Source organism: Acomys minous, assembly GCF_964271855.1.
Source record: "Acomys minous genome assembly, contig: scaffold_52, whole genome shotgun sequence".
Taxonomy (NCBI): Eukaryota; Metazoa; Chordata; class Mammalia; order Rodentia; family Muridae; genus Acomys; species Acomys minous.
The window spans coordinates 107-72,195 of NW_028182157.1; the positions used below are offsets into that span (position 1 = coordinate 107).

The following is a 72,089-nucleotide window of genomic DNA, read 5'->3' on the forward strand; positions in this document are numbered from 1 at the left end:
ATTTGGGAAGCAACCAGACTAACCACCAAGAGAAGAGTGGGTTGTGAATGTGAGAGTGGGAAGGGAGAAGGAAGAGGCCTGTGATCTGGTTGTAAAGTGATTAAATAAATTGATTAATGAAAAAACTCTAAAACTAACAGTAAAGACTGATAAAAATAGTCATATGTCCCCATATGCCTAAATTTGTGTGTAAGCAAATATAATTATACTATTCTATATACATTTGCGTAGTATAATACTCTAGATTCAGCTTATCCTTTTGAACACAGTTTAAACAATGCAATAGCACTTCTGTAAACAACAGAGAAAATTAGTGTACTAGTACATTTCTGAAAAAGCCAGAGGAAACCAGTGTAAAATAAAAATATGAGGTATGTTTTGTTTAAGATTTTAGAGAATTAGCCGGGTGTGGTGGTGCACGCCTTTAATCCCAGCACTCGGGAGGCAGAGGCAGGCAGATCGCTGTGAGTTCGAGGCCAGCCTAGACTACAAAGCCAATCTAGGTCAGCCAAGGCTACACAGAGAGACTTTGTCTCAAAAGACCAAAAAATAAAAATAAAAATAAAAGATTTTCGAGAATTAAGGACTTGCTGCAAAAAAAGTTGGCTCCAATCCCTAGGTGTTGCATTAATGGTACAGGTACTGCTGAATGAGGAATCCTGCCCATCTCACAGTGATTTGAGAACAATAAGAAGGCAAAGTACATGTCATAAGAAAATGCATATTTTCACACCCAAAACTTTAAGTATGGCCTAAACCATTATATGTAACAGTTTTGAAAGAAATTCTCAAACTTAAAACCAACATATGTACATGTAATTGATGGGTGTCTACAATTTACAAACAAAATTGAGTTATTTATAATCACCGTCTATAGTGATGATTTGTAATATTTCATGTAAATATTTCAGAAATGATAATATAAAAGAAGTATTGAATCTGAATTTTAGGCAATTCGTTATCTTACATAATCAAAAAAGGTAAAATGATATGGGCATGTAATGCCTTTATACATTTGAAGAATTCCTCATCATTTCCATTCATATTTTGCATTGCATCTTTTGTTAATTATTATTTGTTTACATCACATCTGGAAATCATATGTCCCCATTTCTCCATGTCCTTTCCTCTCATCTCATCTCCTGTACCTTACTAACCATCCTCTCCTTCTTCTCAGAAAAGGGGAGGCCTCACATGGATATCACCAACCTTGACATGGCAAGTCCCACAATAATAGGCTCATCTTCTCATAAGGTTAGACAAGGTATTTGAGTTAGGTGATAGGGATCCAAAGGCAGGCAATAAAATCTCCATTCTTTGCTTTTGAAGGCAAGAGGTTATTCGGACTCAAATTTATGGGAGTGTAATCACACAATTGAACTCTAATTACCTGTTGATATTGCTTGTTTAAGATGAACTTTCTTATTGGTCTATGATATCATGAATCTTTTGGTTCTAAACAGATTCTCTGAATGGATCTACCATGTGCTGTGGGTGAAATAAAATAGCCTCAAAATTAGTGTAGGTAGACTTCCTGATCTTTGTAATCTTTCTTTAGAAATGTTTCTGTGCATAAGTAATATTTAGTAAACCATCTTGCAACAGTGATTTCAAGTCTATGACAGGCTACAAATGATCCCATCTATAAAACAAAAATAATCTATGAAAATAATAATATTAACCCATACCTGATTGAAATTCAAACCTTGTATTTCAGAGAAAACAAAATTATAATAGAAATAGTACAATTCATAGTTTCCATTTTCTTCATATTTTCCAAATCTGGAGGTTTTTATCTGATTTAACAGTGAGATGTTATTCTACATTATCATTGGTCTTGACTGAGTGGATTATAATTATCTGCAGAGTGTTGGAGCAGAGTGATAGGAAGCAGGTTTGCCCACGGATCCTATTTTGTAACTGAGAGTCATGACATAGATCTGAACATCAGTGAAAACCATCATGATTTAGTCATCTATTTGTAGAGAATAACAAGAAATTGTTAGCATATCTGACTACATCCCATTTTAAATATAAATCCGAGTGCATGTCTAGAGAATAACTTTAATTAAAATAAAAGTTAGGAAAGTTGTACTGTTGTTATATGATAAAAATCATGAATATTTATTTTGCATCTAGTCCAGGAAATTAATACATCTTTGTATTTACTAATATGATTTTAGTGATATTAAATAGTACATGTAGAAATATATGCACACAGCAGGAACAGAGGCATTGAAGATGTGGTTGTCACAGTTCTTTCTCCATTCCATTATAAAAGACATGAAGATAAGTCAACATTGTTGACCTTATTTTGATGTATCTGTATGTAACTTCACCACTTTTATCATATCAATATTCACACAGTATGATTTGCATGTATAATAGAGTAATGTCACATCATATTCCAATACTGACCTCTTAATGTATGCCTTCAAAAGCACCAGACTAACAGGATGAGGAATGATCAACGCTGATGATTCATGATCTTGCAAAGAGATGAATTGCTTAAATGTGTCATCTGTACAGACTCTCTCCAAGTAGTGCACTGCTCTGCGTCTGCAGAGGCAGAAAGAGAATCAAGAAGATGAGAGCAACTCTGTTAGCTGCTGCAGACTGTTGCATTTATGCTTCTTGGAAGCCCTGAGATGGACCATCCATATGCTGGCCCAGGAATGGGTGTTAGTGTTATGGATTGTGGTCATTTCTATTCCTGTTTAATTAATAAGAAAATATGAGTGTCTGAGAATATGAATTCACCTTACTCATTACTTTTCATAAACTTCTGTTTTTACATGCTTATAATGCTTCAATTGTATTTTAATAAGGAAATTATAATATACATTTTCTATGATATTTTCAATTTTTTTCTCATTAGTATAATTTAGCTCATTTTTATGACTTACATGGAATAGCTGTCTAGAAAATAGTTCATTGTCATGAAAGAATTCAGATATAACTTTTAATAACTACAGACAGAAGTGAGAAAAGACTGTACTCTTCTGTTTTCAACACTATAAATTCTTGGGTCTAATTTATTATATATTATGGTTTTGGGAGTTATTTCACACAAGGTGACTTCTATCTTTGAAGCAAGTGCCAATAATTTGCTGAAATGTTCTAGTGTGCAGATACAGAATATATGTCGATTCAAAGCTTATCATCCATTTAAAACTCCCAAGAAAATTTAAAAGGAGAATTAATGATGAAATGGAAACAAAAAACATGTAGTACTGAGCACTTGCACTGCTGAAAAAAAAGGCTATTTTTTTCAACCTAAAATAGCCACAATTGAAAGAGTAAATTAAATGTACTTTCTAAAAATTATCTCTTCACTGAGCTTTCTGCTTATTAAAAACCCCAGGTAGCTGCCTTCCACAAGATTTCACATGTGAAATTATCTTAGCCATTGAGGACCAGAGTAAGTTCTCTCAACTTGTCACAGTGGAATTACTTGGGATTGAGAATTGTACAAGAATCGCAATTCAATGCACCGAATCATATGTCTCGTTGGACCAGCACCATCAGACTTCTCACTGACAATACTTAGAGAAATATTAATGTTTCATTCATATAACATGGGAAGCATATTACACCACTGAATGGGACTTCATGAAAACAAGATTTTTTTACATAGGAAGAAAATAATGGGACCCTGGGCAGTTTTCCTCATGTTCCTACTTTTCATATGAAAACTTCTGGTCCCCTACTTCTTCACACTCATATTTATCATGAGAACAACTGATACTGGAATACTGTGTTTTTAGTATATACTAGGTCAAAATTTCACTACTTCATAAAGCTTTACACAGCTATATCATAGTCACTAGTCCTAAAATCCCCATAGATTTCAAAGCCAGAAGGAATCCTGACCTTGTGCTACTATAATCAGAATTGCCTAATTCAAGCCCTGAAAATAAAACCACAGAAAACACACTGTGTACACCAGCAAGACAATTTTGTGTCAGTGTAGTGTTTCACCTGGAAAGGTTAGTTCTTCTTAAACAAGGTATACATCTGGTCCTGTGTTGTGCCAAGCACAAAAGTTAGCTGCCTAGCATAAGTCTACAGAGTTGTAATTCACTACCTTTGTGTATTTTAACCATAGGATGTTCTAAATCCTTCAGAGGGTGCAATGGTCTTCTGGTTGAAGTCTGTATAGGATTTCATTTTCATGGACCTGGGATACAGCTCTTTTCCAATAGGCACCATATTAATGCTCACAGACTGTACATATATAAAGATGAATAGAACTACATTTTTAGCCAGAAGTGAGGCCATGTCCACAGAATGTAAACAGAGGTAGTTCATCAGTCCTGTCACTATGCGGTTGTAAAATCCTAACCTGGAAATTGTTGAAAGAACTTCTGCTGAAATCTCTACCTTACGCTCAAGAGCAACCCACAATTCAATCAGTCTTCCTTCCTGATACTGGAGCTATTGATTCCATATAATATAAAAGACAGATAAATGAAGTAGGGCAGCTCCAGAATACAGTAGGACACCTGCTTCATCAACAAAGGCCTACTCTAAGCAAGGGGTAAAACTTTGTTGAAAATTGGTACCCAGTTGAAAATCCATCCTGTTTAGGAAACATCTGAGGAATGGATTTCTCAAACTAATGTTAAACTTCACAGGGGCAAAGAAGTCCCCCATGAAACAAACAGTTTATCTATAGACTCTAGCTTGTTTCATCAACTACCATATTGTGGGTGGTAGTTCCATATACAGGCTTCCTTCTGAGTCAAGGTTTAGGGCTTTGCAAATCAACATTTCATCACCTATGACTATGTTTTATGAGCAATTTTTATCTGTACTTGCTTTGAACAAATATCTCATATGAATTTAGGTCATTTGAGTTTGAATTTTCTTACAGAATACGTACAATTTGTACACACATATCAATATTAGGTCATCAGTCTGAATCAAAATTTTATATTGATATGTTTGAAGTTAAATGTAAACCTATCAAGATTTCTTTAATTGGATCACAAATGTGTAATTTAAAGTAAATGCAACTTGTTAATTATTAATTTTGATGATTTAACCATTAATAATCCATTCATAATATACTCAACATATTTAAATGACCTATACCACAATATCTCAGTAGTTCTTCGTATACACATTAATATAGAATTATAGAGGTAATTTTTGGTTTACATTTTGTCAACAGAATCCCTAGAGTAATCATCCATTGTGTCCCAATTACATAGGATCACACTCAGCATTGTTAAGAGGCAGGAATATTATGTATAACTAGGGATGAGGCATATTTGCCTCATCTTGGTAGCTACAGATTCTTTAGGGGAGCAATATTTTAGATCAAACTCCTATAAAGGAGAATGTGATGATGGATAATATTTCACATACTCTATTAACATAAACAAATGGACCAAAGAAAGATTTGTCCTCTTACAGCCTTAATCCCATCTTCCCACAATGGATCCAAATGGCAATGACTTTTCCTACAAAACGCACACGCTCAGGTCTTACTATACTCAATGTTTCCACTGCTCCCCAGATATTCTCTTCCTAATGCTTTTCAACAGGGATCAATTTTGTCTTTTTCTAACATGTTTTTCTTGGCATTATGAACTGTGTAATTAATGATATTAACAACAATATCCCAGCATGTAATGAATATTAATTCCAGTAATGCAGAATTAATAGAACACAGGTGTAATATATTTATTAATAATCATGACAAATAAGGGATTAGCTTCAGATTTAAAAGTATATATAGTGTATAATCCATAAAAAGCACAAAGACAACCAATAAAATAATTTTCATATATCTTACACTCACCAGTACTCTACCATATTAAACTATACAGAACATTATGCAACAGGCTTGTCTTAGCATAGATATTAGTAATATTATCCTGGCATAAATCCTTACATTTTAAAATATGATTTCTTTATTCAGTTTCACATGAATTCTATTGCACTACTAATTAATGGCATCAGATTAAAATAGTATGAAACATTTTTCTTATTTAATTTTCCAAATAATGATATGATAAAAATGTAAGGTGTATTTCTGGGTAAATCTTTCAACTCCTACAAATATTAGGATTCCTGCTATGGGTTCTCTGATAATGACTAAGATTTCACCATTGTTTAAATACTTACAAGAATTTTTCTCATTGAAAAACCATGGCTATCAACTGAACTCTGGGATAGTAATTACCTGTCAAGGTAGACTCTTATAGGAAATTTCTATGTGCTCTAAAGTTTTAGCTTGTACTAAAGTATTTGCCACATTTGTCATATTTGTAAGGTGTGTCTCCAGTTGGCATGATCTGTTGTTTTTGAAGATATGATTTCTGGGTAAAGGACATTCCATTCTTTACATTAATAAGGTATTACTTGATTATGTATTCTGTGGGGGCCTTGAAGAGTTTAGGAATTCCAAAAGTATTTCCTATATGCTTACACTTATCAGGTTGCTTTCTAGTTTGGATTCTTTGATGAACTTGGAGAGTTGAAGACAAGGTAAAACACTTGCCACAGTCTTAACATTTGTAATATATATCTCCAGTGTGGTTTCTGTAGTGAACTTGATAGCTTGATGAGTTGTTAAAGGATTTCTCACACTCATTATATTTGTAAAGTTTTTATCAGGTATGGATTCTTTGATGAACATGGAAAGTTGAGGATGAGGTAAAGAATTTTCCACATTCACTGCATTTGTAATGTTTGTTCCCAGTATGAATTCAGTGGTTAGATGAAATTATGAGTAATACGTAAAAGATTTACCACACTTATTATATTTATATGGTTTGTCTCAACTATGGGTTCTTTGATGACTTTGGAGAGATGAATATTGAGTAAAAGATTTCCCACACTCATTACAAATGTAAGGTTTTTCTCAAGTATGGATTCTTTAATGAGCTGTAAGATTTGAGGACACTGTAAATGATTTCTCATACATATTATATTTATATGGTATTTCTCCACTATGGATTCTTTGATGAACTTTGAGATTTTAATACTGGGTAAAAGATTTCCCCGACTCATTACATTCATAAGGTTTATCTTCAGTATGGATTCTTTGATGATGTTGGAGAGTTGAAGAGTGAGTAAAGAATTTCCCACAATCATTACATTTATAAGGTTTTTCTCTAGTATGGATTCTTTGATGATCTTTAAGTGTTGAGGACAGTCTGAATGATTTTTAACAGTTATTACATTTATAGAGTTTATCTCCAGTATGGATACTTTCATGGTCTCGGAGAGTTGAGTACCAGGTAAAGGATCTCCCACACTCACTATATTTGTAAGTTTTTTCTCCAGTGTGGATTCTTTGATGACGTTGGACAGTTGAGTATTGGGTAAAAGATTTCCCACACTCATTACATTTGTAAGGTTTTTCCCCAGTATGGATTCTTTGATGATCTTTAAGTGTTGAGGACAGTCTGAATGATTTTTCACAGTTATTACATTTATAGAGTTTATCTCCAGTATGGATACTTTCATGATCTTGGAGAGTTGAGTACCGGGTAAAAGATTTCCCACACTCACTACATTTGTAAGGTTTTTCTCCAGTGTGGATTCTTTGATGAACTTTGAGATTTGAGAACTGGGTAAAAGATTTCCCACACTCATTACATTCATAAGTTTTAGCTCCAGTATGGATTCTTTGATGATGTTGGAGAGTTGAAGATTGAGTAAACGATTTTCCACAATCATTACATTTATAAGGTTTTTCTCCAGTATGGATACTTTCATGATCTCGGAGAGTTGAGTACCAGGTAAAGGATCTCCCACACTCACTACATTTGTAAGGTTTTTCTCCAGTGTGGATTCTTTGATGACGTTGGACAGTTGAGTAGCGGGTAAAAGGTTTCCCACACTCATTACATTTGTAAGGTTTTTCTCCAGTATGGATTCGTTGATGACATTGGAGAGTTGAATTTTGGGTAAAGGCTTTTCCACACTCACTACATTTGTAAGGTTTTTCTCCAGTATGGATTCTTTGATGAACTTGAAGTTTTGAGGGCTTGGTAAATGATTTTCCACACAGATTACATTTATAAAATTTGCATCCAATATCTATTCTGTGTTGGCCTATAGGTTCACTACTTAATGTTTTCTTATTTTTGTGCAGAATCAAATTGTATTTCAAAACTTGTTGTGAACCTTTTCTCTGAGGAACCTCCAATTGTGAAGTTATGAATGGCAAACACTGAGGTCTCTCAGGGAAAGCCAGAGTTTCTTGATCTTTTGTTTCAGAAATGAAACACATGTATTTTTCACACAGATCATTTCCAAAATCACTTGTTTTATGAACTTTACTGTCACATAAATATTCACAGAACTTCTTTCTATCTAGCTCTGAAAGGCCATTACAACCAAATATTCTTGTTATTTCTTTCAGGAAGTAATCTTGGGTACACTCCTTTGGGAATTGCTTCTTAGTATGGTAACAAGACAAAACTGAAAGAAATGAAAGTAAATCACTACATGATATTTCAGATGCATATTAATATAATATAGATAAATACTACATAAATGGCATCAACCTGTGGATCATAGCAAAATGATATTATGCAGAACTGCAGCAATTTTTCTCTAAAGAAACAAATGTCCTGATCATAATGGATGTTAGAAGATATTTCATGAAACTATCATATATATATCTTCATTAAATATTCAGTGTATCAGATTATGTCAAACAAAATTTTTGTAACTATCACACATTAAGAAAAATCTACTCTGCACTGTGACATTCAATTTACAATATGGACACCAATTTCTAAATAAATGAAGAAATTAATGAAAGAAATGAGTAACTACAACACATATTTCAGTATTTCATCCTAATGCAAGATTAGGTCATGATTTTAAAATCAAAAAGAATATTAAAAAGAACAGAAGAAAAAAATGAAAAAATTTAAGTGTATCATGTAAAATCCATGCCCAGCACATGAAAATACAGGGTTTCAAACTTTTTACAAACCTTAAGGAATATTCACTGAGACTAATAAGATCTTTAGAAACCAAGGAATTCTTACCAAGTTAAACATCTTGATGTGCCTGAAATCAATTTTGAATCCATAGTACTATATATCTTTATTGTAAATTAAAGTAAGAAATTCCAGACCTGACATTTGAACAGTCAAACATTACTTAAAATATATTTTCTATTGAAGTGAAAATTCATTACATTTCCTTTTGCTTCTTTTGTTCCAGCATTACTCGAGTAACATTCTATTGGTCCCTACTCTCGTTTTCAAGGTGAAAAAATGTTTTACTTACAATTTGCTTCTATCTCTTTGTGTTTTTGGTTTTGGTGTGTGTGTGTGTGTGTGTGTGTGTGTGTGTGTGTGTGTGTGTGTGTGTGTTTGTGCAGATATATAGATATGTGTACTTACAAGTACATAAAATACCTCTGTGTGTGTGTTCTTCTTTTTTATGATTGTATATTTTTTAACATATGAAAACTATTCTTTCAAAAATCCATACTGCAGATGAAATGTATTTGGAAACTCATTTTCATTTCCATATCACTCATTTGTTTGGTATAGTTATTTGGAGGATAGGATAAATAGAGGTAATATAATGTGAGAAATGGGGAAGAGTTTCCCCACCGGAAGGAAACAAAAGATAAATATAAAAGAAGAAGAAATATTTTTGACAAATATTTCAAAGGTAGCACTCCAAGATGTTGCTCTAAGGCATGCATAATGTGTCAGTAGCAGAGATGGAGAGAGTGTGGACCAAGTGCGTAACCAAGTTGTAGACTCTAAAACAGCAATGCCTGTATTTCCTAGGTATGAGGAGGTATCCTAAGAGCTATTGACACATCAAGCAGGCCACATATGGCTGATACCCAGGTTCAAGAGTCACACTGTCCCAGGTTTTAGTCACCTAGTACCTTCCAGCCTACCTAAACCTGGGTTCTAGAGGTTCATGGCTACAGCTAATGACCTCCGCAAAAAAAGCTTCTGGAAACCAGGGACATGGTTTGAGCCTCTGGCCTGCAGTTCTACTTGTCTTAATGTTAATAACTGCTGGAAAATAGGAGTAGACAGGGCCTCATTCTACAAATGAGGACTCCAGCAGGCATGGAATCTGAGAACCAGGAGCTCAGTGAGTGCAGAGTAAGCAATGTCGCATGTTCCCTAGAGAAACTAGGGGATCCAAGGTGCTAACAGAAACAGTTCTATGCTCTGACCTTCTGGATAGTCCTGGAATCCTGAAAACAGACCTATCAGCCTATTTTTCACACTGTTAATAGCCACCTTGAAGAGACCTGCCAGATCTAAGGAACACATATCAGACATCCATATCCCAATCATCTCACTATAGGTCCAACTGGGACACAGCCTGATGTGAAAAGATACAGGCTACTTGAGTAGATCCAGAACCTAGCATATGACCAATGGCTCCTCCTGCATGCTCTAGAAGTCCAGAGATCTCCAGGAACAACCAGCCAAAGCAAGGAGCAAGCAGATGGCTAAAGGGCAGTATAAAAGGGCAATATGGCACCAACACAATCCAACTACCTTAATACAATATGCCCTCAACATACAAACACAGCTGACACTCAGGAAAATGGCCTTAAATATATGCTTATGAATATAATAGAGTATTTAATATATATATATAAATGCCGCCAAGAAATATAGGAAAATTTGTTCAAAAAGGTGAAGGAAGCAAGCAGGAGTGGCCATTCTAATAACTAATAAAAGAGAGTTTCAATGAAAAATAATCAAAAGAGATGAGAAGAATGGAAAATAAACAGAGGATTAATGAAAGGGATGTCATGAATCAAATGGACCAAAGAGATATCTATAGAACTTTCCACTAAACCACAACAGAATATACTTTTTTCTCAGTACCACATGGAACATTCTACAATATACAACCATATAGTTGGTCACAAAGCAGTCCTCAACATATACAAGAAAATGCATTAACATCTTTTATTTTAGCAGATCACCATGAATAAAAGCTGGACTTTGTCAACAGACATAACAAAATCTTATACACACATGGAACATCCCAGTACTCAGTGAAGAAACAAAAAAAGAAATAAGACTTCCTAAAATGTAGTGAAAATATTACACAAATAAAACAATGCTAAAAGAAAAGTTCCTAGCATTCAGTACCCTCATAAAGAAATTGTAGAGCTCTCATATTGGAAACTTACCAGTTCATGTGAATGCTCTAGAGAAGCAAACACAATCAAGAGAAATGGCTTGCAGGAAGTGACATCAGGGCTGAAATCAGTAAGTTAGTTATAAACAAAGAATAGTACAAAGAATTAATGAAACTAGAGCTGGTTCATGGAGGAAATAAAAAAAATGGATAATCCCTTAGACAATATCCAAATCATCAAAGTCAAAAATGAAAAGGGAGAAATAACAATAGATACTTAGGAAATCCAAAAAATCACTAGGTCTTATGTCAGAAAACTGTACTTCAAAAAACTGGAAAAATCTAAACAAAATCGACCATTTTCTTGATAGATTTCAAATACCAAATTTATATCAGAAATAAGTAATCAATTTAAATAGTCCTATAATCCCTAAGGAAACAGAAGCAATTGTGAAAATTTCTCATCTGAAAAGGAGAGGTCCTGATGGTTTCAGCGCAGAATTATATCAGACTTTCAAAGAACTAATAATAAAACTCCTGAAACTATTGCATAAAATATAAACAGAATGAATTTTGGAAAAACAAACAAATGACAAAGGGGCAATATACAAAATATATAAAGAACTAAAAAAATCAAATACCGTCAAACTAATTAATCCAACTAAAATTCGGGTACACAGAAGAAATGATAATTCTCATCGGAGGAATATTTAATGTCTGAGAATCACATAAAGAAATGCTCAACACCTATAATAATCAGGGAAATGCAAATGATTTTAAGATTCTATCTTACACCCAGCAGATTGATGAAAATTGAAACCTCAAGTGGTAGCACATGTTGGCAAGGATGTGAAGAAAGTGGAACATTCTTGCATTGTGGGTAAAAGTGCATCTTGTATGACATCTTTGAAAATCAATACGGTGCTATCTCAGAATATTGGGAATACCTCTACCTCACAACCCAGCTGTACAAATTCTGAGCATATAGTCTAAGTGTGATCCACTGTACATCAAAGAGATTTGCTTAACTGTGTTAACATGAGATTTAGTTCTAAGAGACAGAGACAGGAAACAATGTAGAGGCCACTCAACAAAAAATGGATAAAGAAACTGTGGTACAATGAGATCATGGGTTACTACTTATCTATTATAAACAAGCACACCATAAAATTTGTAGTTAGAGGCATGGAAGTATAAAAGATCATCCATAACGAGGTAATCCAGAAACAGAAAGATGCACATGCTATGTACGCACTTGTATGTGAAATTTAAAACAATAGTACAGGATAACCATTGGCCCAAAGAAGATAAGAACAAGGAGAACCAAAAGACATGGTTGCTTAAATATCAAACTAACTGAGATATACTAGAGACCATAGAAGACATTGCAAAGAATGAACAGTGTAGGAGAATGAATGCTAAAAAAACATGAGGGTGGAGATTAGAGCTGGTGAGAGTTGGGGAAGTAGGACAGAAGGTTTGTAAGGAAAAGAAAAGTCATATGGGGAGGCATTTCTGTGACAAGCTGAAGGCCTAAGACAGGGTATGCTTCTGGGAGTGTATGGAGGTGTTACTTGCTGCAACTTGTAGTAGAAGTCATGGAAATGCAAGAGGCTGAGCACTAACTAGACAGGTCTCCTAATGGAGGGAGGGAAACACCAACCCATCCACAAAAGTTTTGACCTAAAAGTTACCCAGAGATAAAGATAGAGCAGAGGGTGAGGAAATGTCCAACCTATGCCTGTCATGACCTGCAACCCATCCCATAAGAGAGAACCAACCCTGACACTATTGTTACTCTATTATGCTTGCAGGTGGGACCCTAGCATTGCTGTCCTCTGAGAGGCTCCACCCAGCAGCAGATCAAAACAGATGCTACAATTCACAGTGAAGCATTGTGTAAGGCACAACGAGTCTTGTGGAAGAGACAGTTGGAAGGCTAGAAAGATGTGGAAGGGACAGGGGCGTCAGAAGGAGACCACCGGAGCCACCTAACTGGGCCCAGTGTGGATTGTAGAGACTGAGGCATCAACCAAATAATATGCATGGACTGGGCCTATGGCCAGTACACAGATAGAGCCACAGGACATCTCATATTTCATTGGGATCCCCCAATAAAGTGACTGAGAAATATTTCTCACATGGAATTTTTTGCTTAAATTTCAATCATTTCCCAAAGACAGGCTACAAAGGAAGAGGATGGGCTCAGTACTCCTGTGACTTGATATGCTGGGGTGGGTTGTTGCTCTTGTCTACCATTTTCTGAGGAGTAGGGAAGAGAGATGGGGGAAGAGAGAAGGAAAGTGGAACCAGGTGGAAAGGGAGCTAATTTTAGGGTGTAAACCAAGCAAACAAACAAACTAATAAATAAATTATTAATTAATAAATAAAGGTCATATAGGTATAGCCCCATGAAAGCATTATTTTATATTTACACATATTATACAAATATATATATATATATATATATATATATATCATACATTATACATGTAGGGCATGTGTGTTTGTGTGTGTGTATGTGTGTGTGTGTGTATTATCACTAAGGATGACAGTGTTGTTCAAAAGAACCACAGACCAACAAAAACCTGAGTATAGAAGCAACAAATATCCTGTCAAATTTTATATATAAAATCATCATCACAAAGAATTAAGGATATTTTGACCTTCTCTATCCTGTGTTTATTCTACAAAAGTCATCGTAATATTTTTTCTCTAGATATGATTTCTACAAGTATATTTAAGAGGTAATGAAGATATGGACATCCTTCTATATTTCCTGATTTTAATGGATTTAGTTTGATTTTCTCTCCATACACCACAATGTTACTGTCTCAATGCTTGTGGTAAACCTCTTTAGGGTATAGAAATATAATGTAATGATGATGCATTTTGTCAAAGACATTTAACATTATCATAAGCTAGTTACGTGGCAGTCTGCTTATACTTTATTATTATTATTATTATTATTATTATTATTATTATTATTATTATTATTATCTTTTTATGTATCTTATTAAATTTTAAAAATAGAGTACTGACAATTTTTGCTGCAATTTTCATAAAGAATACTTTTACAAACATTTTTGTTTAGTTTTATAGCAACCTTATAGTGGATTCTTAAAGGTAAAAACTGGTAAAGTTCCATGAATTTCTACCTGAAGAAAACTTGAAGAATCCTGGGATTAGTTCTAGCGTGATAGTATGCTACATTCTGCCCTGAACCCATCTGGGCAAACAATCAGTGTAAATGAGGAACGTCAAAGAACAAACATTACATATTTTCTTTTGTGTGGTATGTTAGCTTTCAAGACTTGGATATTTTACTTAGAGTATCTATGGTCAGGTAGCTATTTAGGCACTAAATACACTTTTTATTGTTTTTCAAATAAGAAAACAATAAAGATAGTGTCATAAAGAAAAAATAATATCAGGAGATGGGGCACAAAATAGAACATAATTTTAGAGATCAAGAACACACTACTAAGATACAAGATGGCGGCGAGCAGTGTGGACCGTGTTTGAAAGCTCCAGCAAACAATTCACGGAATTGCACAGATTTCTGAGCCAGGAACACCAAGGTCCCCACACCACGGCAGCCGAAGTGCTCCACGGTTCGGAGGGACCAGGGTGTGGAGGACCTGCCTGCCCCTGCACACGGGAGGAGCGAGGACTTTCTTGGATCAGAGTAGCGGCGGTGGGGACAACAGTGCCACCAGCGGCACCAGCAGCGCCAGCAACTCCAGTGGTGCCGGCGGCGGTGGCTGAGGTTGGCAGCTCAGGGCCTTCCAGTGGAGGAGATTAGTGTGGTGGACGGTGGGAGTTGCTGCAGGAGAGGGGACTCTGGACAGGATTTGGGTCACGTGGTGCCTTGAGACCCAGGCTGGATTCAGCGGACAGTTCAGCCCCAGAGTCCTGGGTTTGCTCAGTGAGCTATGCCATGGAGAGGCTGGCTCGGCTTGGCGGGCAATTCTGCCCAAGGTGCAGCTCCCCTGCTGTGACACAGGCTGGGCAGAGTGCCCGCTTCCACCCTGGGCTCGGGCTCAGTGAAGCCACAGTTTTCCTGCTGTGACGCGAGCTGGGCAGAGTGCTCAGTTATACTCTGGGTGCTTGCTCAGCGCAGCCACGGTTTTCCTGCTGCGACGCAAGCTGGGCGGATCGCTCGCTTCTACCCTGGGTGCTTGCTCAGCGCAGACGCAGTTTTCCTGCTGGGACGTGGGCTGGGCAGAGCACTCACTTCTACCCTGGGTGCTTGCTCGGCACAGTCGCGGTTTCCCTGCTGTGACGCAAGCTGGGCGGAGCGCTCACTTCCACCAGGTGCTTGCTCAGCGCTGTTGCAGTTTTCCTGCTGTGACACAGGCTGGGTGGAGCACTCACTTCCACCCTGGGTGCTTGCTCAGTGCAGTCACAGTTCTCCTGCTGTGGCAGATAGTTCAGGCACTGAGAAACTAGCTGAGCTCGAAGCGTGGTTTGGGCCCAGTATCCCTGGCTGGACATGGCAGGGGACCCAAAAGGTAGTGGATACCTTGGCCTGACCCAACGATCATTCAGGGACCCAGAACGATTGCAGGACCCACAGCAAAGGGGAGCTGAGGATCACTGGCTGTGAGAGATCAAAACTACAGTGATAACCTCCTGCCATCCACACCAGTGAATTATCAGGGCTTCCAGCCTACGGAAATCATGAGAAAACAATTGAATCTATCATTAGACTCCCTCCACTCAACTCTGGAAGTTATGCAACAAAAACAGAGACAGCAAGATGTCTAAGGGACAGCATAAAAGCATACGCAAAAAAACCCAAAACAACATGGCATCTCCAGATCCCAGCTATCCCAAAGAAAACAATCCAGAGAACTCAAATACAACGGAAACACAAGAAAATGACCTCAAATCCTTGGTAATGAGGATGATAATGGAGGAAACAAATAAAATTCGAAATCAGATGCAGGAAGACGCAGCGAAGCAGGTGCGAGACATAAAAGAAGCACATAGAGTGGAACTGGAAAATTTTCAGGAAAATATAAACAACCAGATGAAAGAAATTAAAAAATCTGTTCAAGATATGAAGATGAAAATGGATTCAATGATAAACACACAGACAGAAAAAAAATGAGAATGTGAGGCCTCAGAGAAGAAGACGAATGACACAGTGCTGAGCTTTTCTAACAGAATCCAAGAGATGGAAGAACAAATCTCAAGTCTAGAAGATACAATAACAGATCTTGAAGCAACCATTAAAGAAAATGCCAAATCTGGAAAACTCCTGACACAAAACATCCAAGAAATTAAGGACACCATGAAAAGAAGAAATCTGAGGATAATAGGCATTGAGGAAAGAGAAGATATCAGACTCCAAGGCCCAGAAACTCTTCTCAACAAAATCATAGAAGAAAATTTCCCCAATCTAAAAAAAGAGATGCCTATAAACATACAAGAGGCATACAGAACACCAAATAGAATTGACCAGAAAAGAAAAACTGCCCGTCACATAATAATCAAAACACAAAACATACAGAACAAAGAAAAAATATTAAAAGCTGCAAGGGAAAAGGGCTAAATAACATTTAATGGCAAACCTATCAGAATTACACCCGACTTCTCAGCAGAGACCATCAAAGCCAGAAGGGCCTGGACAGAGATCCTTCAAACCCTAAGAGACCACAGATGCCAGGCCAGACTACTTTACCCAGCAAAACTATCAATAACCATTGATGGAGAAAACAAAATATTCCATGAGAAAACCAAATTCAAACAGTACCTATCCACAAATCCAGCTTTACAGAAGGTACTAGAAGGAAAACTCCATCCCAAAGGGTCAAGCTACAACCAAAACTACTCAGGAAATAGATAACTATACCATGGCAAAAACACAACTACACAAATGCTCGAGGGGAACCAACATCAAAATTAAGACACTTATTAGTAAGTGGCCATTAATATCTCCCAACATCAATGGTCTCAATTCTCCAATAAAAAGACACAGACTAACTGAATGGGTGCATAAACAGGATCCAACCTTCTTCTGCATTCAAGAAACACATCTCACCCATAATGATGGGCATTACCTCAGGATAAAAGGTTGGAAAAAAAATATTCCAAGCAAATGGTCACAAGAAGCAAGCAGGCGTAGCCATTTTAATATCGAATAAAATAGACTTTCAACCAAGATTAATCAAAAGGGATGAGGATGGACACTTCATACTCATCAAAGGTAATGTCAACCAAGATGACATCACAATTCTGAACATCTATGCTCCCAATACAAGGGCACCCACATTTGTAAAAGATCTGCTAAAAAGGCTTAAACCACACATCGATCCCCACACAAAAATAGTGGGAGACTTCAACACCCCACTCTCACTGAAGGACAAGTCATCAAAACAGAAACTAAGCCAAGAAATAACATCATTAACCAATGCCATGGGTCAAATGGATCTAACAGATATCTATAGAACCTTTCACCCAAACAAGAAAGAATATACCTGCACCCCATGGAACCTTCTCCAAAATTGATCACATTGTAGTTCACAAAGAAAGCCTCAACAGATACAAGAGGATTGAAATAATACCTTGTATTCTATCAGATCATCATCGGCTTAGTCTGCAATTCAACAGCAACAGGAATAACAAAAAGCCTACACGTATGTGGAAACTAAACAACTCTCTGCTAAATGACACCTGGGTCAGGGAAGAAATAAAGAAAGAAATCAAGGAGTTTCTGAAATTCAATGAAAATGAAGGAACAACATACCCAAATTTGTGTGATACGTTGAAAGCAGTGCTAAGAGGAAAATTTATAGCACAAAGTGCCTTTAAAAAGAAATTGGAAGCATCGCACATAAACACCTTAACGACCCAACTGGAAGCCCTAGAAAAAAAAGAAGCAGAAACACCCAAAAGGAGTAGACTTCTGGAAATAATCAAACTCAGGGGTGAAATTAACAAAATAGAAACTAAGAAAACAGTCCAAAGAATCAAGAAAACCAAGAGCTGGTTCTTTGAGAAAGTCAACAAGATAGACAGACCATTAGCCAAACTAACTAAAAGGCAGAGAGACAGTATTGAAATCAATAAAATCAGAAATGAAAAGGGTGACATAACAACCGACACTGAAGAAATATGAAGAATCATAAGATCCTATTTTGAAGGCATATATGCCACAAAATTTGAAAATCTAAGGGAAATGGACGATTTTCTTGATCAATTTCACTTGCCAAAGTTGAGTGAAGAACAGATAAACAAGCTAAATAGTCCCATTTCCCCTACAGAAATTGAAGTAATATTGATAGTCTCCCAACCAAAAAAAAGCCCACGCCAGATGGCTTCAGTGCAGAATTCTACCAGACTTTCAAGGGCGAGCTAATACCGATACTCTTCAAGCTACTCCAAAAGATAGAAGGGATGGAACATTACCAAATTCATTCTATGAGGCCATAGTCTCATTGATACCTAAACCTCACAAACTCTCAACAAAGAAAGAGAATTTCAGACCAATTTCTCTGATGAACATCGATGCAAAAATACTAAATAAAATACTTGTAAAACGAATACAAGAGCACATCAAAGATATCATTCATCATGACCAAGTTGGCTTCATTCCAGGCATGCAGGGATGGTTTAATATACGGAAATCCATCAATGTAATGCACCACATAAACAAACTGAAAATAAAAAACCACATGATCATCTCTGGATGCAGAGAAAGCATTTGATAAAATCCAACACCCATTCATGTTTAAAGTTTTAGAGAGATCAGGAATACAAGGCACTTTCCTCAACATAATAAAGGCTATATATAGGAAGCCAATAGCCAAAATCAAAGTAAAAGGTGAGATACTCAAGGAAATTTCTCTAAAATCAGGAACAAGGCAAGGCTGCCCACTCTCTCCATATCTCTTCAATATAGTACTCGAAGTTCTAGCCAGAGCAATAAGACAACATAAGGAGATCAAGGGTATTCAAATGAGAAAGGAATAAGTCAAATTATCCCTATTTGCAGATGATACGATAGTCTAAATAAATGACCCTCAAAGTTCCACCAGAGAACTCCTACAGCTGATAAACACCTTCAGCAAATTGGCTGGATACAAAATTAACTCAAAAAAGTCCGTAGCCTTCCTATACACAAATGACAAGCTTGCAGAGGAAGAAATTAGGAAAACTACACCCTTCACATTAGCCACAAGCAATATAAAGTACTTAGGAGTTACTCTAACTAAGCAAGTGAAGGGCTTGTTTGAAAAAAAATTCAAAACTCTAAAGAAAGAGATTGAAGATGACATGAGAAGATAGAAGGATCTTCCTTGCTCAGGGATCGGGAGAATTAACATAGTAAAAATGGCCATCCTACCAAAAGCAATCTACAGATTCAATGCAATCCCTATGAAAATACCTACACAATTTTTTAAAGACATTGAAAGTTCAATTCTGAACTTCATATGGAAAAACAAAAAACCCAGAATAGCTAAAACAATCTTGTACAATAAAAGGTGCTCTGGAGGAGTCTCCATACCTGATCTCAAACTGTACTATAAAGCAATAGTAATTAAAACAGCATGGTACTGGCACAGCAACAGGCTGGTTGATCAGTGGAATCGAATCGAAGACCCAGATATGAATCCACACACATATCGTCATTTGATTTTCTACAAAGAAGCCAAATCCATTCGATGGAAAAGGGATAGCATCTTCAACAAATGGTGCTAGTCTAACTGGATGTCTATGTGTAAAAAAATGCAACTGGACCTATATTTGTCACCTTGTACAAAACTCAAATCCAAGTGGATTAAACACCTCAACATAAAACCAGAGACACTACGTCACTTAGAAGAAAAAATGGGAAAGAGCCTGGAACATATTGGCACAGGAGACAACTTCCTGAACAGAATACCAACAGCCCAGGCATTAATGTCAACAATTAATAAATGGGACCTCATGAGGCTGAGAAGCTTCTGTAAGGCAGGAGACACTGTCAAGAGAACAATGCGACAGCCTACAGATTGAAAAAAGATCTTCACCAACCCTACATCTGACAAAGGTATAATATCCAAAATATATAAAGAACTCAAGAATTTAAACACCACCAAACCAAATAACCCAATTGAGAAATGGGGCATGGAACTAAACAGAGAATTCACAACAGAGGAATATCAAATGGCTGAGAAACACTTAAAGAAATGCTCAACCTCCTTAATCATCAGGGAAATGCAAATCAAAACAACTCTGAGATTCCATCTTACACCCATCAGAATGGCTAAGATCAAAAATTCAAGCGACACCACATGCTGGCGAGGATGTGGGGAGAGAGGAACACTCCTTCATTGCTGGTGGGAATGCAAACTAGTACAACCACTTTGGAAATCTATCTGGTGCTATCTCAGAAAAATGGGAATAGGCCTCCTCAAGACAAAGCTATTCCACTCCTTGGAATATACCCAGAAGATGCTCCAGCGCACAGCAAGAAAATTTGCTCAACCATGTTCATAGCAGCCTTATTCATAAGAGCCAGAACATGGAAACAGCCTAAGTGTCCCTCAATAGAAGAATGGATAAAGAAACTGTGGTACATATACACTATGGAATACTACTCAGCTATTAAAAACAAGGAATTCCTGAAATTTATGGATAAATGGATTGAGCTAGAAATGATCATAATGAGTGAGTTAACCCAGAAGCAGAAAGACTCAAATGGTATATACTCACTTATATCTGCATATTAGCCGAAGGGGCATGTCCTAGGAAAGCCTTCACTTACCAGGAAACTGAGACAGAGGAGAGGACATTCTAGTGGGACTCTAGATGAGAGAAGCATGGGAGAATGGCAAAGTAGAAGGATCCAGAGGGTCCTAGAAGCCTACAAGTAGAACATTATGATAGGCAGATTTGGGCACAGGGGTCCCGCTCAAACTAAGGCACCAGCCAAGGACAATACAGGTGGTAAACCTTAAACCCCTACCCAGATCTAGCCAATAGACAGAACACTCTCCACTCTAAAGTGGAGAGTGGGATATTACTTTCTCACATACTCTGGTGCCTCACCTTTGACCATGTCCCCTGGAGTGGGAGACCTGGTGGCACTCAGAGGAAGGACAGCATGTTACCAAGAAGAGACTTGATACCCTATGAACATATACAGGGGGAGGTAATCCCCCTCATTAACAGTCATAGGGGAGGGGAATAAGGGGAAAATGGGAGGGAGGGAAGAATGGGAGGATACAAGGAATGGGATAACCATTGAGATGTAACAAGAATAAATTAATAAAGGAGAAAAAAATGAAAAAAAAACAAAAGGTAAAGCAGCTATTTATACCCAGGGCTCCTCCATATGCAAATTTATGAGCTGGCCTCACTTTACGACACCAAGAATGAGCCAGAGACCACAAGCTGGTGATCTTCCTGGCTTCCTCCCAAGCTAAACTCCCGACCCAGACCATTCAGATGTCAATCTTTACAATCTAGGAAGAAGCTCAGAATTGCAATTTCAAGGCAGAATTTATTTTAAATGTGTGTTTTTATATGTTTTATTTTGTTTTCCGTATCAGTGGTATTTTTTAAATTTCAAATTCCTCCCTTACCCCAAAAGTTGTACATTGCTAATATTTATACCAAATAGTATCCCTTGTTTTGAAATTCTGTTTGTGTCTCTTTTTTTTATCATGATATTTATCTTTTTCAATTTTAGATGTTATGACTGTACTCGGACTACTATTCTTTTCATACTATCCTACAAATGTCTTCTATTAAGTGGCATTTTTGTTGTTGTTTAGCTGTCATTTGTTTATAGCACCTGCTTAACTCTGAACTATTTTACGTGATATCTTTGTTAGCCTTTGCCTAGTATATTAAGAAATGTTATTGTTTTTAAGAGATAACTATCTTCTCATAAACCACTGCATCTTATAGTTCTTATTAAAAGGTTCATTCATTCAAAAAAAAAAGAACATACTACTAGCATAGTTTTAAATTTATATTTATGTACTGCCTTTATGTGTGGGAACAAACATGTGACCAAGGGATAGTTAGTAGAAGTTTACTTCTCCCATGTGCATCATGGAGATTGAATTCATGTCATAAGATTAAATTCCAAAAGCTGTAACTTTGAACCATTTCTCTAGTTCACACTAAAGATCTTTTCAATAACTTATGGAAATATATTACTATAGAAGCTTCCTTACACATTTGCATATGAAAATCCATTTAAGAGACTAAGAAAGACAATAAAATAACTCAAAGTAAAATGCCACTAATTACAGAAAATAGAATAAAAAAATGAGCTAGAACATTTTGAGGTATTGGTTAAAGGACTTACGTTTCACTGAAATATCACAGGTAATTCCATATACATTTATTTTCTTTCTAAACCTGAGGAATTGAATCTATAGCTGAAGACACTTCATGCATATAGCAGCAAACATATTGAACTGGTGCTAAAGTGGATTTTTACCCCTACTGACTTGCACTCATAGTATTGGCAGCTAGTACTTGTGTAATAGAAAGACAAAATTAAGTGAGAGTCACATAGAAATGAACTCTATGATGTTCAATGCTGACCTTCCTGCAAGATATGCTCACTGGTGTGAATAGTTCTGCAAATACATTGTCAGTACTCAATACTTTTTGAATGACATTAAGGTGACTTTGTTACTTGTAACCCACATTTGATCTGTTTAGGAAGCCAATAATCTGAGAATAAAAAAGTCATGGGCTTGATATTAAAAGCTACTATTCTTGTAAATGAAAATGCCAATGATATGCCTCCAAAATGCATATTCCCTTTCAATAGATTTGTGCATTACTCAACTTTCAATAGAGAAGCTTAATATGAAGGTCAACAACTTGACAAAATGCAGATACTGAGAGACTTTGGGGCACTTGGTCCTTTGTGGATTATCTTTATCACACCCCTCCTGTCAAGGTTCAGGGACTTATATAGAAAATGAGGCAGAGGATTATAAAGGCCAGAGGTGTTGGGTGACTCTCAGTAAGTAGTACCTTATAGACAGACCAAGGCTACTTCCCATATTAACCCAATGACAACATGGACAAATTCAAGGCAGAAAATCCTCCTTTGAGAAGGGGAAAGAGGTACAAATATATGTTATGCCACATCTTTGGAAGAAGTTACTAGCACAAAAGTAATTCCATGTTTAAATTAATTTTGGCTTCTATTCTTCTCTTTTGCTCTCTCTCTCTTTCTCTCTCTCTCTCTCTCTCTCTCTCTCTCTCTCTCTCTCTCTCTCTCACACACACACACACACACACACACACACACACACATATATATATATATGTATGTTACACACAGAGAGAGAAACACATACATACACACACACACACACACACACAGAGAGAGAGAGAGAGAGAGAGAGAGAGAGAGAGAGAGAGAGAGAGAGAGAGAGAGAGAGATCATGATATTGAGTTAGTGAGGAAAGACTGGGTACTTTGGCTGATGTGAAAGAGAGAAAAACTAAGAGCAAAATATACAATATAAAATCCTTTTAAGGGAATAAGTAATTGAAACACCAAAATCTATCTATAATTCATCTGCAACAAAATATTTTCAGTAATTAGAACACAAAACAATCTACTAGTTTGTCAAATGTCTATAATATAATATACTTCATATCAACACTATTCAGGTAAAAAGTTAAAAAATCATATAAGATCCATGTTGTACTGTACATTTCATATATTGTTCTAAAAGAAATTCTTAGGCCTACTTTCTGATAAAGATTTTGTCTAAACACTCTTCAGGTCTAGATTGCTTCTAGGTTTAGAGTCATCGCAGGCTGTGTCATTTTATTTCATCTTACCTGGTTCTCTTTCTTCTATCTCCTCTTTATCATCAATCCAGAGTTCTTTGTTTTGTTCAAGACATGTTAATACCTCTGCTTTTGAAACAGAAATGCCTGTGAATTCAAAGAGAAAAACACATACACCATTCTATGTAGCTGTGCACTAGCATAGGATTGTACCAAATAGGGAAGATGGAAAAGAAGAAGTTATACATGAATGACTTACTAGTTCTCAATTCATTCAAGACATTTTAGACTCTTCATAACTCAATAAATTTTAAAATTCTGTATTTAATCTTCTTTAAAACAACATTAGAAAATGAAATAACAAGTAAAATAATAGTGAAAACATGATAACGATGGGGTCAAACTGGATTAACATATAAGTGCTACTAGCTACCAGCAGAAAAGTTATGAACTATTATTAGATTAAATGTAAAAATAAGGTAAAGGGATGTAAGAAGTTAGCTATATATAAGACAGTAATCAATACCTATAAAAATTTCTGAGATAAACTAAGCAGTGAAAATCAAGTCAAAATATTAGCTAGTAGAAGCTTTAGATATCCCTAAGATGAAGTAGAAAGCATGATATAAAAATATTCTCACCCACAGAAACCAGGTTGTTGTAGTTTTCCAGCATGACATCTCTGTACAAAGCCCTCTGATCAGAGTCCAGACATTCCCACTCCTCCTTGGAAAAGTTTATAGCCACATCCTTGAAAGTCAGTTGACCCTTAAAATAAAATTAACAGTATTTCCTCATGGCCATTGGATAAATTCTATGTTTGAAACAAGGAAAGATAAGTTAATTATAGAAATTGTTCTGTTATAAATAACTAATATGCTTTTTAAAACTAAATTATATTCTGAGAAAAAGACTTTTCTAACTTCTTTGCAATGATGCAATAGGCAAGCAGCACTGAACTTGTGGGTGAGGAGCCTTGTGGGGATCAAATGAAATGAGGGGTGCTACTAAAGTTTCAATCAATAGGAAGGATGAGAACTACCAAAAGAGGCCTTCAGGTGAAATATTCATAATATATTGGCTTTTATTCACTGTTAAATAATGACTCATCTCTCTCTGTGAAAATTGAGTGCCTGTATTTATCTTTGATATGAGAAAATTTGTGATATTTACAGATTATATTTTTATTTCATAGAAGTTGTCCGGAAAAAAAAAGGTTTGCAAATAAGTTGCCTTAAGCACACTGGTGACATAAGTTTTAAAGAGTTAATAATGAGAATCAAATGAGAAAAATATTTCTGAAAATTAGAGTCAGGACAGTGAAAGTTCAGAAGTCCTGACAATGAAGTAATTTTGTAAGGACAGTCAACCTGTCCCATACTCACAGATACTTTTACCTGTGAAGAAGCCATCTCTTCTTTCCCCTTCAGAATGGAATGTCCCATGAATGTTTACATTGAAATTTCTCCTTCCAGAATCCACTCTGTGTTTAAATGCGGCATATTTTCCCTGTCCCTGGTAAAGTGGAAGGGTGGAAAGCAGGAATCAAAACTGACCACAATCCGTGCTTCTTACCAGTGAAGAGATGCAGAAACAATGACCTCCTACAGGCTGAAAAACATATTCCTATCCTGAATTTAGGTGTTCTGTTTTCCCAGCATATTATGTTTTTCTCTACAAACCCAGTTGAGTTGCTGCAGTAACCTGCCTATACCTAACAGAGGCAGATTGGAATTTTAAAGGAAGGATAAATGCAACTGCCGTTTAAAATTCCTCTTCACACTTTCATCTCTTTGTCTTTGCCTGAGATAGCTCATTAGAACAAAATTAGCACATACGTTTGCAATCATGGCCAGGATCTGTGAGGTAACCCACACCTGAAAGTATTTCTTGTCCTGGGTAAGCAATATATTTGCCTAGAGCCAAGAGGAAAGAAGCCAATCACTGCCTGAATCACTATTTTCTCCACTGAGATTTTACTTTTGGCTTCCATGTCCCAGTCTAAAATACTACGATTTTGTTGCTTTGAAGAAAGCCCCATGGTTATATTATCTCGCAATTCCCCTTTAATACTGACATTGCTTTTTTGTTCCATCATCGAAACACTAACTGCTGATACCTAAATAAGTTACCTCTGCACCATTTCTAGTACATTTGGCTGTTAATGAAGATGGCTGGTCTTTATGCTCTTGTAACATATTCCTCCTTGACACTTTTATGTTAAACTGAGATTTCAAATACAATTATATCATTATATCATAGGCAACTTCACAAACCAAAATTTCATCATTCAATCTTTAAAAAGAAAATGCTGCATAACACAGACAGAATCACGTTGATCTATTGCAAATTTTACCCATACTGTCTTTTATTAATTTCCAAAGGAACAACTAATAAGAACTTAAATTGTGCCTCTATGTTTGGTGGGAATGTTTCATACATTTTCTATTTCCTCATTTTCTCTTTCATTTGCGCAATGTTTTACATATTAAGGACATATTCCATGGATGTAAGGATTCATAAAATTCAGAAATATAAGATGTAGGTCTAATCAACAGAAAGTTTCAAACTATATTTTATGGTTAAATTTATACATCCTACATAGAAAATTGCCTTTTCTTAGGAAAAGAAAACATACTGCATCTAAGATTATCTAGACTTATAGCAAAATAAAGGCAATTGGAAATGTTCATTACAACAGACTTGCAGTTACATAAAGATAGAATGTATTTTTTCTTTCGGAAATTAGATTAGGTATGGAGCCATTGTGAGATAGAAAAACATCGGTTTAGTAGTTGGGTGGTATCTTTGTATGCAATTGCCTCCAATATATACTCATCATTGAGGCTGAGTGTGGTGACACATTCTTTAATTCTGGCTCTTGGGAGGCAGAGGCAGGGAGATATCTGTGAAATTGTGACAAGACAAATCTAGAAAGCAAGCTCTAGGCTGTTTATATACCTTTTATTCTTCCTTCATTATTTAACACAGTAAATTACTAACCCACTAGTTTTCCTTAAAAAGCTAGTTCCCAAAGGACAGAAACAGAAACTGTAGAATATTTTTAATCTGCAAGCACTAGGCTGGGCAGAATGTGAGCAATTCTAATGTTAATATCCTTAAAGCCATCACATAAACCAAAACAGTGCCAGTGTGATGATTCCCTGGTGGATTATCTTCCCTCAGTCTCTTTTTTCCCACCATCCTCCTCATGCATCTCACCCAGAAATCCCTCCCTTCCACTTCCTGTCCTTCTGCCCAGTTGATTGGCCAAACTGATTTTTACTGTCAGTTGTTGTACCCACTCAGGGCATTCCTCCACACCAGGCTACATAGAAAGATCCTGTAGCAAAACAAACAAACAACACACACAAATACACACACACACACACACACACACACACACACACACACACACATACACACACAACTCCTTATCTCATGAATACATTTTGGACATGGTAGACATTAAGCTCACCAATAACTGAAAAGAATTCTTAATTTTTCTCCACTGCTAACAGCCAGGGAGAAGGACTGTAGCTCCTCTGCATAGAAGAATTCATCTCCATGTTGGACCTCCTTGTGTTACTACTAATCTTCGAATTCCAAGTACAGTCTACCTCTCATTCATTACATGAACATCCTATGATTCCCTTAGGCTGACCATGTGTTAAACATCTTTCAAACAGACCCATAGCTGTGGTCAGAGGACCAAACAGTCCTTGTAACTTCCTGGCTCCTTCTCACACCACTTATTTATCAGAATATGTTTCTTCTGTTTTCAATTTACATAGAACTCTGTGAGCTGCATGTGTTTCTCAAGTGCATTTGTCACACAGCCTCCCTCACATGATGCCACTACATCCCAAACAGAGTGAGACAGGCATCATTATAGAAGTTTATGGATAATTCTTAGCATCAGAGACAAATAAGCACACAGACCCTGTGACCCTGTGAATGGCTAGAAACGGAAACAAAAGAGCCAGCGTCCCAAAGTGAGCCTCTCACCCATCATAGGCCAGAGCCCTCTGACCCTCCATGCCACAATTCTTCACAAAACCAGAAGCCAAAGCCAAACTCTGCCTCAAGTACACAAGGTTTCGTAGTAGGACCTTTGACCTCCTGCTCTTATCCTCCTCTCTGCTCTCCCCGTACAGGATGAGTCTGCATTCACCAGACTACTCTTCTCTTTCTGACCCATTAAAGCCTTACTCACTTTAAAAAATGTCCCATGCTTGTGGTAAGCCAAGTCACTTCCCTGTTCTAGAAATCACATTTGTCCTAATTTGTCAGGGGGCATTCCAGCTTCCCTTCCTCCACACAGCCACTAATGTACAAAGGATGATGAAGACTCTATCTCCATGGACTAGCCTTAAAGAGGAGATGGAAGAATCCCTGCAAAGGAACATGAATTTATGAAGATTCAATGCCAAGACAAAGTGCATTTGAGCAGAAATGCCAATATATGATCGACAGATATATTTCTAGCTGGGCAGGCCTTGGAAGTAATAGCAGCCACCAGATGCAGAGCAGACAACCTGTCTGGATACCTGGGGATTATTGTCCTAAATTAGTAGAGATGAAAGGACTGAGGACCTTCTAAGAGGTACAAGAAAGGGACATGCAGACAAGGACAGGCCACTTGATAGCATCAAAGACGTTAAAAGTTGCAAACCAAACGTGGTGGGCAATGAAGTTCTGCATGTGGAAGTGAGTGAATATGACTAAAAAGGACAGGGTTGAATTCTACAGGTAGATGCTTATTACAACAGATGTAGCTATAGCCACTTTATCTGTAGAAGAATCTTCCACACTACTTTGGTGTCAGTGCAAGTGTCTGTCATAAACTAGGACATATAACAGGTTGGCTGCTTCAGGATGAGAGCCATAAGAGACCTGGCAGATGTGCATCCAATAATGCAGTGGAAGGAAAGAACAGTTTGAGCACTGCTGTATTTGGAGGACATAGGTATCAACCTGGAAAACAAGGACAAATGCAGTCCCGTATTGGGAATCAAAGAGCTTTCAGTTACCCACTGTGTGCTCTCAGAGCAGTGTTAATTACTGTCAAACCCTATGAAGGGTGAAACCTAGAACACTGGAGCCTCCCTGCCCTCTGCATGATAGCGCTGCCTGTTAGCCTCTGGAGAGCCTCCCACTGTTAATATAAAGCCATGAACAACGAAGATCATATTAAATCCTGCCCAGATCTTAAAACATCAACTTCATAAGTCATTCTCTGGGCTTTAGAAGAAGAGGCCTTCATTTTACCCTAATTCCTTTCCTATGGATGAGAGATAAGGCAAGGTTCACTAGGGTAGACTGTTGGAGTGAGCTGTTGGCTCATAGTTCCATATCTACAGGTTAGTTGCATAGCTTCAGGATATTCCTTGACCTGAGCTGATCCACTCTTCTTACACCTGAGAGTCAATATCTATCTGAACATGTGATAGGAAAGCCAGGGTCCATCTGGTGTATCTGAAGCAATCAAAGTCCCTAAAGTCCCCACCAGACCGTACCCAAGGGCTCCCAATATCTGATGCTTTTGAGAAGTCCAGCATGTAATCCAAAAGAGTCAACTGAGAAAATTATAATCAAAATACATTATATGAATATTTCAAAAATAATACCTAAAGAACTAGTTTTCAATCATTGTAAAAAGCAAGAACTATACCTGAAATTATTTTAGAGATATACGTATTTGCCAAGTTGCATAGGCATTTACATTTTTTCATGAATGGATACCAAATAGAAAAAGTGAAACAGATCTAGGGTAAATAATCTTGTTTTTAGGAAAAGAATAGACACAGTAAGGCACTGAAACATTACATATTAATAATAGATCAGATTCAGTCATGAACCTGTTACACTGATTTGAGATAATAATACATAATGAAAAGGGGATTTGAATTTATCTCTCATCCATATGAAGTTTTCATACTACATATTACTGTTTACAAGCAATATGTAATCTCTATCATTTGATAAATTGGGCTTCTGATGACTAAAACCCATATGATTATGCAAATATCAAATCCACTGACTTATCTTTAAAAGGAGTTCTTGTGGTATTTCTGATGGAGAATTCTTCAAGCTGAATCGCATCACTCAAACATGAATTCTTGTATATTCTCAAAACAATGATATTATTGTTATTTAATATACTTTCATTGATTTTCCAAATTTCACAGGTTACAAGATTGAGAGTACTTGCTGCATATTTGTCCACATAATCAAATTACAAATGTAAAGATGAACTAATTGTATTTTTCTTATTGCTTATTTAAGTTTCCTGCATAGATCAGAAATATAACTTAATAATTTCCTCAAATTTCATCCCTTGTTCTCATTTACTTTGTTTTTGATTTAGTAAATAAATTTCATCTACATGCATGAACTTTTAAAATAAAATTATTTATGATGCAATGTAGATAGTATTAAATATAAATCTTCAGTATGGGAGTTACTTTCATGTATGTATGTACATATAGTATATGCGAGCATGAGTATGTGTTTTCAATCTATGTGTAATATATCTAGGGCTTTGTGTCTAGTTCAAAGACAAAATTTGTGTGTGGTTCTTTCTGTCCAACTTCTCTTAGGTTCCAGGAATCCAAATGAGATTTTCAAGCTTCAGAATCCAAACCCTTTATTCACTGGACAATCTTGCTTGTTCATTGGCAAATTTTAATTTCATAAAATGTACTCACTGCCTGATGCATGCACCACATTGGTTGCTATTCAATATTTACATGGGGAAAATGTGAGAATCCAGAGTAAATGAATTAAAAAAATAATAGAGAATTTTTTAATTGTTCCAACATTATCTGACAAATGAAAGCTTAATTACTTCCACTAATAGAATAAAGACACACAATTTGCTCTATGAAAATCGGATGTGTGTTTCATCAATACATAATGATATAGCTTGCAGTCATGGAAATTAAACACAAGGAATAAAATATTTACAAGAGCCATGAGATCCACCTAGAATCAAATATTCCCCACATCATGGGTTTTGACCTGGATTAAAGCACATGACAAAACTTTCCTGTTGAACTCCCTCACATATAATTAGGCAATTGTGGTTTACTTCAATAAACATAATTTCAATATTGTACAACTGAGAATATTGTCAGAGGGTTAATATAACACTGTGTATGGTCCAATGATAAATAATACAACAGAACCCCTTTCTCCCCTAAAGGACATTGTTACTCATTATAAAATGAGATCATATGTAGTGGCCTTCAGTTATTCTTAGTTTCTATCATTATCTACTCTCTCTCTCCTTCTATTTCTATTCTTCTTAAAATTTTAATAGCAGATCATTTCCCACTGCACATTTAGGTTTGCTGTGTACTACTATCCCTATTAAATGAATAATCTTGGGGAATTGAATGAAGGTAGATTTTCATAATTGTTCTTCATACACTCATCATTTTTGGTCATTAATCAACAGACATCATATTTGCCCTTACACTTTTTTAATGCAAAAACTTTACCTAATATTTTACTTGCTTACTTTACTTACTTTTATATACTCTCTCATCCCTAAGACTGACTCCCAGTGGACAGCTTCCTGTTTCTATATTATCATTTTAACTTCACATTAAATGTGTAAAATGAAAAGATTGAAAGCTAACAGCTATATATTTGAAAATTAGACTCTGGATGTTAGGGTTGAATAGTGTGTTCTCTAGAAGAGGAATAAGTGCTCTTAGTTTCTTTTAGGTGAATTGACTGATAGGTAGGACAAACTAAATACTGATTATGTACAAAAAACCAAAATGAATACTTACTACACACAATATGTACATGTGTATTTTAATAATCTTTATTCAACTGCAGAGAATTATTTTGCTCATTTTTACTGACATCAATTTAAATGAGGATTTGAAGGCTACAGAAATATATAGATGATAGGTGCTGTATAATATGGATTCTATAAGGAAACAGATAGGTACAATATGAAATAACAGTAACAATGGCTATCTTATCTAAAGCAATCTACAGATACAATGAAATTTCCATCAAATTTCCACTAGAATTTTAAAAGACTTAGAATAATATTAAACTTCATATTTAAAAAAAAAAACATCTAGAACAGTTTAAACAATCCTGTTCAATAAAAAAGCATCTAGAGGTATCTCCATGCCTGATTTACAGCTACAGAGAAATAGTAATAAAAAACTGCATGGAATTGGCAGAAAAACAGAAAGTTTAATCAATAAAATAAAACCAAAGACCCAGAAGTAATGACAAGTACCTATGAACTCTTGATATTTGACAAAGAACCCAAAATTATAAAGTGGAAACATTAAATAGCCTTTAACAAGTGTTGCTTGATTAACAGGATGTCTTCATGTAGAAGAATGTAAAGGGATCCACAAATATTACCCTGAACAAAACTGATGTCCAATTGGATCAAAGTCAAAAAATTAAAATCTGATTAAAGCCTAATAGAAGAGGAAGTAAAAATATTTTTGAAATCATTTGTAGATATGACAGCTTCCTGAATAGAACACCAAAAGTCAGGTACTAACAGTAATAATTAGTCAATAGGACCCCAGGAAGCTGAAAAGCTTCTGTAAGTGAAATTACATCATCAAATGGAGAAAATGGCACCATGAGAGTGAGAAAATTTCTTCATTACCCCTATGTCTGAACGATGACTAATATCCAGTCTATATAAATAATTCAAGAAACAAAATATCAACAAACCAAACACTCCAATAAAAAATGGAGTACTAAAGTGAGAATTCTGAATACTAAAACTGAGAATCTATAGTGGCTGAGAAGCATTTAAAAAAATATTCACCTCCTCAGTCATCAAGAAAATACTAATCAAAATGACTCTGAGATTGCGTCTTAACCTATAAGAATAGCTGAGATTAAAAAAAAAATAAGAGGAGACTATGTGGAGCCACAGGACATTGTTTTATTGCTGGTGGCCATGTAATCTTATACAACTACTGTGGAAATTAATCTGCAAGTTTCTCAGAAAATTGGCAATAGATTTACCCGAAGACCAATCTATACCACTCCTTGGCATATACTCAAAAGGAGCTACCCCATACCACAAGGACACTTGTTCAACTATGTTGATAGTAGCATTCTTCATAATAGGTAGAGAATGGAAACAAACAGATGTCCCTAACCAAAGATTAAATAAAGACCAATGTTACTTTTCACGTGGAGTATTACTCAGCTATTAACAGCAAAGACATCATGCAATTTGGAGGAAAATAGATGAAACTAGAAAATATCATCCTGAGTATAGTGCCAGGATCCAGAAAGACAGTATGAGTTGTATGTATAATAAATTAATGCCACATCATATTCCAACACTGACCTCTTGATGTTTGTCTTCAAAACCATCAGACAAAGAGAGTGAGGAATGATCAACACTGACGATACATGGTCATGCAAAGGGAGGGGTTGCTTAAATGTCTTATCATTACAAACTCTCTCCAAGTAGTGCAATGCTCTGAGTCTGCAGAGGCAGACAGAGAATATAGAAAATGAGAGCAACTCTGGTAGCTGCTGCAGCCTATTGCATTTATGCTTCTTGGAAGCCCTGAGGTGGACCATCCACATACTGGCTAAGGTTTGGATGTTAGTGGTATGGATGGTGGTCATTTCTATTCCTGTTTAAGTTATAAGAAAATATGAGTGCCAGAGAATATGAATTCACCTTACTCATTAGTTTTCATAAAGTTCTATTTTTACATGCTTGAATTGCTTCAATGTTATTTTAATAAGGTATTTATATATTTTCCATGATATTTTCAATTTCTTTTACTCATTAGCATAATTTAGCTCATTTATATGACTTACCTGGAATATTTTTCAAAAAAATTTCACTGTCATAGAAGATTTCAGATACGAGTTTTAATAACTACAGCCAGAAGTGTGAAAGGACTATACTCTTCTGTTTTTCAACCCTATAAATTCTTGGGTATAATTTATTATGTATTGCAGTTTTAGGAGTTATTTCACACAATGTGACTCTATGTTTGCACTAAGTGCCAATAATTTGTAGAAATTTTCAAGTGTGCAAACAGAGAATATATGCTAACTCAAAGCTTAGCATCCGTTTACAACTCCCAAGAAGATTAAAAAAGAGAATTAGTGATTAAAAGAAAACAAAAGTATGTACTACTGAGCATTTGTACTGTGGAAAAAATGGCTATTTCTTCATCCTAAAATAGCCAGAATTGAAAGAGTAAAGCAAAGGTAGTTTTTAAAAATTATCTCCTCATTGGGTTCTCTGCTTATAAAAGACCCCAGTTTGCTGCCTTCCACAAGATTCCATATGAGAAATTACTATCTTAGGCAGTTATGACAAGAGAAAGTTCTCTCAACTTGACACAGTGGAATTACTTTGGATTAAGTGTTGTACAAGACTCACACTTCAGTGCACTGAAACACATGTCTGGTGGGGCCAGCACCACCACACATCTCACTGACAATACATAGAGAAATATTAATGCTTCGTTCATATAGCATTAGGAGAATATTGCACCATTGAATTGGACTTCATGAAAATAAGATCTGTTACATAGGAGGAAAAGAATGGGACCCTGGACAGTTGCCTCATGTTCTTACTTTTCATATGCAGACTTCTGTTCCCCTACTTCTTTACATTCATATTTATCATGAGAATATCTGGGACTGGAATATTGTGTTTTCAGTGTACACTTGGTCAAAATTTCACTACTCCATAAAGCCTTGCATATCAATAATAGTCACTAGTCATAAAATCCCCATAGGGTTCATAGCCAGACGGAGTCTGGACCTTGTGCTACTATAATCAGACTTGCCTAATTCAAGCCCTGATAAAAAACGTAGAAACACACTGTATGCATCAGCAAGATAATGTTCTGTCAGGGTAGTGTTTTCCTTGGAAAGGTTAGTTGATCTTAAACAAGGTATACCTCTGGCTCTGTGTTATGCTAAACACAAAAGTTAGAAGCCTCACATAACTGTACCAACTTATAATTCACTACCTTTGTCAATTTTAACCAGAGGATGTTCTATAACTTTCAGATGTTGCAATGGCATGCTGATTGAAGTTTGTATAGTATTTCATTTCCATGGACTTGGGATACTGCTCTTGTGGAATTGGCACCATATAAATTCTCAGGGACTGTACATATATTAAGATGAATAGAACTACATTTTTAGCCAGAAGAGAGGCCACATCCACAGAATATAAAAAGAGGAAGTTCCTCAGTCCTGTCAATATGCAGTTGTAATATCCTAACCTGAAAATTGCTGAAAGAACTTCTGTTGACATCTCTAACTCAAGCTCAAGAATGACCACAATTCAGTCTTCCTTCCTGATACTAATGCTATTGATACCACATAATGTAAAAGACAGTTTAATGAAGTAGGACAGCTTTCAGAGTACAGTAAAATACCTGATTCCTTAACAAATACCTACTCTAAGAAAGGGCTTAACACTTTGTTGAAATTTGGTACTTAGTGGAAAATCCATCCTGTTGAGGATGCATCTAAGGACTTGAGGTTCTCAAAACAATGTTAAAATTCTCAAGGGCAACGAAATTCTCCATGAAACATTAAAAAGCTTACTACCTATAGCCTCTAGCTTGTTTCATCAACAACCATATCATGGGAGGATTTTCCAGAGTCAGGTTACCGTCTGAGGCAAGGATTATGGCTTACAAATCAACATTTCATCATCTATGACTATGATTTTAGAAGCAATTTTAATCTATACATGGGTTGAACAAATATCTCATATGAATTTAGGTCATTAGAATTTGAATTTTCTTACAGAATATGTACTATTTGTACACACATAGCAATAATAACGCCTCTGTTTTAATCACATTTTTACCTTGATATGTTTGAAGTTAAACATAAACTTTACAAAATTTAGTTAATTGGATCAAAAAAGTGTAATTTAAAGTAAACACAATTTGTTAATTTATATTATTGGTGAATCACCCATTAATAAATTCATTCATAATATACTCGACATATTTATATGACCTATACAAGAACATCTCAGTAGTTCTATGTATAGACATTAAGATAACATTTTAGAGGTAAATTTTGGTTTATATTTTGTCAAGAGAATCCCTAGAGTAAACATCCATTGTGTCCCAATTACATAGGATCACACTTAACATTGTTAAGAGGCAGGAATATTATGTATAAGTAGGGATGAGGCATATTTGCCTCATCTTGGAAGCTACAGATTCTTTACGGGAGCAATATTTTAGTTCAAACTCCTATAAAGGAGAATGTGACGATGGAAAATGTTTCACATACTCTAGTAATATAAACATATGGACGAGAGAAAGATTTGGCATCTTAAAGCCTTAATTGCATATTCCCACAATGGATCCCATTGGCAGTGACTTTTCCCCCAAAACACATACACTCATGTCTTACTATCCTCAGTGTTTCCTCTGCTCCCCAGATATTCTCTTCCTAATGATTGTCTTGTAATTTTTCGACACGTATCAAATTTGGTTGTTTTTTAAATATATTTTAGTTGGCATTATGAACTGTGGAATTAATGATATGAACAACAACATCACAGCATGTAGTGAATATTAATTACAGCATGGCAGAATTAATAGAACAGAGGTGCAATATATTTATTAATAATCATGACAAATAAGGGATTAGCTTCAGATTTAAAAGTATCTATAATGTATAATCCATAAAAAGCATAAAGTCTACCAACAAAATGATCTTCACATAGAATATATCTTAAATTTGCCAGTATTCTGCCATACTAAAGTATATAGAACATTATGCAACAGGCTTGTCTTAGCATAGATATTAGTACTATTATCCTGGCTTAAATTCTTACATTTTAAAATATTATTTCTTTATTCAGTTTTGACATGAATTCTATAGCACAACTAATCAATAGCATCAGATTAAAATAGCATGAAACATTCTAATTAATTTTATTTTCTAAATAGTTGTGTAATAAAAATTTAAGGAGTATTTTTGGGTAAAACTTTTCCAACTCCTACCAAGTATTAGCATTCCTGGTATGGGTTCTCTGAGAATAGCTAAGATTCAACATTGTTTCAACACTTACAAACATTTTTCTCAATTAAAAACCACGTTCCTCAAATGAACTCTGGGATAGTAATTACCTATCAAGTTAGACTCTTGTAGGAAATCTCTTTGTGCTCTAAAGTTTTAGCTTGTACTAAAGTAGTGTGCCTCCAATTTGCATAATCTGTTGTTTTTGAAGATATGATTTCTGGGTAAAGGACATTCCATTCTTTACATTAATAAGGTATGTCTTGGGTATGTATTCTGTGGTGGGCTTGAAGAGTTTAGGACTTCCAATAGTATTTCCTGTATTAAACTTATAACGTTGCTTTCTAGTATGGATTCTTTGATGAACTTGGAGAGTTGAAGACATGGTAAAACACTTGCCACAGTCTTTATATTTGTAATGTTTATTTTCAGTGTGGTTTCTCTAGTGAACTTAACGACTTTATGAGTTGGTAAAGGATTTCCCACACTCATTATATTTATAAAGTTTTTATCAGTTGTGGATTCTTTGATGAACTTGGAAAGGTGAGGATGAAGTAAATTATTTCCCACATTCACTATATTTGTAAGGTTTGTCCCCAATATGAATTCAGTGGTAAGCTTGAAATTATGAGTACTATGTAAATGATTTACCACACTTATTATATTTATATGATTTGTCTCTACTATGGGTTGTTTGATGACTTTGGAGAGATGAATACTGGGTAAAGGTTTTCCCACACTCATTACAGTTGTAATGTTTTCCTCGAGTATGGCTTCTTTAACGAATTTTAAGATTTGAGGACATTGTAAATGATTTCTCACACTTAGTACATTTATATGGTTTGTCTCCAGGATGAATTCTTTGATGAACTTGGAGATTTGAGTACTGGATAAAAGATTTCCCACACTCATTACACTTGTAAGGATAATGTCCAGTACGGATTCTTTGATGACGTTGGAGAGTTGAAGAGTGAGTAAAGGATTTCCCACACTCATTACATTTGTAAGGTTTATCTCCAGTATGGATTCTTTGATGACCTTGGAGAGCTGAAGAGTGAGTAAAGGATTTCCCACACTCATTACATTTGTAAGGTTTATCACCAGTATGGATTCTTTGATGACGTCAGAGAGCTGAAGACTGAGTAAAGGATTTCCCACACTCATTACATTTGTAAGGCTTAACTCCAGTATGGATTCTTTGATGACGTCGGAGAGCTGAAGACTGAGTAAAGGATTTCTCGCACTCATTACATTTGTAAGGTTTATCTCCAGTATGGATTCTTTGATGATCTTGGAGAGCTGAAGAGTGAGTAAAGGATTTCCCACACTCATTAAATTTGAAGGTTTATCTCCAGTATGGATTCGTTGATGACGTCGGAGAGCTGAAGACTGAGTAAAGGATTTCCCACACTCATTACATTTGTAAGGTTTATCACCAGTATGGATTCTTTGACGTACTTGGAGTTTTGAGTACCGGGAAAAGTATTTCTCACACTCATTACATACGTAAAGTTTATATCTGGAGTGGATTATGTAGTGTACATGAAGACTTGAGGAGTTGGTAAAGGATTTCCCACACTCAATACATTTGTGAGGATATTCTTGAGAATGAATACTTTGTTGATCCCAGAGAGCAGAGAATGAGGCAAATGATTCCCAACATTCATTACACTCTTGACATTTTTGTCCAGTATTAACGCTGTGTTGAGCTTGATGTTTTGAGGACTGTGTAAATGATGTGTTCCTCTTCGTATATTTATAAGTGTTATCTCCACTGTGGATTCTTTGATGAACTTGAAGTTTTGAGGACTTGGTAAGTGATTTTGCACACAGATTACATTTATAAAATTTGCATCCCATATCTATTTTGTGTTGACCTTTAAGTTCACTACTTAATATTTCCCTATTTCTGTGCAGAATAGAATTGTACTTCAAAATTTGTTGTGAACCTTTTACCTGTGGCGCCTCCAATTGTGAAATCATGAGTGGTAGAGACTGAGTACTCTCAGAGGAAGCCAGAGCTTCTTGATCTTTTGTTTCAGAAATGACACACATGTATTTTTCACACTGATCATTTCCATAATGACATGTTTTATGAACTTCACTGTCACATGAATATTCCCAGAACTTCTTTCTATTCATCTCTGAAAGGCCATTACACCCAAATAATCTTGGTATTTCTTTCAAGAAAGAATCTTGTGTGCACTCCTTTGGGAATTGCTTCTTGGTATGGTAAGAAGACAAAACTGAAACAAATGAAATGAAATCACTATATGATATTTCAGATGCATATTAATGTAATATAGATATGTAATATATAAAATGACATCAAACTGGGGATCATAGCAAAATGGTACAACATAGAATTGCAGCAGTTTTTATAAGAAAACAAATGTCATGGTTATAATGGATGTTAGAAGATATCACATGAAACCATCGTATATTTTGTAATATATATTAGTGTCTTCATTAAGTATTCATTGGAACAAGAAGAACACTATGATGGGCAAACCTGGGCCCGGGGGTTCTGCTCGATCTATGGCACTAACTAAGGACAAAATGTGCAGTCATCATCAAACCCCTACCCAGACCTAGCCTAAGGACAGAATATTCTCCACAGCTAAGTGGAGATTGGGGACTGACTTTAACACAAACTCTGGTGCCCCTTATTTGTGCATGTCCCCTAGATTGCGTGCCCCGATGGCACTCAGAGGACGGATAGTGGACTACCAAGAAGAAACTTGATAATGTAGCATCATATTCAAGGGGAGGAGGTCCCCATCAGTCACAGTCATAGGGAAAGGGAATGTGGTAAAAGAGGATTGGAAGGAGGAATGGGAGGAGGCACGATGTGGGATAGCAATTAAGATGCAATATGAATGATTTTATTTTTCAGTAAAAAACAAACATGCAAAAAAGTATTAATTGGAACAAATAATGTCAAACAAAATTGTTCTAACTTTAACACATGAATAGAAAGCTACTCTTCATTGTGACATTCAATTAACAATATAAACACCAATCATTATCCTAAATACATTAACAAATTATTGACAGAAATGAGCAACTACAGCATTATTTCAGTTTTTCATCCAAATGCAAGATTTATCAATGATTTTAAAATCAAAGAGAATATTAATAAGAATACAAGAGAAAACATGATAAAAATTAAGTGTATCAGGTAAAATCCATGCCCAGTACATGAATATAAAGGGTTTCAAAATTTTGACAAACATTAAGGAATATTTACTAAGAGTAGTAAGTTTCTTAGAAACCAAAGAATTCTTAACAAGTTAAACATTTTTATGTCCTGAAAATCAAATTTGAATCCACAGTACTATATATATATATATATATATATATATATATATATATATATATATATATATATATATATCTTTATTTTAAATTAAAATATGAAATTCCAGACCTGACATTTGAACAGTCAAACATAACTTAAATTTCTATTGAAGTGAAAATTCATTACATTTCCCATTGCTTCTTTCTCTCCAGCATCACTCAGGTAACATTCTATGGTCCCTACACTCATTATCAAGTTAAAAACACGTTTTACTCTGAAATTTGCTTATCTCTGCATGTTTGGGTTGTGGGTGGGTGTGTGTGTGTACTTACAAGTACAAGTACTTACAAGTACTTACAAGAACATATGTGTTCTTCTTTTTTATCATTGTATATTGTTTCACATATGAATACTATTCATTCAAGAATCCTTACTGCAGATGAAATGTAATATAATGGGAGAAATGGGGAACAGTTTCTCAGCTGGAAGTGAACAAAAGATAAATATAAAAGAAGAAATATTTTTGACAAATATTTAAAAGGTAGCACTCAAGGATCTTGCTACAGGTCATGCATGGTGTGTGAGTAGCAGGGATGGAGAGAGAGTGGATCAAGTGAGTAGCCAAGTTGTGGACTCTGAAACAGCATTGCCTGTATTTCCTGGATAAGAGGAGGCATCCTAGGAGCTATGGACACATCAACCAAGCCCCATATGGCTGATACCCAGGTTCAAGAAGCATACTGTCCCAGGTTAAGTCACCCAGTAGCTTCCAGCCTAGCCAAACCTGGGTTACAGAAACACATGGCTGCAACTACTGACTTCTGCAAAAATAATTTCTGGGAAACAGGGACATGTTTTGATCCTCTGGCCTGCAGTTCCACTTTTTCAAAATGTTAATATATGCTTGACAATATGAGTAGACAGGCTATCATTCCAAAATGGAGGCCCCCAGCAAGAATAGAGTCTGAGAATCAGGAGCTCAGTGAGTGCAGAACACGTATTTGGCTGCTCAGTGGAGCCTAACCCAAAATGCAAGCAATGTCTCATGTTCCCTAGTGAAACAACAGTATCCAATTTGCAAGAAGAAAGAGTTCTATGCTCTGACCTTCTGATTACTCCTGGAAGTCTGAGAAACCGACCAGCCTATTTTTCACAGTACTAATAGCCGTCTTGAAGAGAACTGACAGATCTGAGAACCACACATGTCAGACCCTTATCCCAATCACCTGACTGCATGTCCAACTTGGACACAGCTTGATGTGAAATCATACAGGCTATTGGAGGAGATCCAGATCCCAGCATATGACCCATGGCTCTTCCTGCATGCTCTAGAAGCCCAGAGATATTCAGGTAAAACCAGCCAAAGCAAGGAACACTCAGATGGCTAAAGGGCAGCAAAACCTATGGCAATGTGGCACCAACACATTCCAACTACCCTAATAAAACATGGCCTGGACATACAAACACAACTGAAACTCAGGGAAATGGTCTTAAATCTATGTTTGTGAATATGACAGAGTCAATTCAAAAAGTTATAATTAAACTCATATAAGAAATATAGGAAAATATGATAAAACAGGATAAGGACATTAATAAAATGGCTCAAGACCTGAAAAGGAAAATAGACTAAATAAAGTAAACACAAACTGATGAAAAAACTGGAGTTGGGAAACTTAAAAAGAATCAGAAAATTCAGAGGTAAGCATCACCAACAATATATGAGTGATGGAGGAAATAATCTCACGCATAGAAGACAAAATTGAAGAAATAGATACATATGTCAAATAAAATATTAAATTTAAAAAAGTTCCTTACACAAAACATCCAACAAATCAAGGACATAATGAAAAGACAAAACCTAATATAAGTATGATAGAAATAGACAGAAGATGACAAGCTCCAAGACCAGAAAATATTTTTAACAAAATTGAAAAAGAAATTTTCTCCAACCTAAACAGAGAGATACATTTTAACATACAAAAGGCTTACAACGCAAAAAATATAATTGACCACAAAAGAAATTCCTCTTGACATATATTAGTCATATCCTGCTTTGAGAAGGAGAAACAGGTACAAATTGTCAACCAAGCTGAGAACGCATTTGTAGTACTAGATATATGGAGAGAGGAAAATAAGGAAAGGATATATATATATATCCTTTGGATATCATTGAATATATATCATTGGATATATTAATCATATGTTATGCCAAATCTTTGGGAGAATTTATTAGCACAAACACAATTTCATGTTTAAATCCATTTTAGCTCCTATTCTTTTCTCCTCTCACTGTCTCTCTCTATCTGTGTTATATATATATATATATATATATATATATATATATATATATATATATATAGAGAGAGAGAGAGAGAGAGAGAGAGAGAGAGATCATGACATTGAGTTAATGAGGAAAGACCTGGTAGTTTGGCTGATGTGAATGAGAGAAAGACTAAGTGCAAAATATACGATATAAAATCCCTTTAAGGGAATAAGTAATGGAAACCTCCAAATAATTTATCATTCATGTACCACAAAAATATTTTCAGTAATTAGACACAAATCAATCTACTAGTTTGTTAAATGTCTATAATATAATGTACTTCACATCAAAACTATTAAAGTAAATAAGTTAAATATCATATAAGATCCATGCTGTACTATACATTTTGTACTTTGTTCTAAAAGAAATTCTTAGGCCTACTTTCTGCTGAAGCTGTTTGCTAAATACTCTTCAGGTCTAGATTGCTCCTTGGATTAGAGTCATCCCATGCTGTGTCATTTTATTTTATCTTACCTGGTTCTTTCTCTTTAATCTTCTCTTTATCATCAATCCAGGGTTTTTTCATCTGTCTAAGACATGTTAATACCTCTGCTTTTGAAACAGAAATGCCTGTGAATTCAAAAAGAAATACAGACACACCATTCTATATAGCTGTGTACTAGCATAGGATTGTACCAAATAGAGAAGAAAGTATACATGAATGACTTACTAATTCTCAATTCCTTCCAAGACGTTTTAGACTCTTCATAACTCAATAGATTTTCAAATTCTGTATTTAATTTTATTAAGTAAACTTAAGTAAAATAATAGTAAAAGCATAACTTTGGGATTCAAAATGGATTCACATATAAGCGCTACTGGCTACCAGCACAAAAGTTATGAAACATTTAATTATTATTCGGTTAAATGTAAAAACAAGGTAAAGGGATGTAAGAAGTTGTCTATAGATAAGACAGTAATCAATACCTATAAAAACTTATGAGTTAAACTAAGTGATAAACTCAGCAGTGGAAGTAAACTCAAAATATTAGCTAGTAGAAGCTTTAGACATCCCTAAGGCAAAGTACCAAGCATGGAATAAATATATTCTCACCCACAGAAACCAGGTTATTGTAGTTCTCCAGCATGACATCTCTGTACAAAGCCCTCTGAGCAGAGTCCAGACATTCCCACTCCTCCTTGGAAATGTTTATAGCCACATCCTTGAAAGTCAGTAGACCCTGAAAATAAAATTAGCATTATCCCCTCATGGCCATTGTATAAATTCTGTGTTTGACACAAGGAAAGATTAGTTAACTAAAGAACTTGGTCTGTTATAAAAAAAAACTAATATGCATTTTAAAACTAAATTATATTCTGAGAAAAATACTTTTCTGACTTCTCTGCAATGAGGCAATAGTCTAGCAACACTGACCTTGTGTGGCGGGACCTTTTTGGGGGATCAATTGACATGATCACCACACCATGAGTGATGCTATTAAAATTGCAAACAATAGGAAGTATGAGAACTACCAAAAGAGGCCCTCAGATGAAATATTCATAATATATTGGCTTCTATTCACCGTTAAATAATGACCCATCTCAATCTCTGCAAATATAGAGTGCCTATATTTATCTTTGATATGAAAAAATTTATAATTTTTACAGATTACATTTTTATTTTGTAGAAGTTGTTCTTAAAAAATGAAGACTTGCAAATAAGCTGCCTTAAGCAAACAGGTGACAAAAGTTTTAAAGAGATAAAAATGAGAATCAAATGAGAAAAGTACTTCTGAAAATTAGTCAGCATTGTGAAGGTTCAGAAGTTCTGATAATGAAGCATTTTTGTAAAGACAATCAACTTGTCCCACACACACACACATTCTTTTACCTGTGAAGAAGACATCTCTTCTTTCCTCTTCAGAATGGAATTTCCCAGGAAATTTTACATTGAAATTTCACCTTCTAGATTCCACTCTCTGTTTAAATGCAGAAGATTTTCCATGTCCTTGGTGAAATGGAAGAGTGTAAATCAGGAATCAAAACTGACAAATATCCCTGCTTCTTGACAGTGATGTGATACAGAAACTATGACCTCCAACAGCTGAAAAAACAAAAGATTTTCCTTTCCTGTATTTAGGTGTTCTGTTTTCTTAGCATATTATCTTTTTCTCTACAAACCCAAGTGAGTTGCTGCAGTAACCTGCTATATACCTAACAGAGGCAGATTGGAATTTTAAAGGAGATAAACACAGCTGTCAGTTAAAATTCCTCTTCACAATTTCCTCTCTTTTTCTTTGTCAGAGATAGCTCATTAAAACAAAATTGGCAGTATGTTTTCAGTCATGGCCAGAATCTGTGAAGTAACCCCCACCTGAAAGCATTTCTTGTCCTGGGTAAGCAATGTAGATGCCTAGATCCAATAGGAAAGAAGCCAATCACTGCCTAATTCACTATTGTCTCCACTGAGATATTACTTTTGGCTTCCATGTCCCCGTCTAAAAATACCATGATTTTGTTGCTTTGAAGAAAGGCCCATGGTTATATTATCTCACAATTTCCCTTTTATACTGACATTACTTTTTTGTTTCATCAGCAAAACACTAACTGCTGATACCTATATAAGTTACCTCTGCACCATTTCTATTACATTTGGCTGTTACTGAAGGCAGCTTGTCTTTATGCTCTTGTAATATGTTCCTTCTTGATAATTTTATGCTAAACTGAGGTTTCAAATACAATTATATCATAGGCAACTTTACAAAACAAAATTGTATCATTCAATTTCTAAAAAGAAAATGCTGCATAACACAGGGAGAATCATTTCGATGTATTGCAAATTTTACCTTTACTCTTTCTCATTAGTCTCCAATGGAACAACTAATAAGAACTTAAATAGTGCCTCAAAGTTTGGTCGGAAGTTTTCTTACATTTCCTCTTTTTCTCTTTCATTCTGGCCCAAAATTTACACATAAAGGCCATATTCCATGGATGTAAGGATTCATAAATTTCAGAAATTTAAGATGTAGGTCTAACCCACAGAAAGTTTTCAAACTGTATTATATATGGTTAAATTAATACCACCTACATAGAAATTTGCCTTCTCCTAGGAATACATACTGCATCTAAGATTATCTAGACTTATTGCACAATAAAGGCAATTAGAAATATACTGTAAAACAGGCTTGCAGTTATAGAATAATATAATATATTATTTCCTATGGATATAAGATTTGTTAGGGAGCCATTTTGAAAGAGAAAATCATTGGTTTAATAATTGGGTGGCATCTTTGTATGCAGTTGCCTCCAATATACTCACCATTGAGGCTGAGTGTGTTGACACATTATTTAATTCTGGCCTTTGGGAGGCAGAGGAAGGAAGATGTCCATGATTTTGAGATGAGACAAAACAAGAAAGCAAACTCCAGTCTGTTGATGTACCTTTTATTCTTCCTACCTTAGTTAACACAGTAAATTATTAAGCCACTAGTTTTCTTTAACCAGCTAGTTCCCAAAGGACAGCACAGATAGTATGGTTTATTTTTAATCTGCAAGCACTAGGCTGGGCAGAATGTGAGCAACTCTAATCTTATTATCTTTAAAACTAAAACATAAACCAATAACTTGTGTGTGTCATGGCTCCTGGGTGGATTATTTTCCCTCAGGCTCCTTTTTTTATTACTTTTTTTCTCCTTTATTAATTTTTTCTTGTTACATCTCAATGGTTATTCCATCCCTTGTATCCTCCCATTCTTCCCTCCCTCCCATTTTCCCCTTATTCCCCTCGCCTATGACTGTTCCTGAGGGGGATTACCTCCCCCTGTATATGTTCATAGGGTATCAAATCTCTTCTAGGTAACCTGCTGTCCTTCCTCTGAGTGCCACCAGGTCTCCCCCTCCAGGGGACATGGTCAAAGGTGAGGCACCAGAGTATGTGAGAAAGTCATACTCCACTCTCCACTCTACTGTGGAGAGTGTTCTGTCCATTGTCTAGATCTGGGTAGGGGTTTAAGGTTTAGCGCCTGTATTGTCCTTGGCTGGTGCCTTAGTTTGAGCTGGACCCCTGGGCCCAAATCTGCCTATCATAATGTTCTACTTGTAGGCTTCTAGGACCTTCTGGGTCCTTCTACTTTGCCTTTCTCCCATGATTCTCTCATCTAGAGTCCCAATAGAATGTCCTCCCCTCTGTGTCAGTTACTTGGTAAGTGAAGGCTTTCGTGGGACATGCCCCTTGGGCTAATATGCAGATATAAGTGAGTATATAACATTTCAGTCTTTCTGCTTCTGGGTTAACTCAGTCATTATCATCATTTCTAGCTCAATCCATTCATCAACAAATTTCGGGAATTCCTTGTTTTTAATAGCTGACCAGTATTCCATAGTGTATATGTACCACAGTTTCTTTATGCATTCTTCTATTGAGGGACACTTAAGCTGTTTCCATGTTCGGGAAATGCAAATCAAAACAACTCTGAGATTCCATCTTACACCCATCAGAATGGCTAAGATCAAAAATTCAAGCGACACCACATGCTGGCGAGGATGTGGGGAGAGAGGAACACTCCTTCATTGCTGGTGGGAATGCAAGCTTGTACAACCGCTTTGGAAATCTATCTGGTGCTATCTCAGAAAAATGGGAATAGGGCTTCCGCAAGACCCAGCTATTCCACTCCTTGGAATATACCCAGAAGATGCACCAGCACACAACAAGAAAATTTGCTCAACCATGTTCATAGCACCCTTATTCATAATAGCCAGAACATGGATATTTTATAAATTTTACTATTACATTTATTTTGTCAAGCATGTATACCACACTTGATACTTCATTCATCTATTTGTCCATGAGTTGCTTCTGCTTTTTATTTAGTTATTTCATTTATTTTGTTCGCTGCTCAGACCACACTTTATACTTCATCCATCTATTGGTAGGTGAATTGTTTCTGCTTTTTAAATTTTCTTATTACATTTATTTCATTTATCTCAGGGACCGTACTTGTTACTTCATTCATGTATTTATAAATGAGACACTTCTGCTTTTAAAATATTGTTATTAAATTTATTTTGATTATTTCTGCCACCACAATTGATACTATATCCTCCTATTGATATATGAGTTGCTCTTAGTTATTAAATTTAATTATTACATTTATTTTGTTCATAACTTTGAACCATACTTGATACTTCATTCATCTATTGGTAGATGAGTCACTCCTGCTTCCTAAATTTTATTCTTACATTTATTTTGTTCATCACTTGGACCACACTTGATACTTCATTCAAATATTGGCAGATGAGTAGCTTCTGATTTTTAATTTTTATTAATACAATTATTTTGTTCTTTGCTTAGACCACCTTTGATACCTCATCCTTCTGTTGATATATGAATCTCTCCTGCTTTTTAAATTTTATTATTACATTTATTTTTTCATCACTTGGAAAACATTTGATACTTCATCCATTATAGGTAAATGAGATACTCCAGTTTTTAAATTTTTATTAATACATTTATTTTTGCATATCATGGACCACACTTGATACTTCATTCATGTATTTGTAGATGAGTCACTTCTGCTTTTAAAATTTTATTATTACATTTATTTTGCTTATTACATAGTCCACACTTGATACTTCTTTCATCTATTGGTGGATGAGTTGAGTCTACTTTTAAATTTTTATTATTTAGTTTATTTTGTTCATGGCTGGACCACAGTTCATACTATTCAATTATTGGTAGATTAGTTGCTCCTGCTTTTAAATTTAATTATTACATTTATTTTGTTCATTCCTTGGGCCACACTTGATACTTCACCCATTTATAGGTAGATGAGTCACTTCTGCTTCTTAAATTTTATAATTCCATTTATTTTTTTCATTGCTTGGACTACACTTGATACTTCATACAAGTATTGGTAGATGAGTCACTCCTGCTTTTTAAATTTTATTATTACATTTATTTTGTTTATCGCTTGGACCACACCTGATACTTCATCTGTCTATTGGTTGTTGATTCTCTTCTACTCTTTAAATTTTATTATTCTATTTATTTGTTCATCTCTTGGACCATACTTGATACTTTTTCCATCATTAGAAGATGAGTTGCTCCTGATTTAAAATTATTTTTTTAAGTTTGTTTTGTTCATTGCTTGGACCACACTTGATACTTCATTCAAATATTGGTAGATGATTTGTTTCTGCATTTTAAAATTTATTATTAGGTTTATTTGTTCCTGGCTTGGACCACACTTCATACTTCATAAATCTCTTGGTAGATTAGTCCTTCTTAATTTTATACATTGTTATTACATTTATTTTTTATTCCTGTGCCCACCTTGATACTTCATCCTTTTATTAGTATATGAGTCGCTCCATCTTTTTAAATTTTATTATTACATTTATTTTGTTCATCGCTTGGACCACACTTGATACTTCACCCATTATTAGTAGATGAGCAGCTCCTGCTTTTTAAATTTTATTATTAAATTTATTTTGTTCATCGCTTGGACTACACGTGATACTTCACCCATATATTGTTATATTTCTTGCTCCTCATTCTATGTTTAATTATTACATTTATTTTGTTCATTGCTTGCAACACACTTGATAGTTCATCTATCATTTGGTACATGAGTCCCTTATACGTTTTACATTTTAATATTACATTTACCTCTTTCATCACTTGGACCACACTTGATACTTCATTCCCCTATTGATAGATGAGTCACTTCTGCTTTTTAAATTGTATTGTTTCATTTATCTTGTTCATCGCTTGTTCCACACTTGATACTTCATTCATCTGTAGGGAGATGAGTCGCTTCATTTTTTAAAGTTTCATTATTACATGTATTTTGTCCATCGCGTGGACAACGCTTCATACTTCGTTCATTTATGGGTAGATAAGTTGCTCCTGCTTTATAATTTTTTATTCCATTTATTTTGTTCATCATTTGGAGCACATTTGATACTTTACCCATTCATTGGTCTATGAATTGTCTTTGCTTTTAAATTTTATTATTACATTTATTTTGTTCATTGCTTGGACCAGACTTGATATCTCACTCGTCTATTGGTAGATTAATTGTGCCTGTTTTTAAATTTTATTATTACATTTATCTTGTTCATCACTTGTACAGCACTTGATGCTTATTCCACCTATTTGTAGATGTGTTGGTTCTGCTTTTCAAATTTTATTATTACATTTATTTGTTTATCAGCTGGAGCACATTTGATACTTCATTCATCTATTGCTGTATGAGTCACTCCTGTTTTTATGTATTATTATTACATTTATTTTGTTCATGTCTTGGACCACTATTTATAATTCATCCTTCTACTGGTATTTCTACATCGCTCCTACTTTTCAAATTTTATTATTACATGTATCTTGTTCATCACTTGGGCCACACTTGATATTTCATCAATCTTTTGGGAGATGAGTCACTTCATCTTTTTAATTTGTATTATTACGTTTATTTTCTTCATTGCTTGGACCACACTTGACATTTCATCTATCTGTTGGTAAATGAGTTGCTTCAGCTTTTCAGTTTTTATTATTACATTTATTTTGTTTATTACTTAAGTCATATTTGATACTTCATCGATTGTTAGGAAATGAGTTTCTCCTGCTATTTGGATTTTATTATTACATTTATTTTGTCATCGGTTGGACCACACTTGATACTTCATTAATCTGTTAGTAGATTAGTTGGCTCTGTTTTTACTTTTATTTTTACATTTATTTTTTAATTCATTGGATCTAACTTGATACTTCCACCATCTTTGGGTAGATGAGTCTGATCTGCTTTTTACATTTTATTATTGCATTTATTTTGTTCATATCTTGGACCACACCAAATACTTCATCCATCTATTTGTGGTTGAGTCCCTTCTGATTTTTAAATTTTATTATTATATTTATTTTGTTCATTATTTGAACCATACTTGATATTTAATTCATCTATTGCTAGATGTATCTGGTCTACCTTTTGTCTTTTTTTTTCCAGAGCTGAGGACCGAATCCAGGGCCTTGCACTTGCTAAGCAAGCGCTCTACCACTGAGCTAAATCCCCAACCCCATTTAGCTAAATCCCCAACCCCCTGGTCTACCTTTTAAATTTTATTATTACATTTATTTTGTTCATTGCTTGGACCACATTGGTACTTCATTCTTCTATTGGTAGATTAGTTCCTTGTTTTTTAATTTTATTATTATATTTATTTTGGTCACTGCTTGGACCGCAATTGATACATCCTGCACCTATTGGTAGATGAGTCTGTTCTGCTTTTTCAATTTTAGTATTACATTTATTTCATTGATCACTTGGACCACAGTTGACAGTTAATTCATAAATTGGTAAATGAGCCTCTCCTGCTTAAAATTTATAATTATATTTATTTTTTCCATCCCTTGGACCACATTTGATACTTCATTCATTTATTGGTAGATAAGTCATTTCTTTTTATTTAAAATTTATTATTACATTATTTTGTTCATTGACTGCACCGCACCTGATACATCATCCCTCTATTGGTAGATGAGTCAGTTCTTCATTTTAAATTTTATTTTTACATGTATTTTCTTCATATCTTCTACCACACTTCATACTTAATCCATTTATGGGTAGATTAGTCACTTCTCCTTTTTAAATTGTATTATTACATTTATTAATTCATTGCTTAGACAAGACTTGACACTTCATCAGTCTATTGGTAGATGAGCCTCTCCTGCTTTTTAAATTTTATTATTACATTTATTGTGTTCCAGACATAGGGGAGGGGAGTAGGGGGGAAAGCAGGAGGAAGGGAGGAATGGGAGGATACAAGGGATGAGCTAACAACTGAGATATAATATGAATAAATTAATAAAAAATGAAAAATAAAAACACTTATTGTGTTCATTGCTTTGGCCACACTTGATACTTTATCCATCTATTTTTAGGTGAGTCACTCTTGATTTTTTAATTTTATTATTATATGTATCATTTTCTTCACTTGTACCACACTTGATACTTCATCTATCTGTTGTAGATGACTCACTTGTGCTTTACAAATTTTATGATTACATTTATTTTGTTCATCGCTTTGAACAAACTTGATACTTCATCCATTATTAGTCAATGGGTCACTCCTGCAATTAAATTTTTATTATTACATTCATTTTGTTAATCAGTTGGCAACCACTTGATACTTCATTAATATATTCATGGATTAGTTCCTTCTTTTTAAAATTGTATTATTGCATTTATGTTGTTAAAAGCTGGCATCAAACTTGATACTTTATTAATCTAATGGTAGATGAGTCAGTTCTGCTTTCAATATTTTATTATTACATTTAATTTGTTCATTGGTTGGATGAAACTTGATACTTCATTCATCTATTGGTAGATGTCAATTCTGGTTTTTAAATTTTATTTTTATATTTATTTTCTTCATGGCTTGGACCAAAATTGATACTTTACAATTCTGTTGGTAGATGAGTTGTGCCAGCTTTTTAACTATTATTATTATAATTATTTTGTTCATTGTTTGGAAGAAACTCATCTAACAATAGATGAATGAAGTATCAAGTGTGGTCCAAGTGATAAATAAAAATAAATGTAATAATAAAAATTTAAAAGCAGGAACTATTCATCTACAAATAGAAGAATAAGTATAAAATTTGTTCCAAGTTATGAACAAAGTAAATGTAATTATAAAAATTTAAAAGTAGGTCCAATTCATATACCAATTATTGAATGAAATATGAAGTGTGTTCGAAGCAATGAACAAAACACATGTAATAATAAAAGTTAGAAATCAGAAGAGATATGTCTACCAATAGATGACAGAAGTATCAACTGAGGTCCATGTAATGAACAAAATAAATTTAATAATAATTTTTTTAAAAAAAGCAACTCATCTACCAATAGATGAATGAAGTATCAAATGTGGACCAAGGGATTAAAAAAATAAAAATAGTAATTAATTTTAAAAAGCAGTAGAGAATCATCTACTAATAATGGATGAAGTATCAATTGTAGTCCAAGGGATGAACAAAATAAATATAAAAACAATACTTAAAAATCAGAAGCAATTCATGTATCAGTTCATGAATGAAGTATCATGTGTGGTCCACCTGATGAACAAAAGAAATGTAACAATAAAATTTAAAAAGTAGGAGCGACTCATCTATCAATACATGAATCAGTTAGCAAGTGTGGTGCAAGTGATGAACATACTGAATATATTAAGAAAAATTAAAAAGCAGAAGCTACTCATGTACCAATAGATGAATGAAGTATCAGGTGTGGGGTCACAGAGATGAAGAAAATAAATGTGATAATAAAACTTAAAAAGTAGAAATGACTCATCTACCAATAGATGGATGAAGTAACAAGTGTGGTCCACCCAATGAACAAAATAATCATATTTTTAAAATTTTAAATGTAGAAGAAAGTCATCTACCAATAGATGAATGATGTATTAATTGTGTTCCAAGCAAAGAAGAAAATAAATGAAATAATAAAATCAAAAACAGAGGCAACTAATCAACCAATAGATGAATGAAGTATGAAGTGTGGTACCAGCAATGAACAAAATAAACGTAATAACAACATTTAAAAAGCAAAAGCAACTCATCTAACAATAAATAGAAGAAGAATTGAGTTTGGTCCAAGATATGAACAAAATAAATGTAATAATAAAATTTAAAAAGCAGGTGCGACTCACCTACCAATAGATGGGTGAAGAATCCAGTGTGATCTAAGCGATAAACAAAATAAATGAAATAATACAATTTAAAAAACAGAACTGACTCATCTAAAATACATGGATGAAGTATCATAGGTGGTCCAAGCAATGAAGAAAATAAAAGTCATAATAAAACTTAAAACGCAGAATTGACTCATCTACCAATAGAGGAGTGAAGTATCAATTATGGTCCAGCCAATGAACAAAATAAATTTAATAATAAAATTTAAAAAGGAGGAGTGACTCATCTACCAATAGATGGATGAAGTATCAAGTGAGGCCGAAGCAATGAACAAAATAAACTTAATAATAAGATTTAAAAAGGAGGAGCGATCCATCTACCAATCCATGGAAATAGTATTCAGTTGGATTGGGCATGGGCGGGGCCAAGGTGAGGGTGGGCAGATCCCTGGACAGTGTGGGCGGGGCCAAAGAGAGCATGGGCGGAGCCAAGCAGAGCGTGGGGAGAGTCCTTGAGAGGGAAGGTGGAGTCTAAGAAGGAGTGGGTGGGGTCCTGGTGAGCATGGGCGTGGCCCAAAAGTGCATGGGCGTGGCTCCCACCTCCTGAGCATCTCAGAGTCAGCATCTGAGTGGACATTTGAGGCCATGGACAGAGAGGGAGAGAGGAAGAGATGGGGGCTGGGAAAGAGGAAATAGCAAAATGAAAGTTTAGCAAGTTTGAACTCATTTTCTTGCTTTAAAAAATGTAATTTTTTATAAAATAAAACTTTATTTTATAAAATAATTTAAAAGAATTTTATAATACAATTTTTTATAAAATAAAATTATTTTTATAAGATAATTTTTTATGAATACATTTATTTTTAAAATTTTTTAATTATTTCTATTTATTTATTACTTAATAATTAAGATATTGACATCATCACACCCACTAAGCCTCACCCACTTTGTCACTATTGGTGTGTCTCTTGATGTATCTTACTAAACATCTCTGTCTCCATGTCTCTAGAGCATGAGTGGAATACTGTATAGCACGGGCGGGGCCAAGGAGACTGTGTGTGGAGTGCGGGACAGCATGGGCATGTCCTAGAAGTACATGGGCATGTAGATTGACTCATAGGCTTGCCAAGGTCAGGAGCTGAGTGGATATTTGAGTCCAGGGACAGAGAGGGACAGACGCAGGCATGGGATTTCAGAAAGAGGAGCCATCTCCATGGAAATTTCACAAATTTGAACTTTTTTTTTATAAAACAAAACTTTTTATACGAAATAAAATGGTTTTTTCAAAAAGTAATTTTTTCACTAAATGAAGTTTTCTTATATAATAGTTTTTATAGAAAATGATTTTTATAAAATAAATTATTTACAAAAAATTTTATAAAACAAAAATTTTTTAAAAATAAAAGTGTTTTCATAAAATAGAATTTTTCAATAAAATAATTTGTTCTACAATATAATTTTTTCTATAATAAAAATTTTTATAAAAGTATTGATTATTATAAAATAAAATTAGTTTAATAAAATATGTTTTTCTACAATAAAATTTTTGTTATAAATCTCTTTTAATTCCAATCCTTTATTATTTAATTATTATGATATTGATGCCACCATGCACACTAAGCCCCACCCATTTTGTCTCTCTAAATGTTTCTCTTGATGTCCCTGACTAGATGTCTCTGTATTCATGTCTCTCGAGTGTGTCTGGAGTCCTGTAAGTGTGCACAGGGCCAAGGAGCATGTGGCCTGAGTCCTGTAGAGTGTTGGTGGATGCCTGGTGATCATGGGCATGGCCCAGATGTGTGGGAATGGCTCCAGACTCCTGGTTGAGGCAGAGGCAGGAACTGATTAGAGATGAGGCCAGTAAAGAGAGGAACAGATACAGTAATAGGACTGGGGAAAGACAAGACAGTTCCATGGGAGTTTAGCAATTTATGACATTACGTTTTATATAAAATAATATTTTTATAAAATAAAATGTTTTTATAAGATAAATTTTTATACACTAAGTATTTTTATAAAATAAAAATTTTAAAACATGAATTTTTTTGTAAAATAAAATTGTTTTATTAAATAAATTTTTAATAAAATAATGCTTTTTATTTAATGAATTTTCTATAAAATAAAATTTTTACATAAAATAAAATTTTTAAAATAAATTTTTATTTTATTTCATCTATGATTTATTACTAATAAATGGTTGTCACCAGGCACACTAAGCCCCACCCATTTTTTCTCTCTGGGGGCCCCTCATTAAATTTCTCTGTATTCATGTCCATAGAGTGTGGGCAGAGTCCCTTAGGGCATGGGCAGGGCCAAAGAGATCATGGGCATAAAATATAATTTTTTATAAAATAAAATTTTTAAATATATTTTTAATTTTATTTATTAAGTATTAACACATTAATGTCACCACACACACTGAGCACTGACCTCTTGTCTCACTTTGTCTCTCACTAGATGGCGCTGTACTCATGTGTTGACACTGTGGGCGGAGTCTTGTAGAGCGTTGATGCGTTAAAGGCCAGCATGGGCGGAGTCCTGGATAGTGTGGGCGGGGCCAAGGCAGACATGGGCTGAGTTCAAGAGAATGTGATTGGGGCCAAAGAGATGGTGGGCAGGGTCCTAGAGAAAGTGGGTGGAGTTAAGAGAGTGGGTGGAGTCCTGGAGAGCATCCACATGTCCCAGAAGTGTGTGGGCGTGGCTCTAGACTCTGGGGCGTGGCCGAGTCAGGAGGTGAGAGGAGACTTGGGGCCAGGGATAGAGAGAGATAGAGGTAGTAAAGGGATTTTTGAAAAAGGAGCCAGAAAATATGGAAATTTCACAAATTTCCACAGTTTTTGTAAAATAAATATTTTTATATGTATTAAAAAATTTTAAAGTAATTTTTCCATTAAATAAATACTTTATAAAATATTCTAATAATATAACATTTCTTTATAAAATAAAATTATTTTTATAAAGTAGAAATTTTTTATAAATTAAAAAATTTTTATACAATCATTTGATTAATAAAGTAATTTTTTATAAAATAAAACCTTTATCATAACATCATTTATTTTTATAAAATGAAACTATTTTAATAACGAATGTTTTTTTACAATAAAAATTTTTTAATAAATTTTTATTTAATTTTATTTATTTATTATTTACTTATTCTGATATTGATGTTATCAAGCATACTAACTTCCGGCCACCTTTTCTCTCTTGGTGTGTCTCTTGATGTCTCTCACTAGATGTCCCTGTAGTCACGTGTCCAGAGCATGGGCAGAGCCCTAGAGAGCATAGATGGAGTCATGAAAGCAGGGGCATGGCCCAGACGTGTATGGGCCATGGCTTTAGATTCCAGCTCAAGGCAGAGTCAGGAGCTAATTGGTTAATTGAGGCTGAGGACAGAGAGGGACAGAGGCAGAGAGGAGAGAAAGGAAAGAAGAGCCAACATCATGGAAGTTTAGCAAGTTTGGACTTTTTATTTTTTAAATTATATTTTTTATAAATTACATTTTTATACTATAAATTTTTTTATAAAATAAAAACTTCTGATTGACTAAAATTTTTATAACATGAATTTTTGTATAATAAATTTTTTAATAAAATAAATTATTAAATAAACTAATCTTTTTTATTGAATGAATTTTTTGTAAAATAAATATTTTTATACAATAAAAATTTTAAAATAAAGCGTTATTTAATTTCATTAATTATTTAATTATTAATATATGGCTGTTACCAGGCACACTAAGCTGCACCCAGTTTGTTTCTCTTGGTATCTCTCACTAGATGTGTCTGTGTTCATGTCCCTAGAGTATGTGCAGAGTCCTGTAGAGCATGGGCAGAGTACTGGAGAGCATGAGAGGGACCCAGAGGTGCGTGGGCTTGGATACGGGCAGCTGTGCTTGGCAGAGTGTCAGGAACTGAGTGAAAACTTTAGACGGAGGACTCAGTGGGACAGAGACAGAGATGGGAGTTGGAAAAGATGAGCAGGCACCATGGAAGTTCAGCACATTTGGTTTTTTTAAATAAACATTTTTAATAAAATAAACATTTTTAATAAAAAACTCTTTTTTATAAAATAATATTTTGTGTTATTAAATAATTTTGTATAAAATACAAATATTTTTATAAAATAGAATTTTTTATAAAATACATTATTTTTATCAACAAATAAATGTAGTAATAAAATTTAAAAATCAGAAGCAACTCATCTACAAATAGGTCAATGAAGTATCAAGAGTAGTCCATGCAATGAACAAAATAAACAGAACAATAATATTTAAAAAGTAGAAGTGATTAAAATACCAATAGATGAATGAAGTATTAAGTGCATTCCAAGCAGTGAACAAATATATGTCATAAAAAAATTTAAAAAGCCACAAATTTTGGAAATTCCTTGTTTTTAATAGCTGAGTAGTATTCCATAGTGTAAATGTACCACAGTTTCTTTATCCATTCTTCTATTGAGGGACACGTAGGTTGTTTCCAAGTTCTGGCTATTATGAATAAGGCAGCTATGAACATGGTTGAGCATATGTCCCTGTTGTGTGGTAGAGCATCCTCTGGGTATATTCCAAGGAGTGGAATAGCTGGGTCTTGAGGAAGCCCTATTCCCATTTTTCTGAGAAAGCACCAAATAGCTTTCCAAAGTGGTTGTACTAGTTTGCATTCCCACCAGCAATGCAGGAGTGTTCCTCTTTCTCCACACCCTCGCCAGCATGAGGTGTCAGTTGAGTTATTGATCTTAGCCATTCTGATGGGTGTAAGATGGAATCTCAGTGTCGTTTTGATTTGCATTTCTCTGATGACTAAGGAGGTCAAGCATTTCTTTAAGTGTTTCTCAGCCATTTGATATTCCTCTGTTGAGAATTCTCTGTTTAGCTCTGCGCCCCATTTCTCTATTGGGTTATTTGGTTTGGTGGTGTTTAATTTCTTAAGTTCTTTATATATTTTGGATATTAGACCTTTGTCAGATGAAGAGTCGGTGAAGATCTTTTCCCAGTCTGTAGGCTGTCGCTTTCCAAAATTTGTGGACAAATGGATTGAACTAGAAATTGTCATAATGAGTGAGTTCACACAGAAGCAAAAAGAGCTAAATGGTATATACTCACTTATATCGAGACACTAGTCCAAGGTGTTCATCCCCATGAAAAACTGTACCTACCAGGATAGTGGGTAAGAGGGGAGGACATCCTCTTGAAACTTTAGGTGTGAGAAGCCTGGGAGAAAGGGGAAATGGAAGGATCCAGTGGGTCCTGGAAAACTACAGGAGAGTCTGGGCCCTGGGGTCCTCCGCAAACTATGGCAACAGCCAAGGAAAAAATAGGCAGTAAAAACCTTGAACCCCTACCTGGACTAGCCGATGGACATTCTCCACTGTTGAGTGGAGAAGGAGATCTAACTTTCACACAAAATCTGGTGCCCCATATTTGAACATGTCCCTTGGATGGAGATGCCTGGTGGCACTCAGAGGAAAGATAAGAGGTCACCAAGGAGAGACTTGATACCGTATGAGCATATTCAGGGGGAGGAGGTCCCCCTCAGACACAGACTTAGGGGAGGGGAGGGGAGTAGGGGGGAAGTGGGAGGAAGGGAGGAATGGGAGGATACATGGGATGGGCTAACAACTGAGATGTAATATGTATAAATTAATAAAAATGTATGTAAAAAATAAATTAATTAAAAAAATTTAAAAAGCAAGAGTGACATATCTACAAATATTTGAATGAAGCATCAGGTGTGCTCCAAGCTATGAGCAGAATAAATATAGCAATAACATTTAAAAAGCAAGAGTGACATATCTACCAATAGATACACCAAGATTCATATGTTGTCCAATCCATGAACAAAATAAATATAATAATAAAAATTAACAGCTAGAAGCAAATCAACTGCCAACAGATGGACGAAGTATCAGGTGTGGTCCAAGAGATGAACAAGCTAAATGTAATAATAAAATTGTAAAAGCAGAAGTGATACATGTACCAATAGACAAATGAAGTATCAAGTGTAGTCCAAGCGATGAAAACATAAGTATAATAATAAAATTTAAAAACCAGAAGAGAATAATCTACTATAATGGATGAAGAACCGAGAGTGGTCCAAGCGATGAACAAAATAAATAGAACAATAAAATTGAAAAATCACAAGCAACTCATCTAATTATAGAAAGAGGATGTATCAACTGCAGTCCAAACATTGGACAAAATAAATGTACTAATAAAATTAAAAAAAAATAGTAGTGTCTCACCAATCAATGTTTGAATGAAATGCCAAGTGGGGTCCCAGTGGTGGACAAAATAAATGTAATAATAAAATTTAAAAATCAGAAGTGACTCATCTACCCAAGGAAGGAAGAAGTATGAAGTGTGGTCCAAGCGATGAACAAATAAATGTAATAATAAAATATAAAAACAGGAGAAACTAATCTACCAAATTATAAATGAAGTATCAAGTGTGGTCCAAGATATGAACAAAATAAATGTAATTAATAAAATTTAAAAACTGTAACCGACTAAACTACCAATAGATGGATGAAGTATCATCTGAGGTATAAGCAATGAATAGATAAATATAATAATAAAATATTAAAAGAAGAAGCAACTCATCTACAAATCGATGAATGGTACATGTGATAAGCAAATAAATGTAATAATAAAATTTAAAAAGCAGGAGTGACTCATTTACCAATAGATGGATGAAGTATCAAGTGTGGTACAAGTGAAGATCAAAACAAATGTAATAATAAAATTTTAAATGTAGAAGCGATTCATCAATCAATAGATGGATGAAGTGTGGTCCAAGCAATTAACAAAATAAATGTAAAATTAAATAAAAAAAGAAGGAGAGACTCATCAACTAATATTTGAATGAAGAATTAAGTGTGGTGCAAGTCATGAACAAAATAAACATAAAAATACAATTTAAAAAGTGGAAACGACTCATGTACAAATAGATGAATGAACCATCAAGTGTTTTCCAAGCGATGACCAAAATAAATGTAACAATAAATTTAAAAGGCAGCAGGGAATCATCTACCAATAAATGGGGGAAGTTTCAAGTTTGATCCTAGCAATTAACAATTTAAATGTTATAATAAAATTTAAATAGAGGACCAAGTATTCTAACAATAGAAGAATGAAGTATCAAGTTTGGTACAAGTAAGGAACAAACTAATGGTAAAAATAAAATTTAAAAAGTAGAAACAACTCATGTAAATATAGATGAATGAAATATCAAGTGATTTCCAAGTGATGAAAAAATAAATATAATAAAAAAATTTAAAAAGCAGAAGCAAATCATCTACCAATACATGAAGTATCAAGAGTGGTCCAAGTGATGAAGAAGATATATTTAATAATAAATTTTAAAAGCAGGAGTGACTTTTCTACCAATATTTGAGAGAAGTATCAAGTGTGGTCCAAGCAATGAAGAAAATGAAAGTAATAGTAAAATTTTGAAAAGCAGAAGCGACTCATTTACCCATACATGAATGAAGTATAAAGTGTGGCCTAAGCGATGAACAAAATAAATGTAACTATAAAATTAAAATATCAGAAGCGAATCCTCTGCCAGTAGATGAATGAAGTATTAAGTGTTGTCTAAGTAATGAACAAAATAAATGTAATAAAAATTTGTAGAAAGCACAAGCGACTGATCTACCAATACATAGATAAGGTACCAAGTGTGTTCCAAGCTATGAACAGAATAAATGTAATAATAAAATTTAAAAAGTAGAAGCATATATACAACAAATAGATGAATGAAGTATAAAGTGTCCAGGCAATAAGCAAAATAAATGCAATAATAAAATTTGAAAAGCAGGAGCAACTCTTTTACCAACAAATTAATGAAGTATCAAGTGTGATCCAAGCGATGAAGAATAAAAATATAATACCACATTTAAAAAGTACCAGGAGCTGATCTTCCAGTAGATGGATGAAGTCTCCTGTGTGAACCAAGCGATGAACAAAATAAATGTAATAATAAAATATAAAAAGCAGGAGCAATTCATGTACTAATAGATGGATGAAGTATCAAGTGTGGTCCAAGTGAGAAACAAAATAAATGTAATAATAAAATTTAAAAATTAGAAACGACTCATGTAAAAATAGACGAATGAAGTATCAAGTGTTTTCCAAGCACTGAACAAAAATAAATGTAATAAAAAATTTAAAAAGCAGAAGAGAATCATCTACCTATACATGAATTATCATGTGTGGTCCAAGCGATGAAGAAGATATATATAATAATAAAATTTAAAAAGCAAAAGTGACACATCAAGAAATAGATGGATGAAGTATCAATTGTGACAGAAGTGATAAATAAAATAAATGTAATAATAAAATTTAAACACAGGAGCAACAAATCTACCAATAGGTGAATGAAGTATGAAGAATTGTCCAGCAATGAACAAAATAAATGTAATAATAGGGTTTAAAAAGCAGGAGCAAATCATCTACCAATCGATGAATGAAATATCAATTGCAGTCCAAGTGATGAAAAATAAACACAATAATAAAATCTAAAAAGGAGAAATGAACCATGTATCAATAAATGGATGAAGTATCAAGTGTGGTACATGCGATGAACAAAATAAATATGATAATAAAGCTTAAAAAGTATGAGTGAATCATCTACCAATAGATGGATGAAGTATCAAGTGTGGTACAAGCGATGGCAAAAAATGGAATAATAAATTTCAAACGCAAGAGCAACTCATCTACTCGTAAATAAATGAAGTATTAAGTGTGGTCCAAGCAATGAACAAGATAAATGTAATAATAAAATTGAAGAGGCAGGAACTACTCATCTACAAATAGATGAATAAGTATAAAATGTGGTTCAACCTTTGAAGAAAATAAATATAATAATAAAATTTAAAAGGAAAGAGTGACTCATATACCAATATATAAATGAAGTATCAAGTTTGCTCCAAGGAATGCACATATTAAATACATTAATAAAAATTAAAAAGCATGAGCTAATTATCTACCAACAGATGAGTGAAGTATCAAGTGTGGTCCAAGCGATGAACAAGATAAAAGTAATAATAAAAATTAAAAATCAGAAGTTACTCATCTACCAATAGATGAATAAAGTACCATGTTTGGACCAAGAGATGAACAAGATAAATGTAATAAAAAAATTAAAAAGCAGAAGCAACTCATATATCAAAAGATAAATGAAGATAAATGAAGTATAAAGTTGTTTCTTGAACAATATTTAAAAACTGCTTGAAAATGAAATACTGAAATTTTATACCATGTGGAAATCATTGATACTTTTCAAGTCTAGGATAGTGTAACATTTTTGTATTAATGAAACTGAAAAAAAATTGCTTTGCCTGATAATGAAATACAAATGTTTGGTGTTCTTTCCAATCTAAAAATTTATTAAATGGTTTATGAAAAGCATAAAAACAATGAGTGTGTAAAGCACCTGAAACTTAATGAAAGTAGGATCAATATAAATATATACTTTACAGGAATGTTAAATAATTTCTATAATATTAATTAGTATTAATATTATTAATATGCTCTGTTAAAATATTCATTAAATATGCATATATCCAAAATTAAAATGACACACACTGTGGATCAATATTTTAGTCAAAATTTTAATATTGCATATAATTGTATTTTATGGTTATGAATTTAATCTAATTATATACTGTCTTTTTTGTTTTTAAATTTTTCATTTATGAAATAAATATAAATTTAAAATAATATCGAGTCATACAAAGATATACATATACATATGTATAGTTATGATTTCACATATCATAACATCAATTGCTTTTTGTTGCCAAATTTCAAAAAAAGTTAAAAATTACGATTTCATGTCTTAAATTCTATTTAATTCTCACAAGTGTATTATTTGTAGGAAAATAATGACTGTTGTTGACAATTCAAAAATATTTTTAAAAAATTAAAATCATTTTATTTTATACTTGCTTGAGAAATTCTTATTTTACACATACACAAAAACATATCACCAAATCAAAATGAATGACAGAATCCATTCTGTTATCTAATCCAGAACAAATATTTCCTCTCAGACTCAAACATATTTACATTTGAATTAAATTTTGTGCCAAGTACTACCTTCATTGTAACTTTGAATATTGCTGAAGTAAATGGAAACATTAAAGATTTTACTGCAGCATTTTGTAAATATGATATCTAAGTTAAGGTGGCTATAAACATATTTCTTGTGATTTTTTAGAAGAAAATATATAACACTTGTTTTAAAGCATCATCATTACTAAGCAATAACTTTCTCTTCTGGCATGTACAGAACTGACTCTGAGCTATGGAGAATTCTTAAATGAATTTTTATACCTTTCTAAAATCAGAAGTTTCCAAGTGATTATCAAAAAATATCACTTAGATAAGCCATCAGATTGAATCTTCAATGTGTTCAGTGTCACCTTTACTGTGGAGAAATAAAAAAGAATCCTCCTTTGGACCTAAATGCAATACTTTATCATGTCATTACCTTTACTGAAAAAGTAACTAAACTTACGTCTCTGGTAATGAATATGAAATGTCAATCTGATATAAGTTCATTAATTGGGAAATAAGCTGGGACACTCAATATGTTTAGGTTCTATATATAATTTAAAAAATAAAATAAAAACATTCTAAGAATATTTTAAAAGTTATAATATTTTGTATATTAAATATTGAACTGATAATTAATTTTGATGTTCTGCAATAACACTGTAAAAGTAATTGTGGATGAGGTCTCGTATGTTGACCATCATAAACTTGAAAGCCACACATTCACTAATGTGATGGGTTAAAAGAAAAACGTGTGTGTGTGTGTGTGTGTGTGTGTGTGTGTGTGTGTTCGGTTTAGTAGACAACTGGTGATAGAACTAAGCGAATTTTGCAGGAAGGTGAATATGATCCAAGCATCAGAACATAATTTTCAAGAAAATAAATTTAAAAATCAATAAAGTTTTGGACAACAAAATTTAAGTAATCTATATTCAAAATAAGTGTTAGACTTCTAATGGTCCTCTCTTTTGACATTTTTATATTAAATGGAAGGAGATAAAAAATCCTGGTCTCAGTAAAGAATCATGGGACACCTATTTGGAAGTAAACATTCATCATGGAATTCCATTAAAAACATACAAGATGTCTTCAAAAACGGTAAAACATTGCACTTTGATACTACAAATATATTAATCTGAAATAAGAGAAAATCATGAAAATGCTTGAATGTCACCACCAGTTCTTAAAATCTGAAATTAAAATTGAGTTTTTGAGTTACATTTTTTTCTTTGTATATCCTATCTTTGACAGACACCAATCCTAAGTGAAAATATTCATTTGGTGAATATGAACTAGGAATACTTCCTTGCCTGTTGTTCCCTTCCCTATATTTGGCCTGCCTCATTTGGCCTTAGTGAGGGAGGAAACTCTTAGTCTTGCTGAGACTTGATGTGCCAGAAAACTTTTCTCTGAGAAGAAGGGAAAGGAGAATGGGGGTTGTCGGATTGGAGGGTGGTACTGGGAGGAGAAAAGGGAAGTGTTGTACATTGTTTAAATACATTAATTAAAAAAACAAGAAATTCAAGTAGTGTGTGATTAAATACATCATGTAATCCAAAATAGTCAACCAAGAAAATTATAATCAAAATACATTATATGAATACCTCAAAAATAATACCTAAATAACTAGTTTTCAATCATTGTAAAAAGCAAGAACTATACCTGAAATTATTTTAAAGATATACGTATTTGTCAAGTTGCATAGGCATTTACATTTTTTCATGAATGGGTACCAAATAGAAAAAGGGAAACAGATCTAGGGTAAATAATCTTGTTTTTTAGGAAAAGAATAGACACAGTAAGGCAATGAAACATTACATATTAATAATAGATCAGATTCAGTCATGAACCTGTTACACTGATTTGAGATAATAATACATAATGAAAAGGGGAGTTGAATTTATCTCTCATCCATATGAAGTTTTCATATTACATATTACTGTTTACAAGCAATATGTAATCTCTATCATTTGATAAATTGGGCTTCTGATTACTAAAACACATATGATTATGCAAATATCAAATCCACTCACTTATCTTTAAAAGGAGTTCTTGTCTATTTCTGCTGGAGAATTCTTCAAGCTGAATCGAATCACTCAAACATGAATTCTTGTATATTCTCAAAACAATGATATTATTGTTATTTAATATACTTTCATTGATGTTCCAAATTTCACAGGTTACAAGATTGAGAGTACTTGCTGCATATTTGTCCACATAATCAAATTACAAATGTAAAGATGAACTAATTGTATTTTTCTTATTACTTATTTAAGTTTACTGCATAGATCAGAAACATAACTTAATAATTTCCTCAAATTTCATCCCTTGTTCTCATTTACTTTGTTTTTGATTTAGTGAATAAATTTCATCTACATGCATGAACTTTTAAAATAAAATTATTTACGATGCAATCTAGATAGTATTAAATATAAATCTTCAGTATGGGAGTTACTTTCATGTATGTATGTACATATAGTATATGTGAACATGAGTATGTGTTTTCAATCTATGTGTAATATATCTAGGGCTTTGTGTCTAGTTCAAAGACAAAATTTGTGTGTGGTTCTTTCTGTCCAACTTCTCTTAGGTTCCAGTAATCCAAATCAGGTTTTCAAGCTTCAGAATCCAAACCCTTTATTCACTGGACAATCTTGCTTGTTCATTGGCAAATTTTAATTTCATAAAACGTACTCACTGCCCGATGCATGCACCACATTGGTTGCTATTCAATATTTACATGGGGAAAATGTGAGAATCCAGAGTAAATGAGTTAAAAAAATTAATAGAGAATTTTTTATTTTTCCAACATTATCTGACAAATGAAAGCTTATTTACTTCCACTAATAGAATAAAGACACACAATTTGCTCTATGAAAATCGGATGTGTGTTTCATCAATACATAATGATATAGCTTGCAATCATGAAAATTAAACACAAGGAATAAAATATTTACAAGAGCCATGAGATCCACCTAGAATCAAATATTCCCCACATCATGGGTTTTGACCTCGATTAAAGCACCTGTCAAAACTTTCCTGTTGAACTCCCTCACATATAATTAGAAAATTGTGGTTTACTTCAATAAATATAATTCCAATATTGTACAACTGAGAATATTGTCAGAGGGTTAATATATCACTGTGTATGGTCCAATGATAAATAATACAACAGAACCCCTTTCTCCCCTAAAGGACATTATTACTCATTATAAAATGAGATCATATGTAGTGGCCTTCAGTTATTCTTAGTTTCTATCATTATCTACTCTCTCTCCTTCTATTTCTATTCTTCTTAAAATTTTAATAGCAGATCATTTCCCACTGCACATTTAGGTTTGCTGTGTACTACTATCCCTATTAAATGAATAATCTTGGGGAATTGAATGAAGGTAGATTTTCATAATTGTTCTTCATACACTCATCATTTTTGGTCATTAATCAACAGACATCATATTTCCCTTATACTTTGTTAATGCAAAAACTTTACCTAATAATTTACTTGCTTACTTTACTTACTTTTATATACTCTCTCATCCCTAAGACTGACTCCCAGTGGACAGCTTCCTGTTTCTATATTATCATTTTAACTTCACATTAAATGTGTAAAATGAAAAGATTGAAAGCTAACAGCTATATATTTGAAAATTAGACTCTGGATGTTAGGGTTGAATACTGTGTTCTCTAGAAGAGGAACATGTGCTCTTAGTTTCTTATAGGTGAATTGACTGATAGGTAGGACAAACTATATACTGATTATGTACAAAAAACCAAAATGAATACTTACTACACACAATATGTACATGTGTATTTTAATAATCTTTATTTAACTGTAGAGAATTATTTTGCTCATTTTTACTGACATCAATTTAAATGAGGATTTGAAGGCTACAAAGATTTATAGATGATAGGTACTGTATAATATGGATTCTATAAGGAAACAGATAGGTACAATATGAAATAACAGTAAAAATAGCTATCTTATCTAAAGCAATCTACAGATACAATGAAATTTCCATCAAATTTCAAATAGAATTTTAAAAGACTTAGAATAATATTAAACTTCATATTTAAAAAAAAATCTAGAACAGCTTAAAAAATCCTGTCCAATAAAAGAGCATCTAGAGGTATCTCCATGCCTGATTTACAGCTACAGAGAAATAGTAATAAAAAACTGCATGGAATTGGCAGAAAAACAGGAAGTTTAATCAATAAAATAAAACCAAAGACCCAGAAATAATCACAAGTATCTATGAACACTTGATATTTGACAAAGAACCCAAAATTATAAAGTGGAAACATTAAATAGCCATCAACAAGTGTTGCTTGATTAACAGGATGTCTTCATGTAGAAGAATGTAAACAGATCCACAACTATTACCCTGAACAAAACTGATGTCCAATTGGATCAAAGTCAAAAAATTAAAAATCTGATTAAAGCCTAATAGAAGAGGAAGTAAAAATATTTTTGAAATCATTTGTACATATGACAGCTTCTTGAATAGAACACCAAAAGTCAGGTACTAACAGTAATAATTAGTAAATAGGACCCCAGGAAGCTGAAAAGCTTCTGTAAGTAAAATTACATCATCAAATGGAGAAAATGGCACCATGAGAGTGAGAAAATTTCTTCATTACCCCTATGTCTGAACGATGACTAATATCCAGTCTATATAAATAATTCAAGAAACAAAATATCAACAAATCAAACACTCCAATAAAAAATGGAGCACTAAACTGAGAATTCTGAGCACAGGAATCTATAGTGGCTGAGAAGCATTTAAAGAAATATTCACCTCCTTAGTCATCAAGAAAATGCTAATCAAAATGACTCTGAGATTGTGTCTTAACCCATAAGAATGGCTGAGATCAAAAAAAAAAAAAGAGGAGACTATGTGGAGCCACAGGACATTGTTTTATTGCTGGTGGCCATGTAATCTTATACAACTACTGTGGAAAGTAATCTGCAAGTTTCTCAGAAAATTGGCATTAGATTTACCCGAAGACCAATCTATACCACTCCTTGGCATATACTCAAAAGGAGCTACCCCATACCACAAGGACACTTGTTCAACTATGTTGATAGTAGCATTCTTCATAATAGGTAGAGAATGGAAACAAACAGATGTCCCTAACCAAAGATTAAATAAAGACCAATGTTACTTTTCACGTGGAGTATTACTCAGCTATTAACAGCAAAGACATCATGCAATTTGGAGGAAAATAGATGAAATTAGAAAATATCATCCTGAGTATAGTGCCAGGATCCAGAAAGACAGTATGAGTTGTATGTATAATAAATTAATGTCACATCATATTCCAACACTGACCTCTTGATGTTTGTCTTCAAAACCATCAGACAAAGAGAGTGAGGAATGATCAACACTGATGATACATGGTCATGCAAAGGGAGGGGTTGCTTAAATGTCTTATCATTACAAACTCTCTCCAAGTAGTGCAATGCTCTGAGTCTGCAGAGGCAGACAGAGAATATAGAAAATGAGAGCAACTCTGGTAGCTGCTGCAGCCTGTTGCATTTATGCTTCTTGGAAGCCCTGAGATGGACCATCCACATACTGGCTCAGGTTTGGATGTTAGTGGTATGGATGGTGGTCATTTCTATTCCTGTTTAAGTTATAAGAAAATATGAGTGCCAGAGAATATGAATTCACCTTACTCATTAGTTTTCATAAAGTTCTATTTTTACATGCTTGTATTGCTTCAATGTTATTTTTAATAAGGTATTTATATATTTTCCATGATATTTTGAATTTATTTTACTCATTACCATTATTTAGCTCATCTATATGACTTACCTGGAATATTTTTCAAAAAAATTTCACTGTCATAGAAGATTTCAGATATGAGTTTTAATAACTACAGCCAGAAGTGTGATAGGACTATACTCTTCTGTTTTTCAACCCTATAAATTCTTGGGTATAATTTATTATGTATTGCAGTTTTAGGAGTTATTTCACACAATGTGACTCTATGTTTGCATTAAGTGCCAATAATTTCTAGATATTTTCTAGTGTGCAAACAGAGAATATATGCTGTTTCAAAGCTTATCATCCATTTACAACTCCCAAGAAGATTAAAAAAAGAGAATTAGTGATTAAAAGAAAACAAAATATGTACTACTGAGCATTTGTACTGTGGAAAAATGGGTATCTCTTCATCCTAAAATAGCCAGAATTGAAAGAGTAAAGCAAAGGTAGTTTTTAAAAATTATCTCCTCATTGGGTTCTCTGCTTATAAAAGACCCCAGTTTGCTGCCTTCCACAAGATTGATATGAGAAATTACTATCTTAGGCAGTTATGACAAGAGAAAGTTCTCTCAATTTGACACAGTGGAATTACTTTGGATTAAGTGTTCTACAAGACTCACACTTCAGTGCACTGAAACACATGTCTGGTGGGGCCAGCACCACCACACATCTCACTGACAATACCTAGAGAAATATTAATGCTTCGTTCATATAGCATTAGGAGAATATTGCACCATTGAATTGGACTTCATGAAAATAAGATCTGTTACACAGGAGGAAAAGAATGGGACCCTGGACAGTTGCCTCATGTTCTTTCTTTTCATATACAGATGTCTGTTCCCCTACTTCTTCACACTCATATTTACCATGAGAATATCTGGTACTGGAATATTGTGTTTTCAGTGTACACTTGGTCAAAATTTCACTACTCCATAAAGCCTTGCATATCAATCATAGTCACTAGTCATAAAATCCCCATAGGGTTCAAAGCCAGAAGGAGTCCGGACTTTGTGCTACTATAATCAGAATTGCCTAATTCAAGCCCTGATAAAAAAACATAGAAACAAACTGTATGCATCAACAAGATAATGTTCTGTCAGGGTAGTGTTTTCCTTGGAAAGGTTAGTTGATCTTAAACAAGGTATACCTCTGGCCCTGTGTTATGCCAAACACAAAAGTTAGAAGCCTCACATAACTGTACCAAGTTATAATTCACTACCTTTGTCAATTTTAACCAGAGGATGTTCTATAACTTTCAGATGTTGCAATGGCATGCTGATTGAAGTTTGCATAGTATTTCATTTCCATGGACTTGGGATACTGCTCTTGTGGAATTGGCACCATATAAATTCTCAGGGACTGTACATATATTAAGATGAATAGAACTACATTTTTAGCCAGAAGAGAGGCCACATCCACAGAATATAAAAAGAGGAAGTTCCCCAGTCCTGTCAATATGCTGTTGTAATATCCTAACCTGAAAATTGCTGAAAGAACTTCTCTTGACATCTCTAACTCAAGCTCAAGAATGACCGCAATTCAATCAGTCTTCCTTCCTGATACTAATGCTATTGATACCACATAATGTAAAAGACAGTTTAATGAAGTAGGACAGCTTTCAGAGTACAGTAAAATACCTGATTCCTTAACAAATACCTACTCTAAGAAAGGGCTTAACACTTTGTTGAAATTTGGTACTTAGTGGAAAATCCAACCTGTTGAGGATGCATCTAAGGACTTGAGGTTCTCAAAACAATGTTAAAATTCTCAAGGGCAAAGAAATTCTCCATGAAACATTAAACAGCTTACTACCTATAGCCTCTAGCTTGTTTTATCAACAACCATATCATGGGAGGATTTTCCAGAGTCAGGCTACCGTCTGAGGCAAGGATTATGGCTTACAAATCAACATTTCATCATCTATGACAATGGTTTTAGAAGCAATTTTTATCTATACATGGGTTGAACAAATATCTCATATGAATTTAGGTCATTAGAATTTGAATTTTCTTACAGAATATGTACTATTTGTACACACATAGCAATAATAACTCCTCTGTTTTAATCACATTTTTACCTTGATATGTTTGAAGTTAAATATAAACTTTACAAAATTTAGTTAATTGGATCAAAAAAGTGTAATTTAAAGTAAACACAATTTGTTATTTTATATTATTGGTGAATCACCCATTAATAAATTCATTCATAATATACTCGACATATTTATATGACCTATACAAGAACATCTCAGTAGTTCTATGTATAGACATTAAGATAACATTTTAGAGGTAAATTTTGGTTTACATTTTGTCAAGAGAATCCCTAGAGTAAACATCCATTGTGTCCCAATTACATAGGATCACACTTAGCATTGCTAAGAGGCAGGAATATTATGTGTAAGTAGGGATGAGGCATATTTGCCTCATCTTGGAAGCTACAGATTCTTTACGGGAGCAATATTTTAGTTCAAACTCCTATAAAGGAGAATGTGACGATGGAAAATGTTTAACATACTCTAGTAATATAAACATATGGACCAGAGAAAGATTTGGCATCTTAAAGCCTTAATCCCATATTCCCACAATGGATTCCATTGACAGTGACTTTTCCCCCAAAACACATACACTCATGTCTTACGATACTCAGTGTTTCCTCTGCTCCCCAGATATTCTCTTCCTAATGATTGTCTTGTAATTTTTCGACAGGTATCAAATTTGGTTGTTTTTTTTAATATATTCTAGTTGGCATTATGAACTGTGTAATTAATGATATGAACAACAACATAACAGCATGTAGTGAATATTAATTACAGCAAGGCAGAATTAATAGAACAGAGGTGTAATATATTTATTAATAATCATGACAAATAAGGGATTAGCTTCAGATTTAAATGTATCTTTAATGTATAATCTATTAAAAGCACAAAGACTACCAACAAAATTATCTTCATGTAGAATATATCTTAAATTTGCCAGTATTCTGCCATACTAAAGTATATAGAACATTATGCAACAGCCTTGTCTTGGCATAGATATTAGTACTATTATCCTGGCTTAAATTCTTACATATAAAATCTTATTTCTTTATTCAGTTTTGACATGA

General features: G+C 34.2%; 1 protein-coding gene across 1 annotated transcript; it reads right to left on the minus strand.

Annotated features, from left to right (window-relative positions):
* Positions 1-2,418: 2,418 nt before the first annotated feature.
* Positions 2,419-44,704, minus strand: LOC311591784 (uncharacterized protein; the record flags this gene model as incomplete). Its single annotated transcript, XM_084803424.1, has 6 exons — positions 44,367-44,704; positions 24,515-24,641; positions 23,925-24,020; positions 7,225-8,442; positions 6,999-7,149; positions 2,419-2,559 (listed from the first exon to the last, which is right to left on the minus strand). Coding segments are annotated over exons 1-6 (1,748 nt in total), but the record flags the coding sequence as incomplete, so codon positions are not given.
* Positions 44,705-72,089: the final 27,385 nt, after the last annotated feature.